At 39.2% G+C, this 67,909-nt stretch overlaps 3 protein-coding genes across 5 annotated transcripts in view; all 3 read right to left on the bottom strand.

Annotated features, from left to right (window-relative positions):
• Positions 1 to 11,436: 11,436 nt before the first annotated feature.
• Positions 11,437 to 27,554, bottom strand: ldlrb (low density lipoprotein receptor b). The gene is made up of 18 exons (XM_084715538.1): positions 27,279 to 27,554; positions 20,536 to 20,661; positions 19,494 to 19,616; positions 18,098 to 18,475; positions 17,644 to 17,766; positions 16,885 to 17,007; positions 16,485 to 16,607; positions 16,234 to 16,362; positions 15,945 to 16,116; positions 15,507 to 15,734; positions 15,269 to 15,387; positions 15,008 to 15,147; positions 14,347 to 14,488; positions 14,095 to 14,253; positions 13,819 to 14,013; positions 12,421 to 12,492; positions 12,123 to 12,283; positions 11,437 to 12,000 (listed from the first exon to the last, which is right to left on the bottom strand). Exons 1-18 carry the CDS (start codon positions 27,358 to 27,360, stop codon positions 11,962 to 11,964), a joined length of 2,634 nt encoding a protein of 877 aa, XP_084571664.1. The 5' UTR covers positions 27,361 to 27,554; the 3' UTR covers positions 11,437 to 11,961.
• An 8,535-nt stretch (positions 27,555 to 36,089) lies between these two features.
• On the bottom strand, positions 36,090 to 60,931 carry smarca4b (SWI/SNF related BAF chromatin remodeling complex subunit ATPase 4b). 2 transcript variants are annotated; one of them, XM_084715536.1, is made up of 34 exons: positions 60,829 to 60,931; positions 60,000 to 60,253; positions 58,217 to 58,349; positions 56,606 to 57,163; positions 56,307 to 56,405; positions 55,619 to 55,877; positions 55,232 to 55,358; positions 54,372 to 54,545; positions 54,092 to 54,265; positions 53,818 to 53,991; positions 53,076 to 53,123; positions 52,322 to 52,452; positions 51,614 to 51,671; positions 51,426 to 51,538; positions 51,144 to 51,291; positions 50,513 to 50,676; positions 50,326 to 50,392; positions 49,425 to 49,535; positions 48,654 to 48,896; positions 48,455 to 48,568; positions 48,155 to 48,262; positions 46,739 to 46,825; positions 46,514 to 46,560; positions 46,254 to 46,420; positions 45,902 to 46,065; positions 44,756 to 45,016; positions 44,585 to 44,662; positions 43,181 to 43,399; positions 42,826 to 43,088; positions 41,470 to 41,578; positions 41,222 to 41,323; positions 39,536 to 39,668; positions 39,228 to 39,367; positions 36,090 to 37,150 (listed from the first exon to the last, which is right to left on the bottom strand). In XM_084715536.1, the coding sequence occupies exons 2-34, from the start codon at positions 60,213 to 60,215 to the stop codon at positions 37,115 to 37,117; spliced, it is 5,025 nt and encodes a 1,674-aa protein (XP_084571662.1). In that variant the 5' UTR covers positions 60,216 to 60,253; positions 60,829 to 60,931; the 3' UTR covers positions 36,090 to 37,114. The 2 variants fall into 2 exon arrangements, with proteins under 2 accessions (XP_084571662.1, XP_084571663.1); XM_084715537.1 differs by having other exon boundaries at positions 44,789 to 45,016.
• A 2,889-nt stretch (positions 60,932 to 63,820) lies between these two features.
• atg4da (autophagy related 4D, cysteine peptidase a) overlaps positions 63,821 to 67,909 on the bottom strand; it is an 8,713-nt gene continuing 4,624 nt past the window's right edge. Inside the window, exons 7-11 of one of the 2 annotated variants that reach the window (XM_084715535.1) lie at positions 67,687 to 67,838; positions 67,492 to 67,570; positions 65,538 to 65,614; positions 65,275 to 65,394; positions 63,821 to 64,403 (exon numbers count right to left, since the gene is read on the bottom strand). In XM_084715535.1, the coding sequence (XP_084571661.1) occupies positions 64,224 to 64,403; positions 65,275 to 65,394; positions 65,538 to 65,614; positions 67,492 to 67,570; positions 67,687 to 67,838 (608 nt within the window). In that variant the 3' untranslated portion in view covers positions 63,821 to 64,223. Of the gene's footprint in view, positions 64,404 to 65,214; positions 65,395 to 65,537; positions 65,615 to 67,491; positions 67,571 to 67,686; positions 67,839 to 67,909 lie in introns of those variants that run through there. The other variant, XM_084715534.1, reaches the window with a different exon arrangement.

Below are 67,909 nucleotides of genomic sequence, written 5' to 3'. Positions count from 1 at the left end.
TAATTTAATGTTTTTAGGGCTGCAACTTTCATAATTGATTAATCAGTCAATTATTTGCTTAATTTTTTGATTAGTTGTTTGTTTCATCAAAATGTCAGAAAGTGGTGGAAATGTTGATCAAAGCTCAAGATCCTCAAATGTCTTGTTTTGTCCACAACTCAAAGATATTAACTTTACTGTCACACAATAGTAAAGACACCAAAATATTGACATTTAAGAGCCTGAAGTCGGCCATTTTGAATTGAGTGGTCAATTTTTGTGTGATGTTGTAATTTAAGAAACTCCTACAGGGTTAGATGAGACTAGTTTATGATCAAAAGTTATGGAAAGATTTAATTCATTCAAAAATCATTGAAGGGTGTGGCTGTGGCATCGAGTTTTGATGTCTTGTTATAAATTATCCAATCAGCCCCAAACTTCACTTGTTTGATAAGAATCCCTTCCTGATCACTGCTGATCAGGAGTTTTACTCATTCCACCACTTACTAGCAATAGGAAGTAAGCGTCATGTGACAATCATCATCTGATTTTTACATAAAATTTTCATAGTGCAGTCTACACTCAGCACTGAGTGCAGATAACTGAGTGAGCACAGGAGAAAAACATTCATTCACCACCATGTGGAGCTTCTGGACTGATGGACAACTGTAGGTAGCAATGGTGGGTGAGAAACTGGTGAGGGATCCTGTTCTTGTCACACCACCAGAGACTTCCTTAGTTGATTTATTCACATGTCTGTGGTGAAAGGAGACAATCCAAATTTACAGAAAAAGGGGAAAATGCAAAACGTGGATCGCAATATTGGGATTTTTCAGTATTATTTCATCTCTCCCTCTACAGCTCCCTCTTTGATGATAAGTCTCCTTGGGGTGTCCAGACCTAGAACAAATACTGATTTGTTTCTTTCCATGCATATTCTGCAAAGTCTACAAATATTGCAAAAAGGCTGAAAGAAAAGAAAAGAAAAGAAAAGAAAAGAAAAGAAAAGAAAAGAAAAGAAAAGAAAAATAGAAATGAAAAGAAAAGACAAATAAAAAGAAGAGCAATAATAACTAAAAAATGTATATTACATGTTCTTTATGGGCTGCTTGAACCTATGGATCACAAACTGTGAGGTGAGCCCCCTAGTGGCACATAGAGCCTCTGCAGGTGGGGCCTGATTGACACAGTAAAAGAGTGAAACTAAGTCAAATGAAAATGATTTATGTAAGTAAATTAACGAGCTTGCTGACTATCGTGCTGACTTTTATTTTAACTTAAATTCTGCTTTTTTATTTAGATTTTTATTCCCCTATCATTTGTAATGACTGACAAACTGTAGTGTGGGGACTCTAATTTTTTTTCAGCTTCTGAAGATTCATCCCAGAAAAGGTACCACTGCCTTTTAGCCCATTATGTGTTTTCTCTTTATACAACAAATTTGTGTTTTTGTACCATGTGATCTCCTGCAGTAATTGTAAGTGGAACTGTCATTACATACATACATTCATCAAAAATTTTTTGTCAGTTTGCAAATTTCCGTTCACTCTCCTTATTCAGTATTCCCTCATGATCATGCCATTGTTTAAAAGTAGACTAGATGTTCTCAGTAAGTGGGTTACAAAAACCGACTTGCAGGAAAGATTATCTTATTGTATTTCTAAAGGGGTTTTTTATGCTCCAAAAACTTGGTCTACTTTTATCTGAGAGTGTGTGACCCGCAGCCTCTGGCCTCAGGGTTGTTGCAGAAACACTTACTGACGGTCACATGCTTGGGGAGCGTCTTAAGCCATAAAGCTTGTTCTACAAGATCTCCACGTATTACCAGACCCTCCACGTATTACCAGACCCCCCACCCTACCCCCAGCCCCACCTCGCCTTTAGGCCTCTCTGAGTGGTACTATGCCCCAGATCCCTGCCTCTGTTCATATTCCTGTGCCTGCTTCTTATCAGCCATGTGTAGGAAGGCAGTGACTAAGAATAACACCCTGCCATAACAGAAGCATGTGAATGTGTCTCTGAGGGCCAGATGGAGATCAGTCTTTCCAGTATCCCACTCCTTTTGTCCATATTGGTTTGGTTTCCTTATCTGGACTCTGTTTATCTAATGAGACATGAACATATCTGAGCTATAAATGAATAAACCACACTTAAACATGCCGTCTTCAAACAGGATATCAGCTATAAGACTGTCATAGAGGCCTTGTTTCTTGTGCTACATGAAACCAGGACATTTGACCCATTTCCCAGTCCATCGGCATTTTGTTGCTTTTTCCAGTCGAAGTTCATATCTTCAAATATTTGGATTTTAAATGTCGACCTCACAGCCCAAATAAATCTGAAGCTACAGGAGGAGCATTTTTTCCTCAATGTAAACATCATCATTGCTCCCTTTGGCTTTGACCATATGTAGTGTGTGTTTGATTCTCCCTCAGTGGTTCATGTGATCTGGATTATACAGGATCCCTCTATAGTGGCTAAGTTCCAATACAAACATATGGTAACACTTCACAGTCAGATCAAGATGAAAAAAGAACGTGACTTTTCTTTTCTTTACTGCTGCAGCTCAAAACAAGCTGCACTATGTTTGACCTACTCTACTGCGAGACAGAGGTTTACCCCACTCTTTCCTTACTGTAAACAGATACAGCAGGCAAATCCACTTTAACAACCCATTGATTATTCACAAACATGAAAATAAAAATATACAAAAATAAGTTCAGCGCTAATTAGCTCATTTATTGGTTAGGTCATGTTATTAAGCACAGAGAGGCTTATTTTATTAAAAAGTTTTAACTTAGGCTGTTAAACTGAATGAAAAAAGATGTTAAATGCAGCGTTGTGTTTTTTAAAACAACAAGCTATGTGTAAGGTTACAAAGGTGCATTACTGTTTCATGTACTTTTGTACATAATGCTTCATAAGTAATCAAGTGGAGAAAATAAAAATAAAATGGCAACTGTAACAGTAACTGAATGGGTAAGTGTAGTATAGTAAGATACATTTTTTTAACATGCATCTCTTGGGAAATTGAATTCATGTTAGCTCAAGACATGTCCATTAACCAGGGATGAATTTACAGCAGTCTCTGTCTTTAAATGCACCACAACAACTCAGTCTGACATGTAACATCACAGCTGGGTCAAATGACAGAAGATAAAAAGAGGAAAATTGATTGTCAAAAGTTATTGGCAATTTTTTGATAATCACATGATTGTTCTCTGGTTCCAGCTTTTCTAATGCGATGATTCAATGCTTTTCTTTAACAAATATGAGACAAATATTCGGTTAGCAAGTGAGGATCAGATGAAACAAGGAATTTAAAAAGGGGATGGGAATTATATTGGCATTCATCACTATTTTCTAACATATTATAGACACAACAATTATTTCATAATTCAAGATCTTAATCAATAAGTTATGTCCCTAAACAGGGCTAAAGCTAATATCTGCAGTTACATTGGGATTATTATAGTGAAGAAAAAGTTAGGGCAGGAGAATATTCATTCAAATGGGCAAAATTTCTGTCTATGCCCCTGGTAATAAGGTTAGTTATGAATAACTATGACCCCTCTTTCTAACCCTGTAAAATAGTTGATTATGATCTAATAAAGCTAATCTAATATTAGGCTGACGGAAGTGTATCTACATCCAGTTGAATTAAACTGCCTGCTAGAGAAAATACAACTTCGCTTGCATTGGTAAAGTAACCTCGCCCTGGTTGATCACTTCCTTCACAATTTTGCAGAGGTCTTCCAACATGTTGCGCTGGCCATTAGCCTGAACAGTGTCACTGGTTAAGATAGCAGTTGCTTTGTTTGGTTTCACATATATATTACATAAGATAGCATGTGACATGAGAGATAAACAAGATAGACATAAAGAACAGGCAGCACATACAGACAATAACTCAAAGCAGTTACAGTGATGATCTCCAGGAATAGAGATCTGAGACGATTAAGTAGGGTGTTGGTAATGTGTAAGTGTGTGTATATGTGTGTGTGTGTGTGTGTGTGTGTGTGTGTGTGTGTGTGTGTGTGTGTGTGTGTGTGTTTGGTTATAATATAATAAAATAATTAGAATCATTTTGCTTTGAGCCACACCCAGAGCAGGATGCTGGGCCACTGCAGATCTTATGCCTTGTCCTTCCTTGAAGTTTGGGACGGAGTGCAGTGACGTTCTTTGCTGTCTTGTTTATTTGGGTTACATTTTTTTTTATCAGCATTGGACAGAAAAATGATCAATCTAGTAACACAGATATGGGGTCATGATAACTACAAGTGAAACCCATCCAAAGGTCACAAACCATTTAATGGCATCTAGCAGTGAGCTTGCAGGTTGCAAACACTTTGTCTCACCCTTTCCTTCCGAGGAGGACCTACAGTGGCTGCAAAACTTGCATAAAACACAAAAAGACTGTATCAAGAGCAGCAAAAACAAAATATATAAAAAGGTACAATACATGTGTCTGTGTCTTCTGTGTCAGTTATTTATGCTTCACCTCTTTCTCTGTGTTTTCAGCTGTATTGTATTACTGATACGTTTCAGTCACAAATCCATTTTCTTGATTTTCCCCCGTCATTCAAGACTGAAACTGCCTTCCTGCTCAAAGCGGACAATATTGCCTTTGTTGCGTTCTTCCTTTATGAGGTTTTAACAAATGCATTGAAAACAGGAATATTTCAAAATATGTGGTTTAATCAAACTTACTTGACATTTTTTCTTGTATTTATTATAGTCTTATTTTAGGAATTATGTATGACTGATATTTTCTAAATTAACATTTTAAAAAAAGTCTCATATAGACCCTTTTGTACTCCGCAGTACCCCTAGGGCTACTTGTACTCCTCATTTGAGAAGTTAACAAAAACATAATGATTCTTATTATTTTATCATATTCTATTTCTGCCATATTCTGCCAATAAATGCCCCTAAATCTCACACACTGGAAATTGAAGTAGGAACAAAAATCAGTCTAATAAAACCAGTTCATCAACTACTTTTAACCACTTTTAACCGCATCTGTTCCCTGTAAGAGTAGTTCCATTGAGGTGAACCGAGTTTATTAAAACACCTTAAATCCTTCGTAGACCAATGTTGTGGTGTGATGGGAAAGACTGAACTGTACTCTGTGACCTCGCTGGGGTCAGAGCGGTTAGGCTCAGCGTGGTGACTCAGAGTGAAACGGATATTAGTGCAACTTCCTGTGCAACGTGCCTTGATCATCATTGTGAGTGCTGGTTTTGGAATCGATATGGGATACCCAACAGAGCTGCTCGTCACTTTCACTGATACAGTAGATCCACCCTCAGTCTGCGGCTGATTAAAGCAAACAGATTAATTATTTTCACAGCTCAGGTATCAGATGGATCATCCTGCCTCCTGCAGCTGGGGATGCTGTGGAGCTTGTTTGGCCCTCAGGTTGTCAGGCAGAGACTGAACAGTTTGTTGTTGTAACCTTATCATCAGGACAGTTAGTGCCCTGCATTGTAACCTAACAGGGGAATATCTGATCTCACCACCTCCTCCACTGTCCGCTATCAATTTTTGAGGACACTCCCCTTTGCTTACGAGTCAGTGGTGTGAGATGCAGCTCCACCCTTTGACGGCCAGCTGGCCAATAGGAATCAGAGAACAGTATGTAAATAATGAGGTGATGAGAGGATTTGGATGACAGAGTGTATAGCAAGGGACAGGTGTCATTTGTCACCTACGCCTCAGGTGTATCTGCCTATTGTCTCATGGGTTATGCACACAATGACTCGCTAATTTGTTCTGAATAGCAAACCGTCAACAGCGGTGCTGGTAGTGATGAAACATAACACCTTCATTTAGTCACAATCAGCCCCATTACTGGTTGAAATTACCATTTTATCAATAAAGTCGAACCCAATCAAAAAAGAAGTGGCTGTACAAAACTGCAGATGCCATTCAGTTTTCATCAGATGTGATGCTGGGTGTGGGCGTGGAGTCCTCTACGCAGGAATGTGGCTCCCAGTTCCTGACAGACAACATACCAGTGATGGTAGAGCATCATGTCCGTGAGCAGGGCCTGTCCCTGACGTCAAATCAAGCTCTCATGCACACACACAAAAACGAGAGCCTGTTAATTCCACTTAAATGCTCTTATTTTGTCTAATTTATGAAGTAGGCTAAAAAAGTCCTGTATTGCTTTCCTGATGAGAAGAAATAAAAACAAGGAGGGTACCTGTTAACTCAGCCCAAATAAATATATTTCTCATTTATAACATATATAACATGTATATGTTTCTAATAACGTGTATAAATAATAAGATGATGCTGAAATGGCAGTTAAAATGGTAAGATATGTTCATTTATGCACAAATTAACTTTTGGTTAAAATGGTTTGTAATTTTTAAAAACGTTGGTCCCTAGAAAAAAAGAAGTACTCCTCCACACCACTGATTCCAACCCCCTTTCGGAGTCACCAAAATTCATTTCTGTGAGGAAAACTAAATGAAATTGATCTTATTATAGTTGAGATTATTATTTAAAATAAAAGACCTGAACACAAGCTATATATTCGAAGAATCTTCACTCTTTGCTTCATCCTGCATTAGAAAGGTATGCAATTAAAACAAGTGTCAGGGAGAAGAGAACACTGAATATGGCTGCACAATATGATAAAAAAAATAAATAATAATATTGCCATTATTTTGACAGATATTGAGATTATGCTACAATTCATGGTAGTGGGAATGATCATTTTTTGGAAAAAAAAATCAAAATCATGATCATGTGACATTTGTTGGCGTCTGCGCCAAACAAATATGTTTTCTTACACCTGGAGAACAAGAGCTGCCAAGAGCTTTTTTTTTCTCACAGTTTTGTCATGCATTTTTCCTTTGTCCAAAAATTGCATTTTTGCCACATTTAAATTAATTGCACAGCCCTCATATGCATGTTTGTTAAAAATAAAAAATACATCATTTAGATAGAGAATAGCTTAAAAACATCCTAAAAATATCAGGCAAGTTCATCTCTGATGCAATATTCACAGGAAATAATCTGCTCATATAAACTGCTCGTTTGACAAGCTACCTGTGTTCACTTTTCTTAGTTGTACAATTTATCAATTGTTCTGTCATGTTATTGTTATTAATTGAATATTATATGAATATCTATAAAACATGTCACTTTTTTAGGTGAACCACTGTTTTTCAAAACCAACTGTAAGCCACGAGAGCTTTTGAATAAAAAAGAAAAGTGTTATCAGCAACACACTTTCTTTCTATGAAACAGTTTTCCTGCAATCATTATCCTGCTAGCTTCCTCTTTTTGTTACTCTGTAAGCTCTCCTCTACAGATTTATTGCTGCGATACAGAAGTGAATTTAGTGAAAGGAACTCCATTCATGGCTTCTGGCATGAAAATCCCACCCCTCTAGTTTTTGGGTCATGCATACACTCACACAAGCATCTACTTACATGATTTATATCCTGTTTTTTTACTATTATTATTACTCAGCTACTCTTTTTAGTGTTGCTGGGTTCCACATTTTGAAACTGATTAAAAACAATGCACCTTCCCTTTCTGTTAGGAGGCTGTATCTGGTTGATAAATCACTTCTCAGTTGTTATTGATCCGACACCACTGCTTCCTCACTGTCCACCCCCGCTGCACTGTGGCAGACAGAGCAGTACTGGGGCTTTTATTTTACAGAGGAACCATTCATCTGCATAAATTATGGAGGAGGTTTATTAGATTAGTGAGAGGATGTTTGCCGTTTTTTTGCTTTCTAGGATGTATCAGGCCATCTCGGACTCTTCAAACAGAGCTCTCATATGATTTGACATCTCTCTTACATGACTTCTGTTCAATTCTACATCACAGTTTAAATTCAGTTTATTCTAGTGGGAAACATGATCAAATGTTAGACAGAGACTCCATTCAGGGATTATGAAATAGAAAAGAAACTGTTCATGACGTCTTTTCCAAACCTAAAGCCAAGTCAGTTTTAGTCGTTTAAAATGACATGACCAGAATGAAAACCACAAACTCACATCAGCAAAATATTCCCCCTTTTGATCTTCAGAAATCCAGCAGACATTCTGGGTACTTCCCAATCAAAAACTTAGAAGGAAATATTAAACACTACAGCACGCACATTTATTACTTGCTTGTGTAATTGAACTAAATCAGCATCTCTGTGCCTTGTGATGAATTGAGGCGAATGGAGAGTCTATTTATTTAAAGGTGCAGTGACCAATTCTGGAGAAAGACAGTTGACTGTTGGGTCAATATGTAACGTTTCAGGAATGAGACTCAATAATCAACTATCTTACTGACCAAAAGCAGAGTCCAGCATGGATCCACACCCCAAAGCTGGGTATCAGAACTGACTGGTTACCCATAGGTCAAATCTAGACCCACCCAGAACCATTTATAGTAGTCCTGTGGTAAACACACATAGATTCACTTGTCACTCACTTGTGTTCTCAATTAACCCTTCGCTAAGCTCCACCCTCCTCATTTACTGTTGCTACGTCTATAGCAAATTGACAGAAGTTTTTAGAAACTCAGAGAATTAAACAGAAACAGCTTCTCATTTCAAGCTGACGACTGTAGATTGTGTCAGCTAAATGATGACTCTTGAAACACGTTAGCTAGCCAATATAAGCTAAGGGAAATGTTTAAATTCCATTAATCTGTTGAGAAGTCTGCTTATGTTGGAGCAGGTATATGTTCTCTTGTGTTTTACATTTTTGAAAAACTACAAAAAAGATTGCACCATCCAAACTCATGAGACTTAGTATCACTCCTCTCAGAGCCCTGTGCACACTGCTTCAACATGCAGTGAGAGGAATACAGATCTTGACAGGCCTGCAGTGCTTTGTCATGGCTGCTAATCTATCACTGGACAGTGGCTGTTCAGAGGAGGGGCTTGGTGAACGGTCATTTATTCCAGCATCTGTGCTCCTGCATCTGCGTTGTGTTTCCTCAGTGATGATGTGCCTAGCTTGCAGCTATGAAAGACTAATACTTTTTGGCAACAGTCTCTGATCACATCAAATTTCTCCCAAATGTCCAACTATCCTTTAACCTTATGCCATCCATTTTAGCTATCAGCTTGATTAAATTGTTGTCAGTGACATCCCACTATTTCACAACTTAAAAAAAATTATCCTGGCAGTTGATTAAGACTGGTATTATTAGTTGATATTATTGATATTAATATTTCTGAATTCTCCAGGGGGAAAAACATACTATTGTACTGTATGTGTTTGCCAAGTGACACTAAAAACAAACTGTCTACCTGAGCTTTAAAAGTCACGGAACTAAACCAACAGGTGATACCAGCAGATTATTCAGATCAGGGGAGACACGTTTGTTTATGTTGGCCTAAAGACAAGAACATAACATTCCCCATTGTGTGATAACCAATCTTCTTTAGCCAGAAGCAAAGGAGAAAGACATGAGTCTGATGCTGATTAGGTTAACCACTCATCCACTCTCTCTCTCTCTCTCTCTCTCTCTCTCTGTCTCTCTCTCTCTCTCTGTGTGTGTGTGTGTGTGTGTGTCATGTTGTAGATGTAAAGCGAAGGCAACGTTTCCAGGCAACATAAACAGGTTTCATGGATTTCCATTGTGCCAATACAGTTAGCTTTGTCAGTGGAGAGCTCTGTATAACATCTAGTGCTGAGATCAGTTTATATCTCATGTTCTAATATGATCTGTCTGCTGTGAAACTGACCTGCATTAAAGTGAAAGACAAGTTAAGGTTTTTTTCTTTTTATTTAAAAAAAAAAAAAAGACACATGCATTAACAAGCAGGCTGTCGTGCATCAATCCTGGTCCACACATACACGTTTCTGTGATAGAGGATATCGTGCTTTATACAGTACAGTATGTGCCCAAATCTCAGTGAAAACAAAAAGCCATAGTAACAGAAAGGCAGAAGCAAAATAAATTATGTAGTTTATCACTGAAAAAACAAACAATGGTGGAACACAGAGAGCTTCTTCAGTATTTCTCTATAACATTTAGCACATACAAAACTGAGCAGGTGTCCAAAGATTTGATGTAACAGAAGTTAAATAACAGCTGCACAATGTAATGGTTAGACTTGCTTTGTTGGAATAAAACAATTCACAGTGGGGGTGCTAACATATAGGGTTGTGGTATTTAAAGCCACATGAAAACAATCAGAAACCTTCTCTCATATATTTCCATAAATAAATAAAAGAATCTCTTACATATTTACAATATTTCTTGATTAAAATTTACAATTGTAAAAAGGCAACACCAGAGTGAACTTAAGAGTGTTTTACAAAATATTTACAAACTATTTACATTATTATTATTAGAAGTAATCACCTACAATCATAATTTACTTAACTTTCTTCATTTAAAAAAGAAAAAATTCTTCATTTTGGTTGACTTCAGAAAACGCAGCAGCTTTTCCATTTGCAATGTAAACCATTTGTGACTCTTCACACAGGGTGGGTCACAAATTGACAAAAATAATAACAGTACAGTACAACAGTACTGTCTTAAATATGACTTACAGACTATGATGAATGTACAGACAGTACAGACAAATGCCTCTGATATGGAAGCCAACAAAACATGCAACTCTGTGCCCAGGAGAAGAGAAGGCCACAGTATAATTACAAAGGCCATTGCTGCCTGGGATTAAAGGTCAGTAAGGCATTTATGTACATCCAATACAGTTTATAATTATCAGAGTGTGGATGGAAGGCACACATGAATTTTAAGACAGTATAGGACAGGCTTTTCAAGTTACACTTTCAAAACTTGGGACTTATCTTATGTGTACAGAGTGCTGCAGGGGATGACATTCTTGTAGGCCAACCCAGAAGTTAGTATCGCTCTGTTTCCCTCTACAAAAAGCCAGTGGGAATTCTCAATTGACCTTTAGTAAGTTCCTAACAATCCCTTATGCTCTGTGCTCCAATAACAGTTGAGCAAGTCTGGTACCTTGGTCAACTTTCCCCTTTCCCTGGAAACGCTCCATATGGGGCCACACCTTAAGTTAGCTAATGTTGGCAAAACACTAGCTAATAGTTGATGTAGATTAGCTAGTGAGTTTGCTGGCATTTTGCAAACATTAGCCAACTTAAGATGTGAGTATGTGTCTTTTGCATGTCCCCCTGCAATCTTTTTTGAGCATCTTTAAATTTGGTTTTCTTTTCAATATAGACAATCCTAGCACACAGCATAAAGTACACAAAACAGGAAAGGAGGCTTGCTTAACTGCCATTGGAGCAAAGAGTGAAAAGAGGTGGAACTTAGCAACATACACATTTTGTTCAGCAAGATAATCTTCACAAATGAACACCATTTTTGTGATGTCTCATTTAGTCACTTGTTAGCAACTTCCTTTTTAAAGACATGTAAAAGCTTAAAAATTGAGTGCGGTATTTACTGACACGTTTTAAGGAGTAGAATAAAATGTGAAAATCTCTTAAGTAACCAAAAACCCATTTAAAAAAAACTATTTCTAGACAAGGGAATGGGAAATGCTAAAATTCTAACTCATTTACTGGTTTTGGGGCTCATTCCTGCAGCACTCTATATTTAGGTAATCAATAAACAATCTCGGGCAATGTATTGGTAGCAAAGTAAGTAAGCATTTGCATCATGTTAAATAACAGGATGCTTAGATAGACAATTTTCAGAATAGTCAAGGCTCTGAGGTTAAGAACATCATCCTCTGCAGATGTGCAGTGGTCCTTCATTTTGTGGTCTGACTAAATGGCTTCCTTCAGTTATGCTCTAGTTTGTCAAACTAAAGTTTCAAAGATTTTATTTTCTCTTTTTTAGTTCTTTCTTCAGACTTGGACGGCACAGTACTGAGGTCAGAAACACAGGCCACAAAATTAGCTCAACAAGGGGAGGGAGGGGGCTGTGAGGCAGCAGCAGTAGAAAAAAATGGCCTTTGTCCAAAAAATAAAACAAAAAAAAATTACTTCAAATAGCGTCTTCTTCATCTTTGGGTCATGCAACATCCAAGTCCTCAGTGCTCAGCATTTGCCTCTGCAAAAAATCAGGTTACATTAAGTAAGTAATATTATATAAAACCATATACCTTCAGTCCATTTTTAATTCAGACTTTATTTAATTAATAATAAAATAACTTGGTATTGAAGTGAAGATACCTGAGGATAAACATAGCCGTCATTGCTGTTCCTGAAGATGTGGACCTCGTCCTCTGTGGTCTTCTGGTACACAGGATTGTCAAAGTGGATGGTGTTTGTATTCTTCAGGCGCCAGTGTCTCCATAGCAATGCTCCTCCAAAGATCAGCAGGGCTATGACCACTGTGGAGCAAAAGAGGAGTTTAAGGTCATTTGGTGAGATCAGGAGACACAGTGAAATGACTGCAGACTAGCCCAATAGGCTGCAAGTGTGGGATGGTATTCAACAGAGTCATGAAGAGCTGACAAGTGGAACTTACTGATTGGCAACACGATGTAGAGAGCGACAGGGTGGGAAGACGGGGCTTCTTTAGGCATGGCCACTCTTTTACCTGAAAAAGCAGAGAATACAATGTTTTATTTATAGAATTCCTTTACGCTCTTGTCTGTATGGTAAATCTTGTATGAAGCTACAGCCAGAAGATGGTTAGCTTGGCTTAGCAACTAGTTAATACTAATAATAATGAGAAATCACTGCACCACGTCAAGAAAACTTCAATCACATAACTGCTGTAAAACCTCAACTTGGCGTTTTTACACTCCAGTTTGTGTAAGAAATACACAAACTATGTGTATATGAGATATTACGTGATGAACTTTAGAGGTACTAGTAGCCAGATTTTCTTACCTACTTTTTCGGTTTCCAGTCTTTAAACTAAGATTGTTGGCTGTAGCATAATATTTACTGTACTGACATGAAAGTGACATCGATCTTCTCAAATAATGCTTAGCAAGAAAGCAAATAAGCAAATTCCCCAAACTGTTGTCCCAAAACATAATTTGGCTATCATGTATTGGATAATGTACAGCAAAACTATAATTTAAAGTATCCACATTATCATTTAACTGGCCTCAGAATGTAAACATTTCTTATTGGTTGGTCAAAACTGTATGTAAGGGGACCAAAAACATAGTTCCAGTAAATACTTAAACCACAATTTGAAATCATAATGCAAGGTATATTACACAGCTTTGTTAAATACTTGATTCTAATTGGTCAATTATGGCATTCTACAGTCTGTTATTTCTGTTCTTATAACAGACTGTTCTAAGGTATAATAGACTATTGCTATGTGCTCAGTTCTGATCATAGACTCTGGAGGAGCAACAAAACCATTCTTAAATCAATTAAATCATTTTAAATGAATTTTTGAGGTCAAATTACTGATTGCTTTAAAAATAACCATCTGTGTAATAAGTAGGATAATGTACGGTGAGCAGGTTATAATGCTGAAATAAACACTGCGCCACCCTGTGGGGGTTTATATCTCAATAATGACCTGCTTACTGTACATTATTCCTTACATATTAAACTGCAGGTAACAATAGCAACAATATTTATGCCTCACAGTAAATTGTACTAGTTATTTCACAGGTGAAACCATTCAAATCTCGGGTTGCTTAGGAACAAACAACAGCCATACTAGCTACTCTTTGAGGCTGTATTCAGGCACAGTGGCACTTTGAGCTAAATGCTAATGTCTCCATGTTAACATGTTCACAATGCTAACAGTGACATTTTGCAGGTATAATGCTTACCATCTTCACTGTGTTAATTTAGCATTTTAGCATGCTAATTTTGCTAATTAGCACTAAAAACAATAAACAGCTGTTGCAGTTGTGCATTTTCTAGACTAACAGTTTCTGTGCTGTTGTACCTTGACCAGTAGCAGCAGGCTGCTGAGTGCTCTGGGTAGGCTGGCTAGATGAGGTAGTTGTGGGTTTTCTGGCAGCTCTGGCGGTGGTTGGAGTTGTAGTTGTAGTTGTAGTAGAGTCAGGCTGCCTGGGTGTAGGAGGTTGTGTGGGAACTTTGGGAGGAAGTAGTGTACCAGTTTTGTTTTCAGCAACTGTCCCTGCAAAAGTAAATAGTGTTAGTGTTACTGTCATGATTCAATGTTGAATATCACTTTTTTGTGGTCCTGTGTGCAGCGGACACCTACCTGTTACACATTGCCTCATGTCGGGTCCCAGGGTCATGCTGTCAGGACAGGCGCAGGTGAATTTAGGAGAGCGCTGGTTGATCTGAGGGGCAGGGAGGCACAGAAACTCACAACCTCCATTCGCAGTGTTACCATCACTGCACCAGTTTGTACCTACAAGAGAGAAGTAAGTATGAAAAATCATTATATGGCCTTAACAGTTTGTTGTCTGTTAATGATAAATCCGAGCGAGTGATGTTTCTGTACCGTTTCGCTGCTTGAGGTCGTGGTACAGCACAATGTCCTCTGGCTGCACCAAGTCCATTGCCAGCTTGGTGATGTTTCCTCCTGTCAGACGGTTGGCACTAAAAACAGCACTGTTGGTCAGGTCCGTCCAGAACACTTTCTCCTGTTTAAAAAGAGAAGTGCCATTTCAGTAACAAGATTACTTAGTTTTCATTATTTGCCGTTTTCACAAACACAAATGGATTAATTACAAAGACTGTTTAAGATTTAGCACCACTGATCCTCATTCACTGGGAATAAACTGCACACTCAGCTCTGACTTTATACCTCTAAACCATTTCCGACGGATAACGCTCAACATGAACTGGATTACTGACTGATTTCAAATACAGCAGTTAGGAACATTTAAAATTGTGTAATGGTGTTTTGCAATCAAGAGATGCGGAAGTAACACATTTCATTTTATGCTCAAGATTATACTGATCTTTATAAGACATTTATGACAGACCCTTCATTTATTTTGTTATTTAAAGCAGATCATAATTCCCATTATGATTATGTTAATGTGTCTGACTACAATATTGTACTAAACTACTCATTCAAGGGTAACCTCTTTTTTTTTCAACCTTTAACCTTTATGGACTTAATTTTCATCTGGGGACAGACTGACTTCATCACTAACCTCAAACACAGTCAGAGAGAGGGGGTGGGCGAGATTTTCCTTGCTGACAATGAGACTGTGTCGTGTCCCTCCATTCACATCAACACTGAACAGTGTGTGCAACTTGGAATCCACCCAGTACAGACGCTGGTTGACCATGTCTGTCCAGAGAGACACAAAAAGACAGAAATATTTGGCTGGTCATGATAACTGTGTGCTCATTACACAGTTTGAATGGAAGTTACTGGTTGCCATCTAGTGCATCCATGACATTCTGCTTACCTAGGGTGATGCCATTGGGCCACAGGATGTTATCTGTTACCAAGGCAATGCGGTCCGCACCATTCAACCCACTCTTCTCGATCTTGGCCTCCTTACCCCAGTCTGTCCAGTACATAAAGCTGAAGAAGACGCAGAGAAACTTTTAAAACTGAAAACATGAGCCCAAAGACAAAAAGCTGAAACTGATCCCAATCTTTAAAAAATAAATTTCTTCAAACTGTCTGAAACTTTAACTCACTTATTTACAGGGTCGACTGCGATGGCTCTTGGTTTCTCCAAGTTCTCGGCAATCAGGGTCTTCCTCTTGCTGCCGTCTGTTGTTGCCACGGAGATAGTCTTCAAAACGCTGTCAGTCCAGTAGATGTTGCCATGGATCCAATCCACTGCAATGCCTTCCGGGGCCTCAATCCCACTGCCAATGACTACGGTGTGGTAGGATGAGTTACCGGACAAGTCTATCTTGGAGCTGTCAGGGGAGAGTTTCACTTTAGAGACAGATATCACTTTACCTGAAACCCAGCCTAACCTTTGTTTATCTTGACTGCCATCTTGTCAAATGTAGTCCAGAGGTGTAGATAAAGACTTGCTGGTACAGCACAAGCCAAATGGTAAGATCTCAAACCTGTCCGCTAAACAATCCTTGACCAAGATACAGATCAGTAAGTCTCTTTCTAACCTGTAGATTTTCTTCGTAGATGAGTCAGTCCAGAAGATTGTCTTATTAGGCATGTCTATATCCAGAGCCACTGCATTCTTCAGCTGGGGGATCAGACGGACATACTCGCTGCGGTCCACCGTCATCTTCCTCACCTCGTGTCTATTGGTGAAGTAGAGGGTGGGCACTTTGCCTGAGGGATGCAGAGGAGAAAAGTAGAAAACATTTTTTAGATAGCACTAAAAAACTACAGGTCAGATGCAACTCATGAAAGTAAGTGAGTAAGGACATGCTCTCTTCCAAACATTACCTGATTCAGCCTTGCATGTCTTGGTAGCAGGGTCAATCATGTAGCCATTTTTACAATCACACTTGTAGCTGCCAGGCAGGTTGACGCAGATCTGACTGCAAGTGTCCGGCTCAGCACATTCATCGATGTCTGCAGATGGAGGAACAGAAGGTTGAGGGGCAAATTTAGAGATAGTAGTTGGCAAATTGGGAACTCTTCTTCAATCTTTGAGTTGAGTTTTTAATGCAATGTTGACAAGTCCCTCCTCTCACCTTCGCAGGTTTTCTTGTCCATCTTCAGGATGTATCCAGCAGGGCAGGAGCAGTTGAAGCCAACCTTTAGATCCGTGCAGTTATGGGAGCAGCCGCCATTATTGGTCAAACACTCGTTTTTGTCTGTGGAGACCCAGATACACAGACCTTTAAAACAATATTCACAACAACCCTTTTCCTAATGGTAGCTCAAATCAACGGTGAACCCCTTCATTCAAACCACAAACTATCCAGGCCAGTCAGCCGACGTGGCTTGGCCAGCTGCTCAGATCATATTTTCCAGGCTGTGATGTGGTTTAATTTTTTTCTTTTTCTTCAAGCATATACCCATACTCTAATACACTTCCTGGTCTAATGATTTTTGGCTCTTGGACAGATGATAGAATAATACTTCACTCACCACACTCTGTGACAGGCTCATCTGACCAGTCCCTGCAGTCTCTCTGTTTGTTGCACACTTTGTCCATGCTGATACACTCCCCGCTGCGACACTTGAACATGGTGGGGCCTTCACAGACATTGTCTGTGGAGAAGAACAGGGGAGTATACATTTAACTGTAATCTAATGTTATGAGTTTGCTTTGCAAAGACATGAAGTGAGGTTGTATGAGGCAGAGGCACCCACTGATATTCAAAGTATTATCTACAGATGAATACCAGCATGGAAGCTAAGCAATGGACTGCTGTGGAGGGGGTCAGCAGCAAAATGTATTTAAGCCACTTAAAAAAAGGTCCAGCTAAAAAAAGATCAATATCAGTGTATCAAGTCTACATTATATTTAAAATATTCTTACCTCTTTACCTTGCCATTAGACAGCCTTTTCTGGCTAAAAATTAGCATTACACGTATTAGCCAAATACCACTCTCTCCAAACCAACCAAACTCAGTAGGCGAAATTTACCTTGCAGAACATGGGAGTTGCTGGTCTACCACTGCTTGGATCTGCTATTTTGTTTGGGTCGTTGTGTGACTTATATTATATATCTGAACTAACCTTTTAAAACACCAGAGTGACACAATAACACAAACACACTAACAGAATGAGGGAGGTGTAGATTAGCAACTACTGTGTTCTGCAAGGTAAAATTACTGATTTTTCCATTAGCATTCGTACACAGTTGAGTATATGAGTGAAATGTGACTGGATTTGAGAGTCACCTATGTGGCAGTTAATCTCATCACTGAGGTCCCTGCAATCGGGCTGTTTGTCACACTGTCGGCTGCCATGGATACAGGTGCCATCATTACACTGGAACTCATCTGGACGACAAGTAGGACGACCTAAAAAAAGAGAAGGCAAATAGATTAAAGCAACAAAAAGAGACGGTGAGAGGATAAAGAGGGAAAGGGGAAGAAGAATGAGCTGACAGGAGAAAATCATTGTTGACATGATTTGTGGTGGATCTCGTGTCAGCATTGATGATAGCGAGTACGTGCAGGAAGCCCTGGATGAGAACAGGATAATATACTTAAGCAAGAATAGGCTACATCTGGTAGGCTTCCTTTTATATTCTAGTGAGCACTAAATAAGAGTCAGAGGAGATTTATCAGGGGAAAATAGGTTTGCAGAATGGGGGATGGATGGAATGAAAAAAAGAAAAAAAAAACTCACTGCAGTTGACCTCGTCCGATCGATCATCACAGTCCAAGCCTCCGTCACACCTCCAGCTGCTGTGGATACATTGCCCATCTGCACACTGGAACTCCTGCGCACTGCAGTGCGTCGTTGTCTTGTTCACGTGCCGTCCCACACAGTTCTCCGGCCACTCGTCAGACCCATCAGCACAGTCCTTGTCTCCATCGCACTGCCACAGGGCTGGAACGCACACCGAGTTGTTGCACTGGAAGGAACGAGGGCTGCAGGTTGGTTTGGGACAGGAAGCCTCATCTGAGCCGTCTGAACAGTCGTTGTCCTTGTCACAGACGAAGGTGGTGGATATACACTGGCCATTGGCGCAACGAAACTCGTCAGCCTTGCATTGTTTGGCCGCTGTGTTGATGAGGCAGTAGAGGGAGAAGAGAGGCGTTAATGTGATGTTAACTGATTGGCTGATTGACAGAAAATTAGTTGCAAACTATTTTCATAATCAGTTAGTCCTTTTTCATGCAAATATGCCAAAATTTGCATGTTCCAGCTTTGTAACTGTGATGATTTTATGATTTCCTTGTCAGTTATGATCGTAAATGAAAAAAGAAATTAATTTATAGACTAAACAATTAATCATGAAAATGACTGACAGATTAATCAATACTAAAAGTAGTTGTTAGTTTAGCCCTAAAATTATTCATTGCAACTCCCTTATCTCCTTCTATCATTTGTATATGTTTCAATACTTTGTATAGTAAAAGCTTATAAGCTTTATTATATTCAAGCTTTTTAAGGCTTCTTATCTACACTATGGATTTGCTTCGATTTCCCTTCGCCGAATCATTGAAGTTTATCTTATCTTGAATTTTTATAGGCCTATAGTACTCCTGGAGGCAAAATCAGGAAGCCATTTCTTTTGTGTCTTCCTTTGCTACCATGACTGACAGTTTACCCACCAATTTGCATATTTTCCAGTAAATCTCCTGTATTTGTAACCTTTCTCAGCTACAGTCCCCTCCGATAAAGCAGGTGGAAGTATGTGCAACATTAGCTGTAACATCTAGTTGCGAGAAGTCATTCAACCAAACAGCACAAGAGGAAGAAGAAAATGCATCAAATGGGAAGAGGCCTGTACTTAATGAAGACCTACATTGGTCAAAATCATGCCTTATGTAAAATATGCCACACAGATTTTAGTGCATCATATGAAGGGAAAAGCAGCGTGAGCTAGTATGACCAGTCAGCCAAGCATAGTCACTCAATATTGGAACTAGACTACTCAGCACTAACATAAACTTGGTCTATTAATTTCCTTTCATTTCAAATTCCACTGTTGTCAAGTATGTTATTTATTGAGAGTGTGTTGTTTGTGATGTTTAAGCATGTGTAAGCATGTGAAACTAGTCTATATAAAACTTACTGCAGTTTTTCTCGTCAGCGCCGTTGTCACAGTCAGCTTTGCCGTCACAGTGCCAGCCTGCTGGTATACACTGGTTCATGGGAGCACCACAGTTGAACTGAGACTGCTGACAGGTTTTGGTCGCTGAGGACAGAAAACGGAAGATTGACTCAAATGGTTTCATGAATTAACAGAGATAAGGCCTGTGACTAAAGTGAAGAGTATGTACAATCTTTTACTTATGGAAACTACTGTTGCACAGTGGCTTCATTTATGTGCTTCTGATTCACTGTTTTAAGATAAGATAAGATAAGATAAGATAAGATAAGATAAGATAAAATAAGATAATCCTTTATTGATCTCCCAGATGGGAAAATCGGTGTCACAGTAGCAGCACAGGACAGAAAAAAGAAAAGACAGATAAATAGATAGAGAACTTAAATAGTTAAAAGAAAATATATAAAATTAAAAATTGCAACTGCTGATCATGATTTTATATCATGAGCAAGTCAACAGGTCAAACATTCAGTTAAAGATAATGGTTCTGTGCTTGATTTCTTTCATAATCTTGTGATAATATGGTTTTAGTTAATATACATGTGTATTCACCCGTAGAGCTGCAATTGTTGATTAATATATTAGTTAACTGAGAGAAAGTTCATTTTTAAAAATGAATAAACTATTCTGATAGTTGATTAATAGTTTTCTTATTGTTTTAAGCAAAGACTTCTCATCATTCACTGGTTCCATCTTCTCAAATGTACAGATTTGATTATCTTCTTTGTCGTATATGATAGTAAACAGAAAATGTCTGGGTTTTGAATTGTTGGTTGGATAAAATAAGTGATTTAAAGATGTCACCTTGAGCTCTGATAAATCATAGTGGGCATTTTCCCCTATTTTTTTATTATTTATTACAGAACTACTGTTAAGACAGAATGATTAGTTGATCACTGGCAAATTAATTGATAGTGAAAATAATCTTCTTCACATGTATTTAATTTTGTTCTTTATTCTCAAGGGAGATAAAAAGTCACTGGGCCTCAGTGATTAAATAGCATACCACAGTTTTCAGGCAGTTCATCTGTCCCATCACCACAGTCATCATGTCCATCACAAATCCACCTGCGGGTGACACACCTCCCATTTCCACACTTCAGTTGACTGGAGCTGCATGTCAAGGCCGCATCTGTGAATAATAAAAACCACAGTTTAGTGTGACATGAAGACAAACTACTGACACTATCAGCAGCATTCACTGCTCAATTTACACGTTGCTGCTCATGAGCACCTTGTGGTAATGTGAGCTTGTGTCAACACGAAAAAATGATGTCTTTGTGAGGTTAATATGTAACTGAAAATCGCACACAAAAAGCCACAGTGTCATTCAGATAAGTGACAGTGCAAAAACCACACCTCGTACTCTTTGCCTAACTCAGAGGAGATTACCAAATTAAGACAACAACACTGTGTGGTTCCCTGACAAGATGTGAGGTAATAAGGATTTACTGCGTAGAAGTATTTGCACAGAGGGGCCCTACCTTTGTGGGAACACAAAATTAAAATTCCTGTCTTTCTTTACTTCTCTATGACACACACACATGCAATCAAACCTCTCATTATTTTACTTAATTTTTGGACATCAAAGTCTATATTTTACAAAAGATAAAAGAGAAAATAATATGGAAGATGAGGAAATATCATAAGTCATATGCAAAACAGACTCAAAAGTATTCATTAGATATGCAAAACCATGTTTAATTTAATGTTGCAGCTTTAGTAGGAATCCACACTCATCAGTCTATGCTATTTTGTTTATTTATTTCATTACATGGCCTTATTCACCACATTTACACCTGGTTTTAAAATGTGATCTGTATCCAGATAAATTATCCCGATAAGGAAAAACGCAAGTTAATGCAATGCGTAAATGCTATGTGATCAGATCCGCCAGACCACATATGACTTGTGTTTGGATCTTTGGCAGGTATAAACACAATCCATACAGCAATCTGAATAACAAATCCAAACAGAGCTCCCATTTTAATAGGGTTATCCTATCGACAGCTTCTCCTACAGATGTAGACTCAGGAGTAGCAGTTAACGACGGGACACCGCCATTATATAGGCTAAATATCACTGTCTCCAAAGCCACCAGGCTCCATTGGCAAAAACAGTAAATTTACCTTTACCTAATTTTACCTACACCAGTGCTCCTGTTGCTTTTAGCCAACCGCCAGGGAATACACTGACTGTGGATAAGTGCCTCATACAACACCACGTCGAAAAAATCCCAACTATTCCTTTAATGTTACTGGAATGAGAAGAAAGCAAGTTCAATCTAACCGCACACCTCTGTGTCTCACTACTTCGACATATTTCAGGTATGGATCAGGACTTACACTTTTTGCCAAGTAAGTGATACCAGCTTCACTCCTCAGCCTCAGGGTTAAAAGTCTGTAGTGGTACGACTTAAGATTGACCCTAGTTTATTTTGGACTCAGAGGTCTCACCCCGAGACAGTCACACCTCAGTGAACACTAGTCGAAGCATCAACATCAAGGCGCATGTGAAGTCAACACAGGCCATTCACACCGTTGAGCAAGTGTGTGTCATCCTCCATCACCTACTGCACCAGTCCCTCCTGTGACCTGAAGGCTGCCATGCACATGACAGAGTATCCCTTTAAGACAATAGACATGGGAGGAGTTGAACAATCACACCACCAGGAGCTGATTGGTCCCAGAGGGCCATTCTTCATAACAGCATCACCACAGTGACCCGCAGCCCAAGGCGGAGACTCTAAACACAAGGAAGTCTGTCAACATGAGACTGTCAGTGAGTGATGACGGCTGAAAAAGGGACAGTACAGGTCGACTGATTACGGTCAATAAGGAGAGGATGTTTTCTTAATACTGGGCTTGCCACCAAAAGTCACCTCCCTGCGGCTTTGAAAGTGTTGAAACAAAAACAGAAGTGAGAAGCTGGCTGAATCTCATCTTTGTTATTCTTGGGAACAATAAGTCATTTCTGGGTTTGACTGATTAAAGACCGATGTTGAGAGACTCGTCACGTGTACCCCACATGCTCATGCTTTCAGGGAAACCACAAACACAGATGCTCATATGGCGGGCAGGCCAACGTAGTTTCCAAGAACAGAGTTTCCACAGCATACTTCAGTTGTCCCTGAAGATATACAGTATGGTGATGAATACAAAGATTTATTGTGTCTGTGCAACTCTCACACACTTTTCCTTTTTTGAGAACCATTCATTCATTCCACTTGCAGAAAAAGAGGCAAAAGTAGGTCAAACGCTGTCCCTTCCTGACAATCCCCTGCTCCAATGTTTTCATTTTCCACTGCTAATCTTCCCTTCCACATATGAGTCAAGAGCCTCCCAGGAATACTGTGCAGCATGAGGGGGATTCCATTCACTTTCTTTTCTGTGGTAAAAAGTTTAGGTTTAGTTTGGCCATGTTGCAGAAACTTTACAGAAGTTTTTTGTTAATCGTGATTGATTTGGGGAGAAAAAAAAGAGCATTGGGGATGAAGATTTCCTAAGTTAATGTTCCTATTCTAACTTAAAATGTGAAAGGGTGCACAAGCATCATAACTTCCAAAACTCTATTTATAATAATAATAATAACTTTAGGATTCCTGTTTAACTTTTCTAACTTTAACTTTTCACTTTTCTACCAGTGGTAGTTGCTATCTTACTAACCAGCTTCATTAGTGTTTGTTAAAAGTTGCTAACAGAGGTGTCAGCTAGTAGTAGCTGTGGGTAGTGTTTGTTGACAGTAGTGTAGTTTTAACTAGGCCAACTGTTTAATAATCTGTATTGCTACTCTTTTATTGCTTTTACACGACGGATAGTGGATATGGTGCAGACTCTGTCTGCTATCTAAACTCTGTATCTTTTATCTTCCAAGTTAGCGTTGTAAAATTTTCCAAAATGAACATCTTTGGATTTCTCTACAGATGTTACCACAACCTCTGACTCATCTGTCTTGAATTAAAGTGTTGTTATTTTTGCTCCATTTTTTTTTGTATGTTTCAACTTTAGTTTCAGCATGTTTACATAATTAAAAAAGAGCTGTTACAAAGCTGTTTAGCAAAGTTGTTTTAGAGGTTTCATGAGATGATTAAAGTAGTGTCTGTAACAGACATAAAAGTTGATAGTTGAAGTTGGATTGAGTATTTAGGATTTTTTAACCTGAGCATCTGTAATACCAAAAAAATCCTATTGTAGACATATAAGATATTGGTTATTCAGTGTCTTGTCTGAGGAATCTTTAGTCATTTAGTCATTTCTAAAATCCTCAATATCTATTCGATGTACATCAATTGTCATTAGAAACAAGCAAAACCAATCAGGCTACTTAGTAATCTGATTAAGAACTTTAAATGCGTTGTTGGGCACATTTTGGTCCCTACAGCTACTCTGAAAATTGAACTGGGTCACGTATCCCACAGTTCCTTCTCTTATCAAAAATACTGTCAGGCATAGCTGAGGAAACAGAGTTCAAAAACACTGCACTTTAATTTGAACAGTGGAAACAAGCTACATGCTGCAAACTATTTGAAAAGTGCCTCAGGCAGAGGAAATGCATCATTTAGATGCTATTTAAACCCACAGTGTGAACCTGACAACCACCAAACCAGCCAGTCATAGCACTACCATGTAAGGTCATTGGAGTACTACTTCTAACACACACACCAGACTGCTACGATGCACTTCAAAATGCATGAAAACTGGTTTCTGATGGAAGAAACTGGCCGAATGAATGGCAGAGATGTTAGACAAGTCGTCGTCACAACGCTGCATGACAACAATCCTCCTATTGTGACCACATTTGACTTTGGCCACTAACAATGCACTCCTGTCTTTTTATGGCACATGCATACACACACTCACACATAAAAACCTTCACAAAGAGGTGTGTTTATTGACTCAAACATACACCCTGCAGTTAATAAATAACCAGGACGTATGGTGTGCATCATGAGGAGCAACAGCCGTTCACTACTGCCTTGGATCTGGGTTTGTACTGGCTCAGTAATCTACTGTAGCTGTGTTTTACTGAGTTCATGATGTCACTGGGTAATACATTAATACTGATGTACAGTAATGTGGCCAAATTAAGTTTGATTCTCATGTGCCAAGAAACTATCTGACCATCTTGGGAAAAGTCTTTGGGTGTAGACAGTTAGTGCAAGAAATTTAAGACTCAATAATGAGGTCAACGTCTGCAGACGAATCAAACCGCTGCACATTTCCTCTGCAGCTTTCACTTGTCACAGCTCTTCTTGCAGATACATGCTGACTAACTGTAGTGCAGTAATGAAAGTGACACCAGCCCAGTACATTTATCCCAATACTGTACTGAAGTACAATAAGAAACAATTCTGATGTCTACTTTGAGTATTTCCACTTAATGCTACAACAGCCCAGTACAATATTGTACTAAAATATTTTAGTTTTTACTCCACTACATTTGTGTGACAGATATAGTCACAGGTTACTAGGGTTATTCTGATATGGATACCAGTTGGCAGGTACCAACACCTGTGAGACTTGTTAAAGTTCAAGTATCAGACAGAACAAAATAGTTTTAGAATATCTCTGCTGGTTGCTTTACAAATAAAGATTTCACATGCAAAAGATACAGTATGATGATCGTAAATTTTGAGTTTAATTCTTGAAATCACAAATGGGCCTGAAGTAGACAACTCCAGTTATTCTCTCCCTTTCCAACAGTGCTGTCTTGTTGTGTGGCATTCATTCTCAGTATGTATTTGTTATTTACATGATAGTACTAGATCAGTATTTGGTATTGGTCGATTCGCAAAGGTATTGGAACTCTACATCTGATAAGAAAATATACTACGGTAATGTGGGACAGTACATCACTCACAGGGGTCACTTTTCTGCAGAACAAATACTTTTACTTTGATACTTTAAGTACATTTAGTTGTCAATATTTTGAAGTTAGTATTTTGGATAATCGCACTGTTGTATTGGTACTTTTATTAAGAAAAAGGATCTGAATATTTCTTGCACCACCACACAGGTATTTCTAAATGACTGACAGCTGAAACTTCACATTGATTTCTTCTTTGTGAGTCACTGCAGACTGAAGGTTTAGTCTCACAAAGCGCAGAGCTGTGCCTCATTTCAGGAGTATGCTAAACACAGTGAATACATTAAACAAACCAGAGCCAGACCTTCAAACAAAGGCCACATGTGAATATTTCCCTTACCCACACATACACACACACACAAACACACGCACACACACACACATCAGCAGATCTGATGACTGGAAGTGAGCGCCAAGAACTGGAAAAAGCTGAAGTTTTAATCTGAAAAGCTCTTGTAGGAGAGTGTAGATGCTTACTGGGGGATTACATGAAGCAGCTGGCAGAATGGGGCTGCATAAAACCTAATTCTCAGCACATTGTTGGCCTTTAAGGGCATTAAGTTCACTCCTTCATGTTAGCTGTATGAAAATAAGTGGCACTTGTTAAAAACAGTTTTGTGGTCAAACACGCTTCTCTTTACCTTTGGATCCAGAAACTAGCTTGCAATGACTTAAGACTAAAATTAAGCGCAATGTTAATTAGAGTTTTTTTTATTATATTTGATCATTTTTCTTAATTTAAGTTTAATATCTACACATATGTTTCCTGTTTGTGGTTTTAAATTGATGGTTATTTATAATTAGTTTAAAAATACCAATGAAACTACAGTTTCAATGTTATTTAACTGTGTTTGATAACCATTTTTGAGGGATGATTACAAAAATGATCAGAACAAAATCATCTGTATATTATATTCTCCATAAAGAGCTGATATACTGACACTGGAATTTTTTACTCCCTAATATTGGCACTGGCCACAAAAATCCAGCATCCGTCAGGGCTCTAATTTTCAATTTTTTCAAGAATTGTTTTAATGGTATGAACTGAATATTCTGGTCTGTTTTATTGGTATAGTGATTATCTATGTTGTATAAATCCTGTATAATATGCATAAGCCACCACTTTTTAATTTGGGTCATATTTTATAACCTACAATTAACTGTATTTATCTCTAAGAAAGTAACACTCATCTTTAAAAGGCATTTTAAACACAATTTTTTCTTAAGCTTTTTGTACCTTGTATAGTCTCTTTTTATATTGTCTTCCACGTGTCTTTTATTTCCATCTTTCCTTTTTATTTCTTCCAGTTGCATCTCACTTCCTCCAATGTGTAGCAGGATGGAGGCTGTTTTAGCCGCGCCCTTCCTCGCTGACAGCCGCCTGTTTCTGCTTTAGCACCGCCCTCCCGAAACTTAAAACCGGCAGCACTGATAATGCGATTGGCTGTTCGGCTCCTTTCTAGAACGAAACGAACCAATCAAAGCCCCGTGCGTAAATTCCACACATATGTGCCGAAATTGTACACCGCTCTGTGTTGTTATCACATTTAATATTTTATTATCCGTTTACTCGTGGTAGTTATCAAAGTTATTGATCTTGTAGGAGATTTTTAAAAGTAAAATTCAAATCGGAACACGTCTTCTTATCTTTCTCATCTCTGAGTGATTCTGATGGTACACCGCAAGAGCTCATGAACACATTTAAACTGCTACAATATAAACAACCCATTCATTGTGAAACATAAATATTCATATAAGTGGACTTAAAATCAACGTGCAGCTACAATAAATCAGCCTCACTAATTTAGAAACACTGGAGCATCCTTCTGTGTGGTAAAATAGGTACTTTTATCAGGGGAAAGTCCAGAAAATCATATTTCTTACCTGCTTGAGACCAAACATGAATCAGCATCAGCAGACAGCAGCATGTGGACAGTCCGGTGACTCCCCTCCACATCCCCAACATGTCCCGTCCTCTCTATTTGTCCTTATTTGGCTAAACAAAAGTCACTCAGCTATGATGGGACAGGTAACGGATGGAGTGGGTGAGTTCACAGCCCGGTCTGTGCGTAAAAAGGCTTTGGATCAGATGGAGAGTGAAGACAGCAGAGTCACGACGTGGCTGTGCGTAAAAGTCGAGTGCCAGCAAAATATTATGGGGTTAGAATCCCATCTGACGTTTTTCTTATGAGGCTGACAGGAGGGCGGTGCTAGAGCAGTGGTGTGATGTTCAAAAGTAGACGTATACCGGTAGAGGGAGGAGCTAGTGTTGCTGTATCACCCGGTGTGTGCGTGTGCGTGTGTGTGTGTCATCACCCCTCCATGCTCCTGTCTCTTCCTTTCTTTTGTCTTTCTCAGTTTGTGTGTGTGTATGTGTGTGATACAGACAGAATGAATGAAAGGAAGTGGGAAAACAGAATAAACCAAAGCCAGTCCACATCCCACTTTAAATTAATTTAAGCAAAACAAGAGGACAAGCTTTAATCCGGATGTCACAGGAGAACATGTCAACATGTAATTAAACACTGCAGTTTCTCCTTACAGTTACAACTGTCATGATCAGGCTTGATGAGTAATGGATACATGGAACAGGACTAAGTAATTAGGATACAAAAAAAGGTATCTGTATTACATTATAGTTACAGGAAAAAAGAAGATGTAATCAGATTACAGTAACAATTATTAGCAGGAATACAATTTTAAAATACACTTAAAATAAAGAATGATATACTACCATGTGCAGTTGCACTAACATTAGCTATACAGACCAACCACCAACCTTATACGGAACAACTTCCAGCATTAGCTACCCTGACCAACTGCTCACGTTTGCTACACAGTCTGACTGCTAATGTTAGCTTTCCACACCAACTACTGATGTTAGCTACACAGACCAAATGTTAATGTTAGCTACACAGAAACTCATCTAAATGTACATAACTACAGCTATTAATCTAACCACACATTCACATGTGTCAAAGGACAGAATAGCTGGACAAATAATCAATAAACCTATATCTAACATAAAACATATAAAACTAATGCTGGTATTGAGGTAAGCCAAAAGTAGTAGAAAGTGATCAACGTAATCAGAAAAAAAGGGGTAAAGGGGCAACCACGTGTGAACGTTTGCTCACACATGCCCTGTGTTTGCCCTGTGTTTGTGGGTAAACTACAGGGTGATGCATACTCTAGCTGTGTTTCTCACAAAGATGATGCAAAGGCAAAACTTTCCCTGCAGCTGCCAGATTCTCATAAACAGAGAGAAACTCTCCCCATATAATTTCTACAGAATTTTGATTTTAAACCTTGTAGGTGGAAAAATGGGGTACTTGGGAAAATGTTTTGTGTTGACAGAAGTTGTGCTCAAATTTACACATACACAGTACATAATAATTAATTTTATTGCACAGCTTTTGATACTCAATTCTTGTCAATTATGGCATTCTACTGTAAAATCCACTCAGAAAACTAAACTCAGAAGGACATAGCAGAAGAAAAAAAAAATCATTGAGTCAAAATTAGATTTTTTTTGTAAGTAGCAGTGTAATAATTGGGATAATGTACAGGAAGCAGGCCATTGTTGCAAAATAAACCCTGCATCACCTTTTTTAGCTTGGTAGCAAGGACTTTATTCAATGCACTGTTATTATTTCTATTATAATATATACTATACTATTATAACTAATTTTACTAGTAATCTAAGTATTACTACAATTAATGTTTGAACAGTTATAACAGCCCAAAGAGTACAGATGAAACAAAAACATCAAAAATAACATACTTATCAATAAATAATTGATAAATAAAGAAATGCATCAATTCTTTTGTGTCTGTATTTGGCAGCTGGATTAAGGGATAGGGTTGATATTTTTCACATCTTTCTTAAATCAAAAGTCAGTACCCGCATGTACACTGATCCAATTTTTATTTCCAGTAATCATCTCTGCTGTTCACACTGAACATTAAGAGAACCCCAAACTAATATGCTTCCATTGTAAGTGATTGGAAACACCGACTGTCTTCATTTTGTGTTAAAGTATGTTCCAAAATGTATCTGAACTTAATGAGGCCTCAGTAGTCTGAGTTAGAGAAATCAAGTGGGTATCTTCCTGAGTTATAATCTTTTAAGTGCTAAGTTCCCTCTTTGTGTTACAGTTTAGCACGGAAACACTGTCAAACAAAAAGAGGAAATTATGTAATACAAAGAGAGCAACTTTGGAAAATACTTATTTTATTTGATCACGTTTAGAATGTATTTTTGCACTGAATAAGGACTTTTTATTTTGTCTTCCATCACTGACGTTAACAGTACATGAGAATTTCAACTCGTATGAACAGGAGTAACGATTAAGAACAAACTGTTTAAATCTATAAATGGACATGTGAGAACTGTTTTATGACAGACAGCAAAAACGTGAATCTACCCTTTCAAGAAAAAAACAAATGTAGGACATACATTTACATGTTTTTCTAAATAAATCCAGTGAAAATGTCTACAGTTCTTTTCACTGGACTTAAAGATAGTATAATGTACTGATGCTACATGTGGACTGCTTTTAAATCTAGATATTTAAGAATGCGACACAAGCTGTGCATGAGGAGTGAGCTAGACCAAGAGCATTCAAATGTGAAACATTAGGTTAATCTGTATCCACAGTCACAACACCAATGCAAATATCGCATTTGCAAAACAAAATATCATCATTATTACTAGGAAGGGAGGTGATTTTCACTGCGACCTTTGTTACCCCTTCTGGTGATTTGCATGTCTCTATCTTACCTCTGAAAAGTGATTCAGTTTTCCAAACTTTCTCCAACAATCAGAGTGTTTTTCCTGCAGCCTTCAGTTTGGATCATGACAAAAAATGTTGGAGTGTTATGAATTCACAGATCTGAGCAGCAGCAAAGCCCGAGTGTGGAATGGATCAAAGATTTTACTCTGATTCTGGTTCACTGTCACAGTGATATTTAAGAGGTGAATCAGATGGAGAAGTTGTTTCCGTGTGTGTGTGTGTGTGTGTGTGTGTGTGTGTGTGTGTGTGTGTGTGTGTGTGTGTGTGTGGAAGGAGAGGGAGGTGCTGGCCTGCCTCCTGGCAGAAGTAGGGAATGAGCTGTGGGAGGTATTCCTGGAATGTTGAAATAGCGGCTGGATTACATATTCTGTTACACCCATCATCACTACACACACCGCTAACACACCCAGGGTGGCACGCTGCTGTGTGAACGTGTATGTGTATGTATGCACAGTGCATTTCTATCTATACCGACCATCCAGGATTTAAAAATCGGTGTAACGAGTGAATCATATGTTGGATTTGTGTAGGTCATCCCGCATCACATGACCAATCAGTGGTCTTAAGTGTTTTCACGTCACCTCACGTCACGTCTCTGTACAGGTTTCTAATCAAAACTTCACCTGAGAATCGTGCACCTTTAAGTTTGGTAAATTTGATATTTTCAATAAGTTGATGGATGACGTAAGTGCAAAGAAACAGCAGACAAACAGCAGAGACAAACTTTTTTACAGCAGAGCTTTGTCATAATAATAAAAGTGCAGGTCTAACTAATAACGTTAAGAATGTCTCTGTTGTATTCAAGTGTCCCAGTAAATAATGGCAGTGTGACAGTGAGCCAACATGAACAATACCAGGACCCTGAAACTGAGGCAGCTGAATGGAATCCAGTCGTCATTCATTTTATTATTCATACCTTTGCTTTTCTCTCTGTGATTTATCAAAATATCCTCAGTGAAAGAAGTCTGATATATGTATTATTGTATGTTGTTTTTTTTCCCTTGTTTTTTTTTTTTCTTTCTAAGGAGTTGACTTTTTAGACACACACCATTTCATCAGGCAGCAGCAATATGTTTTTTATGATTTCTGATAATGAGTCACATTTTTTGAAAGTTATTTGGAAAATACAGCGTACATGCAAAAACTTTCAGATCACAAACTGACTATTCCTCACTGGGAACAGCGTGAGCGTCAGCAGAGCAGAAAACATGACACATAGAGCAACATGCAGATTAGTGGTGTAGTGCACTGCATACACAGGTATACAGACTGCATACACCCATCACCAGTAGTGTGCTGCAAGCCATTTTTTCCCCTAAGATGGTGAAACCATGACCCTGTCTAGCTCTGTCATAGTTGTGTAGTTGTCTCATCCCATATTCTGTGGGCCTGTATTGATTACAAAATCTGCACCTTCATCTGCGGCTAATGTTAATTTCATGATGAGCTTTAATCCCTGAATTCAAGCAGCGAAGGCAACAAAATGATGCACTACATACACAAATTAATGTTGTGCTCCACAAATTCATCCAAGTATAAAGGCAGACTGTCATGGAACCTTGAGTTCTTATCATACACTTGATATCAACACTAACTTGGTGAGACATACACAGAGTATTGCTATTACTTTATGTAATACTGACTGTGTGTGTGTGTGTGTGTGTGTGTGTGTGTGTGTGTGTGTGTGTGTGTGTGTGTGTGTGTGTCCTGTGTATGTGCTCAGCCATGTGAAAATTGTGTCCAGTGTCTCAGGGACAACAGATTTGATATATTTACACATACACATGCACACAAACACACATTTTTTTGTGAGCATGCATCATGTGTCTTTATGTATGTGCATGTGTGAAGCTCAAGGCCTTACAGTGATTTTGGCCTTTTTACAAACACAGCTACACATTTCTATTTAAAAGTCTGTGCATCACAGGCTCATAAAGAAATTTCAAAAGCATATAAAGTTGTCAGCTTTTTTTCTGTTCCTCTGCAATCACTTCTGATGCCCACAAATACAGTGTAAGTATAATTTCCTTTAAAAGATCATTTATTCAATCTATAAACTCTAGTCTATAGATTTAATGCTACAGTACAGATGTATAAATATTATTATGAAGCCAGTAGAGGAAACACAAATGTTCTCCTTTACATTCAGTTTGAGTCATTAGGTTAGAGCTTTTAGAAAAAAAAAAAATCAGTTGCCCAAACAAAGCCCCGAAAGCAATCACATTCACAACAAATGTTAAAAGTGGACATTTATACATCGTATCAGCAGGGCGTGTGTTGCCCTGCACTAGGCGCCTTTGCACCTCCCGACTAGTTTTAGTAAAAGCCTGAGCCTGCAGTTGCTGCTGTTTCTGGGGCCTCAGCTGCCCTGCCCCCCCAGACAGATGTTAGAGCTGCTGAATAAAACCAGGAGTTCTTAGAAATCAGGAAACCAAGTCTGCCCCCTTCCCCCTTTTCTCTGTAAGGAGCAAACACTTTGACCTCCAACACACAGACTTCACTATCAAGGTTCTCTTTAAAACCACACACATTCACACATACAAGCATGTGCCAAATTCCCTCCTCCATAACAGACACTGTACATTCAATATATTTCTCCCCCTGCCAGCCAACCCGCTTGCAAAACAAACATAAATATCAGGGGTAGACCAAGGTTGTTTATATCGTCTGGATAAAGAGTTTCTGTATTGCATGACCTTACTGAGAAGTGAGTCTAGTGGGATGTTGGTTTTATATTTCATGTTATGTTGGAGACGTTGGAAGTGTGGGAAGAGGGTCAAGATGGGTCTTCACAGTTTTAAATATATCAGGTTCTGCCTCATGGAGCAGCAGCACAATGACAGATGGACCTGTTTGTGTGAGACTTCCTCCAAGTGGTCAAACAGAAGCATTGCATTTTGACAGATTTACAGCAATGACAGAATTTTGAGTTGTTTTAGGGTTTATTTGGGCCCAAAATTTAAAGCCCAGTCCACTAAAAGACTTTTATTTTCTCTGAAAGATTTACAAAATCTGATTAGAGTAAAGTGAGGGTAACTGCAGCAGAGCTTTTAGAGATATTAGATGATCTAGATTATCTGAACAAACCGGTCTGAATTTTAGCTCCAGCTGTTAGGAATACAATAGACACATTAAAAATTGATCAGTAATAATAAAATACATCCCATGAGGGTTGTAACTAAGTTATTTTCATTATTGATTGATCTGATGATTATTTTTATTAGTTTTTGACTGTATAAAATGTCACACAATAGTGAAAAATATCTTGTATCTGTTAACTAACAATAGGGTAGCACCAAGAAAAATGATAATTATCGATTAGTTCTAAGCAGAGTTTTGCAAAACTGCTTTTAAATGAGTAAATCCAGATTTAAAATTAAGAATACCTCTGTTGCACAAATAAAAACTAATCTCAGTTTCATAAATCCAAGTTTATTGAAGAAAACCAAAATTAAATAGGGTTAAATCAGTATTGAGATGCTTGCTTACACACATTAAAATAAATAAATTAACAATAAATCTGAGTGCTGTCAGGACATAGAAAGTATAAATGAAAAAAATTAACAAATCATATTTTCTAGCTAGCTAAAAAATTAACAAAACATTTAGCTACATTGTTTGCTAGCTAGCTAAATTTTGTTTTTAAAAAGTTACAATAATTACTAGCTGCCTAAAAAAGTTTTACCAAAAAAGTTACATTGTTTGCTGACTAGCTAAAAAGTTAACATAACATTACATTGTTTACTACCAAGCAAAATTAATAAAATGTTACACTGTTTGCTAGTTAGCTTAAAAGAAGTTAGCCTACTCATGATGGCTCAAAATATTTAAAGTTTACACTGGACCACATATAAAATTAGACTTAATTAGAATTACATTTAATCTAGGTTAAGAGTTAAACCTGAACTGAGTTTTAGAATAAGTTAAACCATTATTTAATCGGGTTCAAAAATGTATTTGTACAACCCAGCCTAAAAACTATATTCACTTTACTACCATATATTGAGAAAGAAAGACAGAAAAGGAGCAAATTCTAACAATTATTTGGCATTTTTGCTTGAAAAAAAAAACAGCGACTTATTCCATTTATCAGTTACCAAAATAGTTGCAGACTGACAAATCCACGATATTATTTCAGTACTACATCACGCAAATAACATTTTTCAGTTTTAATGTATTATTTATTGTTACATTTTAATTTCCAGCGACAATGACACAACAACAACACAGACAGATCCCAGTATTTTAGTGGAGAAAACATAGATGCTTTGGTTGTATGTTCTTCACTCTAGTTATCTACCATAATGAAAAAAGTACAGTACTGAACTTTGCGAGCTGTACACACGTGCATTGACATTATACTCTAAAAAATACTCTATACAGTATATCCAACACCATACAGCCATGAGGCATTCACAAGCAGAGAAGAGCCACTGTCCCCCTGGTCCTTTGTCTTGAAATCAAAAACATAAAAAGTGCAAAGTACATCAAACATGTTCAGAAATCCTAAAATCACAACACAACAACTGAAGGAGAAGCAATTAAAGTTACAGTACTCATCAATGATGTAGTCTACAATCAACACTTATAAGTGCTCATATCAGGAGTGTAACAGGAAAGCAGCAGCGAGGTGGAGTAGGCTGTTTTATACTGTATCATATGTACAATATTAGGAGACCGACCTGGACTTAACTCCATTAAACCTCAGTCAAACAGCTGTGGCGAGTTGCTAAAGAGCTTCTGAGAAGTCTGGAAACACCCTGCACCCACAGCAGGCTGAGTCTCCAACTCAAACAGCTGTCACAAATATGTGATGTACACACACCTCGGTAATCACAGTGGCTCCAAAGTGGCTGACGGCTCTTACAACACACGGCCACAGTGAAGCAGAGGTGAAACATCAGGTTTGTTTACATGTGTATGTCCAGAGGGAAGGTAGAGGAAGGTAAGGTGGTAGCTTCATGCTGGGTGAAAATATTTTCTGTTTACATTCAATGTTGTTTACTTCGTTTTACTGGTTCCTGCCAGCTCTAACTCCTCAGGTTAGCTAAGGACTCATTTTTGGTTAGGATTCATCCAAAAACTGAGAAAATGAAATGTATGGACGGGGTAAGCTGTAAATGAATAGCTCTACTTGGGATCAATGAAGTTGCCTGATTTTGACATGTCTTGTTACTTATTTGTTAACAACAGATAATTTAAACACTTCATATGCAATTTTTCTCACATTAAAACAATAAAAAAAAGACGTCATTCGACTTCATTCCTCTGCAACATATCCAGTGTTTCCCCAAAACTGTAGCACCAAACCAAAAGAACTGTTATCTTGAATAAAATTCGGGATTTCTCTTGATTTGAACATCATTGGAAACATTTTTAAGTACGATGTAAACACACAGCTCAAAAACTATATTACATATGTCTAGTTGTTCTTATACATTGTAATGCAGAAATGAAATGTATTTTTTGCCTAATTAAAGCCTTATTTCTCCAAAAGGTGGGGCTACTTATTTTGGAGAAAGACAGATGATATTTGAACACAACAGCCAAACAAACACATCCCTCTCTTTAGTGCTCCTTCAGGAGCTCCACCCCAGAAATCTGTGAACGTGGAAAAGAAACAACGTGGCAAAGAAACAACGGTAACTACTGAGGAATATGGCGGATTCCAGTGCGTCTCCAAAGGGTTTGCTTTTCGAGCACAAACATCATATCATATCATATCATATATCCCATATCCCAGAGCCACGGCTCTGTAGAAACGCACACAGAACGGGGACTAGAGGACCCTGAGGAGATATTTGAATTTGATAAATAGTGTATTGGATTTGAAGAGCACACCCCACCTTTAAAGACTGTTTTTGTTAGCTGTAATGGAAACATTTAATGTAACTACACCAATTCAGCATTTATGAGCAGTATATAAACATTTGACAAATAGTTTATTACACACTATAATGAAGTTGTAATCAGATATAAACATTCATCAGTGTGTTTGTTGTCCTGTTGTCACCCATAAGAGGAGTCTGGTTTATAAATAGATCATGAGTGACAATATAGTAAAGTTGCAATAATATAAAATATGTCTTTATAATGTACATTAATTACCACTTGTCCTTAATGTCCACTAATGACTGCTTATAAATGCTAAAGAGGGGGACATTATGTAACGTTACTCTTGCAACTGTTGCAGTTACTGTAGATATATATATTTGCAGTGTATTTTCTAACTTAAGCAGAAAAAGATGAAAGACAAGAAAATTTAAATTCACAGGCGTCTTGTTTGAAACTGTCCTAAATGAACTTATTTAGATGATAAAAAGGATGAAATAAGATTACTGGTTGCCTTTCTTTCTATACGTTTTACTTAATTTAAAAACTGAACTATGTGGGAAAAAGTTCTGTATTTCCTGATATTTGCAGTCCACACTTGGCATAACAATAATCACCATTTGTATTATGTGTCATAATATACTGTTAAATTGATTATTATCTCATCCCTAACTGCCAAATCTGTGTTTGGCATTAAGCTTGTTCTTATTTTCTAATCCACTTTCTTCTCAAACATAAAAAAAACTTAACTGTTTCATTGAAACAGTCTTTTAACATGAGTACACAGACAAGATAAAAAGCTCATTTCATCCCTCTGTGTCAAAACTTTTTCAGTCTGAGCCGTGGCAGAGAATCAGAAAAGGTTTAACGTCTAAAGTCTAATTAATTTGTTATTTTATGATATTGTTTGTGTCCTGTTTCCATGTGACGTAGTTAAATAATAACACTGTGAATCTGTTTCTGTATTGACAGTAAGGCAAACCTGCCTTCTATTTCAGTCCTGTGACATTTGACTGAGGGTGGATGGAGTTGACAGAGGCAGGTTTTATTTACTCTCTTTATGGCCCCGTCTCTCCCACATCACAGCGCCGTTCAGGACTCCTCATCAGTGGCACTGGGGGAGCGCTCCTGGAAAAGAAAAAAGAGAAAACAGGAAAACGTCTTAAATATTGTCAGCAGGCCTCATCCACCGCTCATCAGTTCTTTCTTAAATTTGTTCTCAAGAAAGTTCCCTCAGAAATCTGTCAGATTCATGAAGGTGTTCTTAAACTGTAGATTTTTTTCTATCTGTGCTCTTAGAATGGTGAATATAAGGACGTGAGTATCAGCACCAACTTGAGCCTATATAATTTTAAGGTGCGATGTGGTGAGGGGGTAGAGATTATTTTCCCGGAAATGACAGATTTTCTATCCTGGGGACAGGGAACTGTCCCAAAGTATGTGGGCTTAAAAGCTGACAACTTTAGTGTTTTCTCTTGTGGTATTAATAATTATTGAGGCAGAAGAACGCCATTTCAACATTAATCAACGTTATAATGAACATAATATTAACTGTGCATGCTGCGTGCAGCTTGACCTTCACTGTGGCTGCATGCGAGGATGAAATGCAGAGTTCAGCCTGTGATCTGTCACTGTCTGACTGAACAGCCTCATGGAAGCCATGTTTTACAATTCTTCACAATTTAAACTAATAAAATAAAAAAAATTGTGTTCAGTGTTTAACATAGTAGGCATAATAAAGTTAATGATGACTCAAAGTTAAAATGCATATCTAATGCATATCTTTTATCTCCCTGGCTTTCTCCTGTCTCAAAATGAAGATGGTAAGTTTTATTTTTGTTTTGTTTTCAAAATAAATATATTTTTATGTTACATGTATTGAAACATAACTCTAAGAAACAGAAACCCTTTCAATCAAATAGTGAAGTTGTCTGATAGGCTGACTGGAGTCTCTGTACTCCAGGCAGTTACAGCAGATTACAGCTTGATTTTAAATGACGACTCCCATCATTTACACAGTGAACTTCTTCTTTCTGGAGGTTCATAGTCCCGAGGCGCAGAACAAAGTGGTACAGAAATGGCTCAGGTGAAGAAGTCATAGCAAGATTGCATAGATACCATAAAGTAATGTTTATTTATTTATTGATTGATTGATTTTAGCAATCATTCATTTCACTTTATCTTATTTATTCTTGTGTTTTTTTATTTATTTGATTGACTTTATTGTTACTTCTCAATTTTATTAAGTCCTTGGAGCCTTTGAGTACTTTTATGTCACATTTGTATTTGTTTGTCTTATTTGTAAATGTGTCAAGATGGATGCCCTACAAATAAAGTAACCTGAACCTGAATCATTTTATCTAAAATCTGTCGCTGTAACACCATGAAACACACTGACACAGTTAAACACCAGTGTGTAAAACCTAAAGGCAGGTGATAATTTTAGTGAATAAGTTTGTATTCAAAATTTAAACAGTTGCTTTTGCAGTATAGACCAAATATTGCATCATATAAAACCCCAAAAAGGTCACTACAATGGTTATATTTTTATGATTTATTTACAGATGAACTCCCACTGTGTAGCGTGCATCCAGATCCCATCAAACTGCCCTGTGTGACCTCAGATGGTGTCTGGGACAACCACAGAAATTAATAAACATAAAAAAATAAACATATGCACTAAAACCTGTTTGATTTAAAAAAAAAATAAAAATAACACGTTTCATTCTTGAGATTATTGGTAAACTATAAATAATGACAATGTATAGCCAAATTGATTATTTTAAAAGAACATAATGCTTTGTAAAATACAGGAAATAATTAATAAAAATCTTAGAATTTAAATATAATAACACTTTTTACAACTGTGGAACTGAAGAAAACATAATAACCAATTATTTTGCACAAACATGTCAGCACTAAAATGTGTATTAATGTGCTCTTAGCTAAGAACAAATCAAACAGAAAACTCTGTTAAATGCCATGATCTTTACAGAAGCCATAAATGGTGTTTAAGAAGGAATTTCCCCTTAAGAATGGTAAGTGAAAGAGGCCCGGAGTCTGCAACCACACACAGATCAAAATGCACCTGATCAGACTTTGATAAACGGATGACAGTCATGGGACATGTGCCTTATGATATGAACAATGATGTTAATTCTGCAGGAGTTCATGAGCAATATGTGAAAAAGTTAAAGTGAGTCACCTCTTCCTGCTCGTCCTCAGAGTCGTCATCACTAACAACAGGTTTGGCTCTGGTGCGTCCTGTTCGTCTGCTGCGTCCCTTCCCCCGATCTCCACCTTTATCCTTCCTCCCCAGACGGATTTTCACTTTCACTGAGCGAGCTGCAGACACACACACACACACACACACACACACACACACACACACACACACACACACACACACACGTTTATGATTTAAATCAGCAGAGCACTGTTTTAAACCACAAAAAAAACAAAAAAACAAAAACTAAATAGTTTCTCCTCTGCTCCTTACAGAAACATGCATACTTTCAGACTCTGATCCTTCCTCTGGCTCCTCTTCTTCTTCCTCACTCTCCTCTCCCTCGCTTTCTTCCTCCTTTTCGATCTTTTGCCTCAAACTGGTGAAAACTGACTGGAGGACGATGGAGTCTTCATATATCTGCTCACGTGTGAGAAAAATGGTAGAAAATAAGTCTGTGATCAACATTGTGGACATACGGGCAACACAAACAGAAAAAAACAGCTTTCAGTATCAGTTCATGATGATTAACTAATACTTTAGTGAAAAACTGAAACATGTTCTCCGCCATGCATAAGTATATTGATCCAAATACATGCCAATCTGCGACCATCTCCGGTTGGTTGTTTGGACAATCTTCTTGGATGATTTTTGTCATTTTTATTTGCTAATTTAATGGTCTGTCTGTGAGGAATGAGTGAGAGCTGCTGACTCTAATTCAGCAACACCCACTGGACTGGAGGGCGAGTGGGAGGAAAACAGCCTTCAGAGCCACAACATTTTTTTGTCACATCTAAATCAGTGAATCAAGGATTTATGTCAATCAAACCACAGTTGGTGGAGCAGTGGAAAGACTGACCAAGAAGGTTTTGGTGAGTTTTTTGTCGAGTTTAAATGAAATGTGTTTCACAATGAGTTTTAAGTTTTTAGTTTACAATTAAGTTTTAATTCAATGATTCAGAAGGTGTGCAGTTGTATTTTTGCATTTGACATTTTGCCAAAAAACAGTTTATTTTTTCTTTTGCTGGACGTAGAAAATGTATGTGGTGTATTTATCGTGGTGACCTCTCACTGCGTGCACATATCTCCCAATGAACACTCCACTTGGCCAGTTTGAAAAATTTTATTTGTCCTCCAATCCTAGAGACCCTTAGAGCTCAGTGCACTGCCACCTGAGAAAACACAAGCAAACTAAGAAAACAAGAAACATTGTCTGCAGAGCGAGCAAACACAACCAAATGAAGAAACGCTCTGAGTAGCACCGGTGAACAGAACAGAACAGAAACAGCAGTTGTTTCCAGAGGAAATTAAAAAGTGATGAACATAGCTGGGACATGCTTTTTATTGCTTTTTACTGCCATGGCCTGTGACTCGTGAAGTTACTGAAATCAGCTATCCGTGAGCTTAATTGTAATTTTTTCTGTGGGATTATAAACCTTTTCCAGTCATGTTGCCATCTGTACCACCGCATTTCTGTTTTCTCTTTTTAAAGCATGTTTCTGTATTTAGTTGTTTATTTGTGTTGGCTGTACTGTGTTTTTCTAAGTGCTGTACATGTTGTCAGGTTGCTGTGGAAATCTTAATTTGCTTGTGTTTTGTCTATTTTAACCTGCAGTATGTCGGGCTCTCATAGCCACCGTATATAAGTGACTGCTTGGCCGATCGGCAACAAGACACATAATACATTCGAGGTAATCAGGATAAACATAAAAAAATACAGTAATAAAATGTATAATGCCCTAAGAGTTTCTTTAATCAGATTTTTGGCATTTAATTATAGTGCAAATATCTCCAAGTTTCCTAAATATAGGACAAATGTGGCTGAGATATGAAAGTAAGACAAATGGACAGACCTCAGTTTTAATGTCAGACATGATGTAAACATGACTCTAACCAAACAGCCCACAGTGGAGACAAGGACAGCGCGTGTTTTCCTGTCTTCATGGGTGAACAGCGTCCACAGTGAGTCTCACCAGTGAGCCCTCCAGGTTGAAGGTCTGAGCGTTTTGGAAGAGCAGCATGACGTCTCTCTCCAAGTCACCCAGACTGCGGTAGCGATGACCTCGAATCCTCTCCTGCAGTGAACACGCAGCACGGACAGAGCTTAATATATAAGAAGTGTAACATGTTGTGTGTATCTGTTAACCTTTAAATCTATCAATAATCAGTACAACCACACTTCGGTGTATGGGCTGTGCATCAGTTTTTGTTCTGATCTAACCTTGATCTTCCTGAAGTCCACAGGTTTGCGGATCAGTTCGTAGTACTCTGGCAGCTCTTTCCGAGACGGCAGCTGGATGAACACCTCACTCAGCTGTCGCCCGCTAGCGCTACAGGAAATTACATCATCAGAATGAGGAAAAACATCTGAAAGCTGTGCATTACTTACTTATTCCATCATATCAAATTTCTTTTTGTAATTTTATTCTATTTTAACATCATGCGTGCAAGATAAATGTCAATTTCTATAATCATTCTTCTCTATAAATAAAAATGTAAACTTTATCTTCAGAGTTCAAGTCCTCTACTGTTCACCAGTTTTTATCTGAACTGTAGATTTTCATCAAACTCTGCATGTTAGTGTATTTAAATGCCACAGCCTCATGTTTTAGTAATTAGTAAGAGTTAAAGCTCTCATTTTACAAACAAGCATAACTGTTAGAGGGAGGCGTGGGCAGGGATTTAGTTGTGAGACCCTTTAATTATTTGTATCTGTTACTCTTGCACTGGTTGTCAATAAATGTTTGTTCACAAAAAAGCATAACTGTTAAAAAAGATATGAAAAATAATGTTTTAATGTATGAGAAAATGCAGAAATGAAGTTTTAAAGTCCTGCAGTCAGTGTTTTTGCTGTTGGTTTGATAATATAGTAATGTTATGCTAATTTTACACAAAGAGAAGGTACCTGTATTTGGTGCTCAGCAGGTGATAATTTTGGACCCTACTTTCCAGTATGTGTTACACAGGTGGATACAAAGATGATGGTGTTCATGTTTTTGATGCCATTTATGTGACATCTAATGAAAAAATGTATTTATATACATGAGACTGTTGAATTTAGGAAATGTGCGCAAGCAGCTTTGGAAACTTTATGATGAATTTTCTCAGTTTGTATAACTGTCATGTAACTGGAAGTGTTACATGACTTCCGTTTTGACCTCAAGTTGACCCAAGACTAGAAAAAATGATGGCTACATTTTCACAACAGAGCTATGGTGCAGAGATCCCACAGAAATATCTAATGAGGAAGTACAACACTGAAGTAATACTGTAAAACACTGCATGAGAAAGTACTGATTTGTCATTCACACACAGTGCTGTCAGTGAGGGTTGAAATGTCAGAAATATTTGCTCTGAAACAGTAAAAAGACATTAAGTGACCTCAGAATCATTATGTATATTATATCAATTCTGTATTATGGGTCAGTCAAATTGTTGCTACACCCTGATATCAGTTAAACATGAACTTTTCTGCATACATATCTGCAAGTACATCCATCTACTGTATCTATCTAATGTGTATGGCTCAAAGAGACGTTACGTGTCACAAACTACAGGCAAAGCTAACTTCTGCTACCTGTCTTTATACTTGATGACGGCATCCACGATCTTCTTCATCTTCTTCGTGAGGGCGGGGGGGTTGGGGGAGAGTTTCTCAGCAGGCGGTCGTCCCCTCTTCCTCTGCCTCTTCCCATCTTCATCTTTGTCCCCTCGTCCTCGCCCACCCGAGGAGGAGGAGGGACCAGGGAGATCTATGTCGCGGTCCCGCTTCCTCTTGCGGGTTGTCTTTTTGTGGCGTACCTCTTCTTCCACCTCCTCCAGCGTGCCCTCCTCTATCGCCTGCAGGGGAAAGATGCAGACTGCGTGATTAAAATAAAGGTAGGGAAGAAGAATCAACACTTTCCTTGAGGAAGTTAAGTTTTAATTTTAACCTTGAGCCACTGCTTCTCAGTCAGTGAGTCGCTGTAGTCCACCTCCTTCCGCTGCCGAGAACCTCGTCCAAACATTTTCTCCTCCTCCTCCTCACAGGTCAGCCGCTCGACTTCAGCGTCGTCCTTCATGATCCAAGTAGGCAGCTCATCCTCCTCCATCAGACGAGGTTTTCGCCGTGGGTTACGGGCCTCCTCGCGACGCCGGTCCAGGTCCATACGCTGAGGGAGGGAGAGAAGGAAAAAGGACAAAGAAACATACACATGGGGAGAAGATTTAAGGGTCATATGTGAGGACTTGTATGAGCTCTCATCAGTCTCGAGGAGTAACGGATTACAAGTAATAGGATTACATAATTAGGATACCAAAAAAATTTAACTGTATTCCATTACAGAAAAAAAGATGTAATCAGGTTATAGATACATTTAGTAAAATTGAGATTATTAACAGGATTGCAATTTTAAAACATATTTTAAAATAAATAAATAAAACACATTACAAAACTTCACAAATCTCACAACATCATTCTGGTCTCAGTGAAACCATAGCCAATCTTGTAGTCGCTAATTCATTATCATGCCAGCCACTAATGTTAGCTACACAAACCAACCGCTAATGTTAGCTATACAGACCAACAATACAGACCAACCGCTGTGCAGGCCAACCACGCACCTTAGCTACACATACTACCTGCAAACGTTAGCTATACAGACCAACTGCTAATGTTGGCTACACAGACTATCCCCTAACGTTAGATACACATGCTAACTGTTACCCAGATCAACGGCTAACGTTAGCTACACAGATCAGTCACTGACTTAAGTTCCACAAACCAACCGCTAATGTTAGGTACACAGACCAACCACTGATGTTTGTTATACAGACTAACTGCTACACAGACCAACTGATAAAGTTAGCTACATAGACCAACCGCTACACCGACCAACTGCTAATGTTAGCCACATAGGCCAACTGCTATATTTTGCCTCTTAGCCTGCTAACCTCACAATACTACTACTTCTACTGAAACATGGGACTGTAGGTAGTGATGCTGGTAACCAGGATTTATGATGGCTTACTCGTCTGAGTGTGATGTGGTGTGTAGCAGAGTACATTTAAACATGCATAAGTATCACAATTAATCTAAATGTGCATTAGCACATAATAAAGGGGGAATAACTGGGCAAACAATAAATAATGAACATTAAACATTATATTGGGCTAAACAGTTTCACTATAATGAGGATTGAGGTAATCCAAAAGTAACTGAAAGTGATCAGGTTACATTACTTTTTTATAGTGATACTGGGATTAGGTTACTGATAACTTCTTTTTTTAACAAGTAATCAGTAATTGTATAAAGTAACCCTCCCAACCATGGCTCTAATTTATCTTCAAACACTGACCATGAACTGGTCGAACTCCTCCTCGCTCCTTGCGATCATCTGGTTGACCGTCTCGTCATCTGGCACCTCATCCTCCTCCTGAATATGGCAGACACACATTGGCAAGCAGCGCATAAGAAAGCACACTCTACTGTCACTTTAAAATTGTGTGTTGCTGGTGCTTGCACACACATTCATGCGTAGACACACTTCCTGACCCCAGACCTCGTCTTGCTCCTCGTGCTCCAGGATGGCCTGTAGGAAGGCCCGGCGCTCGTGGCTGGAGGACTTCTGGTCAAACATGCCAGCCTGGATGACCTTCTGGTCCACGTTCAGTTTGTACTTGGCAGCGGCCAAGATTTTCTCCTCCACACTGTTGACAGTGCAGAGACGCAACACGCGTACCTCATTCTGCTGACCAATACGGTGGGCTCTGTCCTGAGCCTGCAGGTCCTGCACAGGTCGGGAGGGAGAAGGAGAATCAAGTGTTCAAATCAACACAATATGAAAGTTCTTTATAGTAGCTTTAAAGGCTAATGAACTGCCATCCTGTATATCTCTTGCTAACTGGATCATTTAAATTTTTATTAAACTTTTTTTGGCTTCTGAAGGGTGTGTGTGTCAGAAAAGGTTTGGGAACCACTGTCTTAAGGTATCCCTATCCCTGAGTATTTTTTTTATTCTGGGGTTTAAAGATAACAAAGTTTTCATAGTCAATGACCAAACAGTCAACCATATTTTTGCCCTTGTTCCAACTTCCAAAAAATGGGATAAAAGTTAAAATATTCTTGTCTTCCTTCTGCTGGGAACCCCCTAAAACCCTCTCAAGACCCTTGTTGGTCCCCAGTCCCCAGTATGAAAACCATTAATTTAAATCACAATGTAGCAATGGTTTAATTAGCTACTCCACACAGCATTTTCACATCCACACTGGAGAGACCAGACAGAAGCATTAAATTAATGTTGTTTCCAAAAACTGCATCATAATTAATTTTCAGACCAGAATATATAACTTCCACAAAGACTATGTTCATCTGAATGAGAGGGCAACTATGAAAAAAATTCTGCTTTCAATGTCTGAGCTTTCTTTTGATCATCTCATTGTGTAATACTGTGAGTCATCAACTTTCTTTTGGCTGAATAAGCTGCAAACATCTTTTTCTTATTGAAGTCAAACAAAGCGACTACTGGTATTCAATAACTGTCATGTCCGAAACTGAATCTGAGGTCTCTGGGTCTTCATGCTTCAGTGATGTGTTCATGTCCATTCCCATGTGTATAAGTGTCCTACAGACACTGAATGTGTCTCTTGTAAATAAAAATAAATATGCATCATACCTGATGTGGGTTCCAGTCAGAGTCAAAAATAACCACAGTATCGGCAGACTGCAAGTTGAGGCCGAGGCCTCCAGCTCTCGTGCTCAGGAGGAAGATGAAGTACTCCGACTCTGGATCATTGAATGTCTTCAGTAACATTCCTCTGTCCTCAGCCTTCGTAGTGCCTGAGATGTGAGGGAGGAGGGGAAAGAGAGAAAAGCAGGTGAAAGAAATAAGGGGAAAAAGCAAAACATACAGAGGATAAGCCAAAAAAAGTTGTAAAAGAAACAAGATTTCAGGGAAAAGAATGAATGAAATACTAAGGTGATAAAAGGATACGTTCACAAACACTTGTAGAAGTAATCCGTCTCACCGTCCAGACGCAGATACTTGAAGTTGCGATAGGCAAAGTAGTCCTCCATGATGGTCATGAGTGAGGTCATCTGACAGAAGAGCAGCACTTTGTGGTTTGTAGCTCGCAGCTTCGGAAGGATTCGATCCAACACCTCGAACTTTCCTGATGCTCGATACAGGTCAGGACTGACAGAGAGGCAGGTGGACTGAGTTAGAAGGGTTACAACCTGTGTGTTTTATGTGTGTGTGACTTTGACCTAAGATGGAATTAGCACTTACCCCTGGACTATCCCACCAGAGAATCCTAAATGTTCAGAGAAAGATTCCTGCAAAAACAATCAAAACTTAATTTAGTCAAATACGGTCAAACACTTCAGACTGCAGCTTTGCACTGAAGCGCATTTTGTCAAGTTTCAAGTCAAACTTAGAAAGAAGACAGATTCTTCTTCAAAGCTGATGTAGATGATGGACCTGGAGACAAAATACCTCACTCCTCCGTCATACCTCTATCTGCTGGAACATGTACGGGTGGTTACAGATCTTCCTCAGCTGCATGATGGTGTTCATCAGTGTCTTTGTGCCTCCTTTGCCCTGTTAAACACAATGTGCACAAACCCCGTAATCACAGTTTTATTCTTTCATTCAACATTAATTCATAAAGGCTTGTTCAAGGTCAGTCAGTGAGAGATCAATTAGAGCAATAAGTGATCTCACAAGAATCCAGTTTTATACTCTTGTGTCATGTAATTCATAAGAAGAAGAAGATACACAGCTTTATTAATGTCAATTTAGTTGTTCAAACCTTTGCTGACAGTGAAAGCCAAACCCTGCAGAAGGCTTGTATTTAGTCTCTTAATTAATCATAAGTGTGTGTTGGGCGTAACATCAGTGTGATCTCCTATTCCTATTAAAAGCCAGGTGCAAGTTGGAAACCGAACTGTTTTCTGCTGAGGAAACAAAGAGATGGTGCGCGAAGTCAAAGTGCACAAGCAGACAATCTACCGAAGCAGCAGGAATCCATCAAAGCTCCTTGAGGTAAAGCAAGAGTGGAAGGAAGCAGTGGTAAGCATGTCCTTGTCTTCTGATGTCAACATGAAAGCAGTATAATCGTGACAGGAGACGGGGAACCCTCTGTCTGTCTGATATTTAACTGAGGAGGAAAAGGACTGTTGCTGTGCATGTCTGTGTGTGTAACAAGCCGAGTGTGCGGGCGTTGTGAACACTCATGTAAACATATCTTACTGTCTGAATAATTCTTCCTTTAAATAGCAGAAAACGCTACGTTACTGACTTCAGACCAGGTTTTTGTTGGTCAGTGGCGCAGTTTCTTTCTGCTGCCTCAAGATAGCAATTCACCAGCAATGCACCTGACCACCCCTCATTTTAAGACCAACTCAACAATGGGCGCTCAGATAGGTTCAAATACATTTGCTACTAGTGTGACTCACCAGATGCACACAGGTATAAGTCCTGCCATCGGTTGCTTGCTTCAGGCAGCATTGTGGTGTTTGCTATCTACATTCCCCAGGAACAAACAAAAACAAGTTGCAACCTACATGCTGAAAATGGCAAATTAGCACCTGGGATGCTAATGATACGAGTGTAAACAAGCTAACAGCTGTTACCTTTTCTTTTGCAGTGATGTAGTCATTTGAATGCCCGACATTGGTTTAAAGAAATGCAAACAAGGCAGGATGTTTTTTTCCCCTACAGCAGAATGTGTACACATGCAGCCGGACATTTCTCCAGTGCTGGGTGCTATGGAAAGAGGTCTGGCTCTGCAAGACTTAATTTGCTACCTATACAACTTGGGTGCTGGGGGGTAAGTGCATCAGTCAGAAACCAACAATGACACCTGAGACTTGACCTGAGACCACTTTTATGCGCGTGTAAGATAGGCTAAAGTGTTAATGTCCTCACCTTCTTGTCTTTCTCTGATCCATCAGTGAGCAGGACCCCCTTGGCCTGCATGTGTCTGTACAGAACCCTCTGAAGAGACGACATGTCACACTTGATCACATACTCAACCTGACGGAGAGGAAAGAGAGGCTGAATTAATGAAAGAAGTCGACAGAAGAAAGGAACAAAGGCTAAAAAGACATCAGCTGATTCAAGGCTAGAAATGGACATTACACATTTGCTATCAGTTCATCTGGACTGTTCTGTGTTCATGTGTTTGTTAGTTTATCTGCTCTGTGTAATGAAATTGGTGAAACATGCCTTCTCTGGAAGCTGTGCCTCTACTTCCTTCTTTAATCTGCGTAACAGGAAGGGACGAAGCACTTTGTGGAGACGACGGATAATCAAGATGGTCTCTTCTTCATTAAGGTCCACCTGGAGAGAAAGAGACAAATCGCCTGCCTGATGTCATCTCTCATACACTTAAATAAAGGGAGGTGATGTGGCTAAACCTACACACCTTCTCTCCTGTCATGGCAAAAGGAGCGTTGAACCACTGCTCGAAAGTACTGCAGCTCTTGAAGATAGTAGGCAGGAGGAAGTTGAGCAGCGCCCAGAGCTCAGGTAGTTTGTTCTGCAGCGGCGTTCCTGTCAGCAGGACTCGCCGCGGGGCAAGGTAGTGTGTGTTAAGGACCTGTGTCAGCTTACAATGGTGATTCTTCATTCGGTGGCCTTCGTCCACTATCATGTACTTCCAACGAATCTGGACAGAAAAGAGGAGATGGGAGTACATTTGGATGAGGCCACTACTGCACTGTCTCACTGCATCCAAACAAACCAAAAACATAAAGTGCTCGTAAAGAAGATCTCCCGTTTGTCCTCATGACTCTCGCTGGCTCAGTCCCAAGCCAAAGCCTGGAGCCTCCACATGGGACATGGGACTACAACACCCACCTGTCAACACAGTCAGCAAGCCTACATGACTACATGAGAGCATAGCAGCATGATGGCCACAGAGGACAGTGGGAGACTGGCGGTGTCAGTGTGTGGCAGCACCTAGGAGAGAGCACTGAGACGCAGCACAGGGGGCGGTCAGATTGGCCAGGATCTAATACTTTCAGAGGAATTTGGGGATTTAGGGAGTGGGAGCCGACAGACAAAAACAGAATGAAACCTTAAGCAAAGTCAAGTGATAAATAAATAAGAGATAAAAAGCAACAAAATGTCGTTGTGTAGAGGGAAACTGTGACCCTGTCCTTCTGCTTGTGCTTGCTTGTACATGTCAGTTTACCTTGGCCAGCACTTGTTTATCTTTGATGATATACTCATAAGTGGTGAGTAAAACGTTAAACTTTCCACTGCGTAGTTGTGGGACAAAGGCTCTTCTGGCAGCAGGAGACCCCTGAAAGACACAGAAAAATTACATTATACAACAAAACAAAAATGTAAAGATAAAGTAACTTTAATATCTTAAATCATCATCCCTATATGGATAATTCTGATTATTTGAAGTGGGGTTGTCTGAGGTACTTATCCACAGTCAGTGTATTTGCCACAGTAGATGCAGCAGGAATATCAGCACAGAAACTAGGTAATGTAATGCTGTGGACAGTGTCAGCAACACAAGGGATTTTAGCTACTTAAAAGAGGCCCACCTAAAAAACATCAGTGCTATATTTAGACTCTTTTCACATTATTCTCTCCAAACCAAACAGACTCCTTTAGCAAAATTAGCAATTTTACCTCACAGAAGATGAGGGTTACTGGTCTTATTGTGTGACTTTGGTGTGTCTGAAGTATCTTTGTTTAAACACTGTTTAAAACACTGTCAGAAAAGATGGTCTGTTAAGTTAAAAATGGTGAAAATATTCTAAATATAGCGCACGGTTGTCAGATATTGTTTTTTTTAGGTGGACCTCTTTGCTAAAACATGTTTTGTTGCTGCCCCTGTCCACAGCAGTACATTGTTTAGCTTCTGTGCTGGTACTTCTGCTGTTTCTCTGAACTAGTGGCATGCTGACCCCCCATCTACTCTTGGCAATACTCGTGTCTCATACAACCCCACTATAAATAATATGAGTTATCCCTTTAATACAAGCAAGAATACAATGCAAGTGCATTTGTATATACGTGTTCTCACATTTTGTGTTTATGACCACAAAGTGAGATACATTCAGGCTGCAAAAACTCACCTTGTAGGACACTTTAACGACTGTCGGTGCCCACTTGTCAAACTCATACACCCAATTAGAGAGAGTTCTGTAAATGAGACACAACTCAGCTTAGTTATCATTCAACAATTTAGTAGTGTTTGTTTTAATAACTTCCCTAATGAGGGATACTTAAAACATATAAGGTATCTTTGCAGGATTTGCTCACGATAGGGGTACAATGATGAGGTAGGGTCCATTGAGCCGCTTGTGCTCCATGAGGTACGTGATGAGGGCGATGGTCTGGATGGTTTTTCCTAGACCCATCTCGTCTGCCAGGATCCCGTTCAGGTTATTGTTGTAGAGGGAAACCAGCCACTCCAAACCTTTAATCTGACAGACAAGCAAAGGAGAGAGTCTAATGTCTGTTAAAAGCATTTATTTTGCTTGTCAAAAATGTCTTTGTGACTATTTTTTTTTACTGTTGCGATTATTAGTAATGAAGGAAATCCAAACTAAAAACTGATTTTTGGAACTGACACATCCGCAATAAGAATTTGATGTCAAAACTTAGCATATCACAAACTCAAACAAAACATTTTGTTGAAATGCCATCTTAAAACAAAAAGTGCAGGGAGCTGCTAGCAGTATTTCCAAAAAAATAAATTTAAATTTGTAATGAACAAATACCTCCCTGAAGTTTTATAAAGTAAATAAAATAGAAATAAATTAAACTGTTTACTGAAATTTGAACTGAAATTCCTACCGAAATGCCTTTAAGTATGTGTTTAAGTAAAATAGAGCTGGTGGAGCCCAGCCGATTAATAAGAGAATATCATGTAACTGATGTGATTGATCACCTGATACTGTTTGAGCTGTCCATTTATTAACAAACTGGACTGTTTCTCCACCTTCTCTGTGACAGCATGAGCCACTGAATAATAAGACTGGAGCCCTCGGGCGAACGCTGCACCGCTATACTCATCATCCACATCTTGTTTAGCATTCCTGTAAATGAACACACAAGAGTTTTATTCAATCATGGTGCAAAGTCACTTGGTAGACACCTTTTGTAATACCTTATGAGAAAATAAATAGTTGTTAAGGTATTTTCAAGTGCAGTACTCAATATATGTACTCACTCAATGATGTGTCGGACGTCCACCTCTGACACGTCTTCACTGTCGGGGTCTGTAATCTTCTTCTTTTCCTCCACCGTCGGAGTGGCAGAAGGTTGAGGCTCCTCCTCTTCCTCCTGTCAGACAGCTGGTCAGTGATTGGAGCAGTGAATATGAAACTGGCTTCAAACATGTCTTTTAAAACAACCCACCTCCTCCTCTTCCTCCTCCTCGCTGTCTTCACTGTCTGAGCGGGGAGCCACCTCATAACTAGATAAAATACATGCATGCCCACATTACATGAACAGGCCCTGTATCTGAACATTTTAACCAATGTCTTTGTGAGGCTGCACCATTAGTAACAAACCAGGAAACAAAGTAGTTGGAGAACAGACTGTCATTGCTGTACCTGCAGCCAGTGGTGACAACTGAGTAAGTACATTGTACTCAAGAACAGTTTCTGAGGTACTTGCACTTTACATGAGTATTTCCATTTTATGGAACTTTACACTTCTACTCCACTGCATTTAAGAGGGAATAATTTATTTTTTACTTAACTACAATTATTTGACAGCTGTAATTATTTTCTTTTCTGATTAAAATTTTACACCAAAAAACATATGAGGGGCTTATGGAACAAAATTTATTGTTGGCTACAGCAGTAACATGTGGATAACACATGCATTAATAATCTAATAATGTCAGATAGAATTATCATTATTCATTCATTATTATATATAATAATATCAGTCACTAGGGGACCTTTACCTTTGATACTTTAGTGTGTTTTACAGCTAATAAATATTTGAATACTTCCTCCATCACCTCATACATTCACACCAATTCCATGGCTAGAAAGACCTCCTTTCCACACACATTTACATTCCCAAGTCACTCTTCCTTTCTCTAGACAGTCTCACCCAGGGTTCATCTCCAGCCAGGTATCCAGCTGTCCGGCTTTAGGAGCGTCCACTCCTGTCAGGATGTTCCCACTGTCCACATGGATGACCTTCACAGGCAGGTCACTCATCTGACTCGTCTCATCCAGAGGCTGCAGGGTAGGAGGAGGAAAGATATCTTTTGGACTGGACATGTTTTTTTAACTGGGTTTACATGGTGGCTAAATTAATTGAGACAGAAAAATTAAGGTTATATCAGTAATGATAATGCTGCTGCTGTGTGGCCATTTAACAACCAATAAATATCAGGCAAATATCCAGTTATGATTTACACATTTCATGCATTTTACAGGTTTTGTTTGACTGTTCATCATGTTGCTTCCCAAATTATTTACTTTGCCTGGGGTTTTAGTCAATGACTTCTAACTTTGGTCATCTGTTGCATCAGCAGTGCTTTGAGATATGGACATTTACTGTGATGTTTAAAGAAAATGTTGCACAGTTACTGTGAACAAGAAAATCATTGTGGGAGCAAAGGGCAGTGTGCACATTCTACTTTTTTGCCATGACAGCACTAAAAAGCACAACATGACCCCCTGAAGCTGAAATTGGATCTATCTTGTGTTTTAAAGGAGGTCTCTATGGAGACCACAGACAGCAACAAAACAGCGACTCAGGTGTGCACTGTGATCCCAGTGTATTTAAAGAGCAAGAGTACATTTTAATGTACAAAATAAGTGATTTTGAATATTTGATTTAACACCTTCTCCCTCACCTCTCCATCAGGACCCATGGCAGGAGTCTGACCCTCAGCAATCTCCAACTGCAAGACAAGAAGAAATTCTGTCACTGAAAGTTGTTGGTTATCAGAAATAAGTACAGTAGCTTAGTGAATAAATCAGTGAAAAAAATTAGACTTTATAATATTGGAGGTGACTATTAATGTTCAAGCTCAAGCTCCATCTGCAATTAATGAATGTGAATGTGAGCATCGTTAACTCTCTGCTCACACACTGTGTTTTATGAAAACCAGCATGAATATTTAAGAGTTTTAAAGAGTTTTATTTAAAAAAAAACAGGTCTAAACAATCTTGTGCCTGCCAGGTCTGAAAAAATGAATCCAAATATCAACAACATTGGCAAAGAATTTGAAACAACACATTAAGTTAAGGCGTCTGATGAGTCTTGGGTAATATCTGGGAGTAAGTGATGATCACAATGAATCATAAATAAATGGTAGGACCACAAGCCAACAGCTGCAAAGTTCCTCCACCCAAGACAAACCAACAGCATTTAGTTAAGGACTGGTTGGTAATTCATTTAGTTTGGGAAGGGGGCAGTGACAGTGGTTGAGAGCTGGGCATGGGTGTGTAGGAGGAAGTTTTATTGGAAAAGAATTGCTCGTTGTGAAGTGGATCCCACATAGAGAGGGTAGAGAAAATGTACATAATGGAAAAACTGATGTTGAAATCATCAATAACATCTAAAGTATAAAAAAACTCTCCTGCTTTCCATACCTTCTTCTTTTTCTTCTTCTTCTTCTTTTTCTCTTTGAGGGCCTGTGCAGCTTTGTGAGCTCTGACCAGCTCAGTGAGGTTGGCGACATACTCGTCAGTTTGCTGCAGCAGGTAGGCCAGACGCTTGTCCTTCTTCTGGTCAATCAGTTTACGATAGCCCTCCTCATCCTCAGCCTGGGAGCACAGACACGTGTACAGTGTGTGTAGGAGGGTCTGTGTGCTGGTGTGAGTGAGTAATGTGTGTGCTTGTGTAACTGTCTCTGCGTCTTCTTACCATAAGTCTCCTCATTCTCTCTTTCTCAATACGCTCATTCTCTTTCTTCTGCTCCCGCTCGGTGTTGGCATGGTAGGTGGCCACAGCTTTGGTCAGTTTCTGCATTTTGCCTGTGATGGAGCGGTGGTACTCTTTGAAGTCTTTGGCGTGCTGAAGAATGCTGTTGAGGTACTCCTAAGATCAGAGTGCAAGTATGAGTAAAGAACTGAGGAGAAAAAAACACAGGAGAAGATACCACTTTTAATTTATAATCACAGGCAACGCCACAGCTGTCCTCTACCTGATGTTTCTGCCGGCGTTTGCGCTCTTGCTCGATCTTCTGCTGTTTCTCCAGTTTCTCTGTGATGCGCGCCTCTCGCAGAGACTGACGCTTGCTTCGCTTGTAGGCCTTGGCATCAAGGGCAGTCTCGAGAGCCGTGTCACGACGCATACACACCACCACCTCCTGACGCAGCTGTGGACAGTTGCACGCACAGACAAATATACAAACATGGACACAACATTATCAGCACTGAAAACATGAAAAAAAGTTTCATCAGGGTGAAAATGTGAAACTTGATGATGTAGCACAGATGTTTTCAAAGTGGGAGGCGGGCCTTTCCAGGGCGACTCCAAACTGTTTCAGGGGAAGTTCAGTGAATTGCAATGAAAAAAAATCCCACATTTGTTATCAAACACACTGAATAGCTTGAATGTGTGCGATTTGATTAAAGAGACACAGTATGAGAGAACTGACCCATGCATAGTCCCGTCCCTTTTTAATTTGTGTTCAAGAACTGTTTCAAGCTGATGTAGATGTTGATAAGCTAGCTAGTCAGCTAGAGTTTTGTTAACACTAGCTAAGTTGACTAGGTGACTATATATGTCACTTTTACAGGTCCCCCAGCCACATCTTTTAACCATCTTCAATATTTTCTTTTCAACAAAGACAGGACTAGCACATCGTGCAGTAAAGGAGAAAATTGAAATAGGACTTACCAATCAATTTGACTGTTTTTCCCACTTTCCCAGAGGCAGAAACTAATTTACTTTTTAAGTACGTGGCATAATTTGAACTTATGTAAAACAACAATATTAGGTTATATTGGTTCAACTGTTGAGTGTCTACGGGATAAAATAACATTCTGATGTGATGCATACCTGTCTCTGGAAGTTCAGCAGTCGAAGGGCTTTGAGCTCAATGGTAGCTTTGGTACGTAAATCACCTGCCAGAGAGCCCGGCAGGTTCTCTAGTTCAGCGATACGATGAGTGATACGAGCCTGTAACCTGAGGGAGAAAACAGCACAGAACTGCAGTTATTTAATTATGTTTTATTCATGCTTTTTGTTTTTTGTGCTTTTGATCTTGAATATTTCTGATAAAAAACATGCTGAAATTGTTTTTGAAAGTCCTGAGCACAATTAAAAGTCTCGTGCAGTGTACTGCTAATGGTAGAATATACAGTTATCTTCAGATTCAAGTGCTCAGATTTAACTGAGTGATTTTCTACTCCAGACAAAATAAACGAGACGGAGGCCCTGTCGTACCTGTACTCTCTCTCCTGCAGTATCTCCACAGGATCGAGGCCGCAGGGTTTCTGGATGGGGGTGATGCGGTTCTGCTTGGCGTGGTAAGGCATCATGGGAGTAGGCTGTGCCGGCTGGCCGGGAGACTGGGTCTGTGGAGGCATAACTGGGGAGGCAGCGGGGGGAACTGAAGGAGGAGCAGGAGAGGGTCGGCCAGTGGGCTGAGGGGGAATCAGTTTCTGGGGAGCGTTGGAGGGGGCTGCTGCGTTCACCATGGGGCCTGGAGGGAAGTGTAGTGACAGAGCAAAGGAAAGGTCAGTATAAAGTTTGTCAAAAGTATCAACACTTTTTTGATGTGTTTAAAGTAATAGCATCGAAAGTAATGAAGCTATTAAAAAATGGTCAAGTGCTCATTTAAGACCTCAGTTCAGTCTTTGTTTTCCTGCCATAAATTTGTTTTGTTGTTGTTGGCAGAGTTGAAGAGGCCACATAAGTAACATTCAGACCACAGGACACTGAAACCTAAAATCTTCTGCAGCACAAGAAGTTAGGCATTTCATGTTTAAAGGCAACCTATGGAGTTTATAACCACAGGCAGCGCTATGGACCAACAATTTAGGGCGGAAAGGCAACAAGAGACGTAGCAGCACACCAACAAAGACAGGGAGGAAGCTTTGTGAGTGTTTTATGAGAAAGCAGCACCACATACCTTCAGGCCAGGACTTTGGAGGTCCATTTGGATTTTGTCCCTGCATCCCAGCTGGAGTTCCTGATGGTCCTGGAGGAGGCATGTTGGGACCCATCATTCCTACAGAAAAAAAAATAAAGTACAGACTCTTTTATGTCCAACAGCAAATTTATAACATGGGTCTTTTAAAATTTGAGAAGAGATTTTTAGGGGTTATCTACAGTACGAAGATTCAACAGGTATAAATGTGTCTTCTATCAGTTACCCATCAGACTGTAGGACATAGCTTTGTATTTCAGACATTCCTCACGCATTCTCACCATGAGCTCGACTGTAGCCCGAGCCCATCGGCCCAGGCCCTGGTCCTGGTCCTACGGGTCCACCCCCTGGTCCTGCTCCAGCCCCAGGAGCCAGGCTGGGCATGGGCTGCTGCTGCTGCATCCCAGGCATCGGCCTCTTCCCTTGGACGGCCATCTGCAGGTGGTCTGGCAGGGGCTGACCCCGGGCCAGCATCTTATAGGCCATGATCTGAGCTCTGAGCTGGTGGAGCTGGTTCTGGTTGAAGGGAGTGGGGCCCCCAGGGCCACCAGGACCTCCAGGGCCTGTAGGCCCCACAGATTCAAGCCCAGATCCAAGGCTGGGGACACTGGAGCCCAGACTGGGTCCAGGGCTAGGGCCAGGGCCGGAACTACCTGGAGGTCGGTTATTGGGGCCCAGAGTATGTTGATCTCCACTGGGGCCGTCTAAAGGTGCAGAGGCAGACCCGGGGCCACCAGAGGAGGAGGAAGAAGAGGAGGATGGCATCAAAGGTCCAGAGGGAGGACCATTTGAAGGGACAGGGCTGGAGTGGTCAGACCCACCTAATGGGGAGTGGTAACCTGGAAGAGACAGACAGACACAAAGGCAGACAGACAGTCAGGTAGATGAAAGGGCTGCTGGGTGGATACAGCAGAAATTTTCTCACCTTAGTGACTAATTTGAGATTTTGGGAAATATGCTTATTTGCTGTCATGCCAGGAGAAGTGCCTATCTGGAAATCTGTCTTCAAAGTGAGGTTGCCTGGCAACCAAAACCAAAAATAACCAACCACACCAACCGAGAACCAAATATAACACCACTAATTGCTGTTTTTTGTAGTTTGTGGTTGATATAAAAAAAAAATGAGATGCATGTTAGCTCTGTGAGTGCTGGAGGGTGGATTTTGTTACCTTTAGACAGAGTCTAGCTGGCTCATTCCTCCTGTTTCCAGTCAATATGCTAAGCTAAGCTAGGGTTAGCATATTTACCAGCAGCAGGGTCTGAGAGAAACAATATTTTGATTCTGTTTATGTCCTGTACATATGGCAGAGTTGCCAATAAAGTTGACTTTGACTTTGAGAGACTCGAGAGCGGTAATGATTTTCTCATTTAACTCTTACGTCAGAAAGCAAATAAGCTGATTTCATAAAATGCCAAAACTAGTCCTTTAACAAAAGCCTGCAGCATAGCTAGATAAACAAGGAGCTATTAGCTAACACCAATCAAATCCCATCAGACTGTTATTACATAATTTATTTTAACTCCGATTCACAATACTAAGCTTGTCCGTCCGACTGTCTTGTTTCAGTCCCTGTATCCTTTTCTTACAGCTGTCAGCATTCAGAGGTCAAACTACGAAGTTGCTGCCTGACTGTTAACACTGTCTTTCTGACTGAGCTGTGTGATTGTATGAATTTCACAATCTTGATATTAAAATAAACACTTCAAAGTGTTTGAAAACATTGGCACATGGTTCATTTCACACCTTGCGACAGCAGAGACACTCCCTGTGAGCAAGCCCGGCCGCATGACTACCTTATTACACGTGTGTCACACTTTATAGAACACAGCTTGTCTTACACAATACTGGAAGGGATGAAATTTCTTAAGATGTCTCTGTATAACATGCCTACCTTGCGAGTGTTGGTCTAGAGGACTGGGTGGGGGGCCCATACCACTGTGCCCGCCCTGTCTCATAGACAGTCCCTTCATCTGATTGAAGCGGCTCTCCTCACTCATGCTCTTCTCATGCATGCTCTCCATGGGCTGTACGAGGAATCAAATGGTGCGTAAACTATCAATCCATATGGGGAAATTATTAGGTAGCTGCAGCTGCAAACATGGAATTTACAATTTATTCAAAAAGAAAAAAAAACATAGCCCCTTACAGAAAGTTGGAGATGATATAACTTTAAAATGTCTGTAGTTTGATAAAGGTGTAGGCAGAAGCTGCAGCTTGTAATGCCTACTTTAACCCATCATATTTAACAAGAGAAAGCCAAACAACAAAAACAAACAAAACAGTCAAAATAAAGACAAAATGAAAGTCAGCTTATATCCTTTAAGTTCATTTATCCTGCTTTTCTACATGAGTGTTTCAATCTTCATATTTGTTCAGTATGTTAATTCTAAACTTTTGTTTAAACCTACTTAATATTGTACTCGTTTTCAGTTCCTCACTGAAAGTGTTCCATAAATTTACTCATTTGACTGCAATACAATGTAATTTTACACTTGTCTTCACTAATGGGATTTTGGAAAAACTAATTAAATTTCAAATCACATTGAGTTTCTATCTTTTTAAACATTTTTGAAGACTTCCAGGTAATAATTGTTTTTTGTTTTTTGCACATAATATGAAAAATTTTAATGTCTCCCCAATTTAGTCTTTAATTTCATATATATGACTTAGTTGGTTCTACATTAGTGGTAGATTTGTTGACAATTCTTGTGGCTCTATATGTGATATAGGTCTGCTAGAGAAAAAGCACATTAAAATAAAATACAAAACAAGTAAGATAATGTCAGTGACAATTCAAGCACATATCATGTAGACTGGAGTTACTCAAATGTATGCATGTGTTGCAGTGCCAGTATAAGAATGTGCTCATTATGAAATATTGGCACCATAATAAAATATTAAAATAATGAGTTGAAAACTGATCAAAGGGATTCTGCAAATTCTATATATCCTCCCCTTTCTATGGGAAATTGACATTTAAACTCCTTTAAAAAACAGATTCTGGAAAAAGAGGGTTGAACACTTTGGGTCAGTGGTTTGGATCAAATATAAAGATGAAGGACAGGAGAGCTCTCCAAAAGTTAAGCCAATGCACCTCTGTCGTCCCCCGTTGGCTGGCTGCAGTACAGGTTATAAACACTGCTAAACTAAACTAAAACATCAAATACATTTTTCCCAAAGATGGTTTCTGACAATTTAGGTAGTTCTTCTCATGCTGATGTTTGTTCAAGTGTTCATTTTTCTGATCAGTTTGGTTATTTGATGATATAAAAACTGTGTTTCACATCCTGACTGACGGCTGAGTTCTGCTTTAGATTGAGTCAGTGGGTTTTGAAAATGGCAACTTTAAAGTGTAGCTCCAACCCTGATCACTGCTGCGCAGACTCTGGCTTGAGATGGTGTCACCAGCTGGAAATGACAGCACTAGTATCCAGGATATTGTGTCTTCCTTTTTGGTCAGTGGGAGGAAGTTGATCTTTATTCATCTCAATGGTTTGGGTTGAGCCACCAACCCCAAGTGATGACCTGTGACCTGTGAATCAACTGTCTTCCTCCAGAATCGCTTGAAGCAGTTTTAATATACTTAAATAACCCTGAAACTGTGGGATATAGATATATTCTGTCTGTGGTGGTGGTGTGTCTCAGTGAGACATCAGGTGTTTGTACATCCTTACTTTGTGCAGAGGGTGCATGCTGTCCTGGCCATATCCAGAGGGCCCTGGCTGGGAGTGACCAGAGGATGGAGGGCCAGGGCTGGGGCCCATCATACTGTGAGAGGAGCCCGGGGAGGGCCCAGGACTGGGGCCCAGCATGGCCCCAGGGGAGGGACCCGGACCAGGGGAAGGACCTGGGCGAGGGGTGCCTCCCATGGGGGGATCTGGCGTCGACATCGCCACGGATCTCCTGCTCCCGGATGAGCAGCAGGGACCTGACGGAGAGGAGAGAAATGACAGAGAGAGAAGGCAGAGACAGAGGGGGAGAAATTATCTTTGCATAAGTGTGTCAATAGTAATCTAAATATGCATTAATTTAGTGGTTTGATCAGATAAAACTTTTAAAGAAATCTTGACAGTGACGCTGCATGTCTGTCCACAACTCTACTCTTCTGATAAATGAAGTGGGTGCACAGTCTTTGCAGGATGAGATGAATTTCAGTCAAACGCCTATCATCAGATGAAGACCTTCTCCTGCTGCGCTGCACCAAATCACCCGTTGAGCGCATATGCATTTACAGCTGCAGGGTGTACCGCTGCACTGCACTGAACACGGGCAAATACTGTAAATTATGCACATGAGCCCAAGCTACTGAGAATCTCCTCTCTCAGACCACGAAAGGGTGTCTCGTTAAATATAAAAAAGGGGAATGGCGGACTGTGCTTGTGCGACTGACCTACCCGCATCAACAGGACAGACAGGCGGTGCTGGCTGGATTTCTGCGCTCCACACTCTATTTTTGTGGGAGATGAAAGAAAACGCAGCAGTCGTCGCAATTAGTCCACTCACCCTCTTTGTAATCTGCCTTCAAGCGTTGATTTGTTTCACCGACGTGGCTCGAGCGCCCCCTCCACCGCTCCTATGACCGAATGTCTAGTCACGGCTGCCCCGCGGTGCGCATGCGTGCGCAGCGACAGTCAGGCTCCTCTCACACTGTACATGAAGACCGGACTGTAGGTTTATACAGGGTTTGTTGCATTTTAAGAGAATATAAGGATACAAGTTTAAAAGTTTAAGTTAAGTCAAACCTTAAAAATATATTTATTCATCTATTTATTATATTATGATATTCATTTATTATGTCGCGCTGTCTTTATTGTGGAGAGTGTTGTGTGCAATTTTTACTCGTATTAATTAAATAAATAACTAAACTTGAAAAAAAAGTATGTATACTGCTGTTAGATCATGATAAATTGGGGGGCATGAACTGAGTAATGGTGATTATAGTAGTAAATTAATGACAAAGCATAAAAATACGGAGAAAATAAAATAATAAATAAAACTAAATTAATAAAATCATCAAAAATGACCATTTTTGAGCTAAATTGATGGTAAAAACAAACGGAAGTATATATACATTTTTTTTGTTCAGAAATGCAAAAGTTAATTACAATCAAGGGCATGTTTTTACATGATCAAGTTTGCATGTATTTACATTTGTATTTGTTTATTTTGTATTTTTTTTTATATCTACTTCACTTTAAATTTCTCTTCAATTTGTATTTCCTATTATCCCCAGTTCATATTATTCTTACACTATTGTAGCTGCACTGTTTAATCACCAAACTTTACAATATCCCATTAGTATATTCTCCATCATAATGACAGCTCTCAGCAGGTTTAAATACCCCCATAAAAAATTACTGCATTACATGAGAATCACGTTATTTTGATGTTTGGAGCATGAGGTGAACTTTGAAGCTTTTTTGGATTATTTATGCGAAGTCACTTCCAGCAGATTCTGAGGAACAAAAACCTTTTAAAGACTGGAATGACACAGAGGTTAATCCAATCCAAAGACTGTGTTTTTAATAACTCTAATAACACCATGTTAAACCACTGGAAGCTATTACACTCACCACTGTGAATAATAAAAGGTTGGATGGTTTTCACTGACAAATAAGAGCCAGCAGTGTATCTGTGAATTCCCTGATAAAGACCTTCCTGTTCCAAGTTGTCACAATTTGTCTGGCAACATACTTAGCTGACTTCAAAGTGAGCAAAGATGAAACCAGATCACAAGACAGTTTAACTTTAAACGTTCCTCCAACTTAACTCTGAACAGAGGAAGATTTAGTTTTCAGCATCATGCAATGTACTACCCGGATGATCCGCAAAACAAACAGACGTTAGCGACAGTCATTCCTTTAAGGGAACTACCTTTTGTAAACCAATATTACATTTTTTTGATTATAAATAGACAGTGCTTTTTATGCACAGTTTTACAGCGATCAGGTAAAACACAGAGTGCAGCTCTTAAAAAATACAAAATAGTTAATAAGTATGAGAAACAAGTAAAATGTGATTCCAGTGTTTGAAGTTTAATCAGGACGACAAACCTAATAACAACAGTAGTAGTGCAACTTGCAGTAGTAGCCTTCACGTAAAAAAGGGACAAACAAAACAGAAGCTTGAAGGTCAGGCAACAACTCCATTCAGTTTGACCCGATCTTATTGACTTTATAACTCTGTCAAGTAAAACCCAGAACCTGAACTTAAGAGAAGAGAGCTGTTCTGGGTTTTACTTTGAAAACTGTATTTTGGTAACTTTATCATTCTGTTTCATGGGACAAGAAGCCACAGTTTACCAGGTAAAGATACACATCCAGCTCTAACTGAAGAGATCATTTCTCTTCGTCCCCAACCAGGGAGCTCTTTGCGTGCACTTTAACAGGAAATTTTCTGTTTCATATTCTTGATGATCATTCACAGAGAGCCCAAGCGTGTTGAAGATCAAGGCCCTGGTCATCTGTGTGATGATGGCAACATGAGTCAATTTACATTTGTTCATGATGCTCCTGGAAGAATTTGTGAAACGCAATGTGATAGACTTCTAAACACATCATCACACTTATTAAAGACAAAACAAAAGAACTACACTAATCCAACACTCACACACAAATAATGCATTCATAAACCTGATAAATAAATGTCAAGAATGAAAAATAACAAAATGTACAGCAGATGGTATATAATACAAGTCAAGGACAATATCAGGCAACCTCCCACCTGACCAGTGAGTTAATTAAATATCATACAGACCACACATCTCCTTCAGTTTGTCCAGTTCACACCTGAAGAAAATACACAGTAGCTGAGTGTAACTAGAGTACTTTAAAGGGACAGTTTGGATCATTTGAAGTGGGGTTGTATAAGGTACTTATTAATAGTTTATAGCTACAGTAGATGGCGGTCGACCAGCCCCCGATTTGGAGAAGCAGAAAGGAGCCCCAGCATGTAAGGTAAGCAAAGCCATGTTGTAGACAGAATCATCAGCAAAATCTATTTCAGCCCCCTGAAAAAGGTCCACCTTAAAAAAGAAAGAAAAAATATTTAAGTGTACCCTATATTTAGAATATTTTCACCGCTTTACCTTGCCTTCAGATAACCTTTTCCAACAGGAAAATGCCATTATATAAACCAAATGTTGCTCTCTCTCACTCAACCAGACTCCATTGGTGAAATCAGTACTTTTACCTTGCTGAAAATGGGAGTTGCTGATCTACTGCTGCCTCGACTGATTAGTTTGTTTGTTATTATGTACCTTCGATGTTTTAAAGGTTAGTTCTGATTCACCAAAGTCACACAACAACACAAACAATCTAACAGAGGGAATTTTTCAAGTACCTAAAATACATTTCGTTGCTGACCCTTTCCACAGCAGTACATTGCTTAGCTTCCATGCTGGTACTCCTCTCTGCTTCTCCAAACTGGAGGCGTTCTGACTGCCAGCTACTGTAGATAATACGCTGACTATCACACAACCCCACTTCAAAAGAAAAAAAAAAATCCAACTGTCCCTTTAAAGCGCTTGCTTTTACTCAAACATGCTCGACTTTGAGGCTTTTTAGGTGTCTGATAAAGTGAATCAAGAATACTTCAAGTACTTGAAACATTTCTAACCACGATTCATTCTGAACTCATGTCTTTGCCCAGTAAAATAACGCTCCAGTCAGAACCTATTAATGCCTGTTAGCTTATAACACCCATCCACACAAAGGTGATAACAGAAGCCGCACAGTTTTTTTTTTTAAATTTCCGTTGACCAGTGAAGGCGATAAAGCACAAAAGCATCATGTCCACCTTGCAGCTGCACAATCAACAGAATCCAATCCCTCCCTTTTAAAAGGAAATGAGGCGTCCTCTTCTGCCCCCTACTGGTTAGAGCTGAGAGAGCATCCTGCCTACAAGAAGACAAACTCATCACTGTTTCTTCTGTTGTTACTCCTGCCCAGTTTGCCTGGGGGCAGAATGTGGGCTGCAGGTCCACTGTTATTGCTGCTGTGACCCTCAAGTCCATAATCCTGACCCTGGCCCTCCACGAAGGTAAAGATGGGGTACTTTTCCTTTGATGATGACAGGGCCTGAGAGGACAACAAAGCCTGGTTAACACAAACTGTCCTCAAATGTGACAAAATATCTCACAAGTAGAGCTACAAAAATTAGCTGATTGAAAGAAAATCAGTTGCCAACTATTGTGATAACTAACTGTAATAGTCATTTTTCAAGCAAATGCGTCATTTATGATAATAAGTAAGTTGTTTTTCATTGAGTCAAAATTAAAGGAGAGCTTATTTTCTCCAAATTTCTTGTTTTATGCTCAACCCACAGCACAATAATCAAAAGATATAAGAGACAAAAACAGCAAAAATATAACTTCTTAAGATATTAAGAACACATGTTTTTTTAGTTTTATAAAATAATCAGTTGACCTGTCTATATTCTTGCTTTATGGATATGGCATGAGTGTATGATTAAAAGAATGAGTTGAGGTGATTGGTTCCAGACTGACAGCTACAGATTTAAAGCCTGGATTCCTCCAGCTACTGTTGGCTCTCCTCTATCAACCGGAGTGCTGTGGTCTACATCTTGGTATACTGTAAACAGCATCATGCAAGTATCTATAGCAGACCTGGAATTTCTATTTTCAGTGTTCAGTGTTCCATTAAAAGGAGGTGTAGAGATGGGGGACAAGATCCACAGTCCTAACTCAGCACAAAAAAGCATTTAAAAGTTTATCTGAACTTAATATGAAGCTTCAGCAGCCTGAGATAAGTAAATCAAGTGGGAGGACTATTTGTACTAAAATCACTGCAAATTTGGAAGATATCCACTTGATGCGTCAAACTCAAGCTTCTTATGAGCTACAGACAAACTGTAGAATGCATTTTTCTCCAGCTATCAAATGCTTTAAAATTCAGAGTGAGGTAGTGGGTGGACAGCATGAAAACTCACCTCACTAACGGCAGAACATAGAGACTCAAAGTCCTTCTTGTTCTTGGCGTAGAAGCCGATGGTGCAGCTAGGATCCATGCGGTTGAAGGGCATCTTTTTGGGAGAGCTACAGTGGAATGACTAGAGGGTGATAGAAGGCGACAAAGGTCATACAGGAAAAGTTATTGACAGTTATCTTCCATGCACAGTCAAAACACTATTGAGCATGAAAGTCACAGATAAAGACCAAAGGTCAGAGTGAAGCAGGACAGGGAAAAACCAACCTCCAGTGAGAAGTTGACTTGTGACACATCCACCACAGGCTGGCAGTAGTGAGGGTCCAGATACAGCAGCTGCTCATCTAACACACAGGAAGGAGAAGTCAGGGAGGGGAACTAAAACACAGAATTCAAGTATAAAATCACCACCTGCCAAGTACCAATCAGCTGGCCAGAAAGAGATGAACAGCTCAATTATATATTTGCGGTTTCACCCTATTCTTAGATTCTGTACCCACTGACCCAATCAGCAGCTGCCACTGTGAGTGGTGACGTTCTTTAACAATGAATAGATGTTGGCACAAAAAAAATCTACCACTGTATGAAAATACATCCAAAAAAGACCCAACTTCCCTCTTTAAAAAATGCTTTTCTGCAATCAGGTTTGGTTTTCAAAACAATTTTCACTTCTTCTATTGTGTGTTTGGTTTATTATTTTCAGAATCATTGTTCCAGTAAGGGGGAATCAATGATTAGCAAGAAGTTAATTTTGGGAGGGGGTGGTTTTTGGGTTGACAAGTGACATAACAAGTTAGATACATGAATCTTACATGTCTGATTTATATTTGAGCAGGACTATACATATACAGTCACATATGAGCATACATTTGAAGGAGATACACCTTCACAGAGTGTTTGCATGTCACTGTTATTACTGTACTGTAGGAGAGCATCTACTCTACTCTATTATTGTGCTTATGCCATAGTCTCGGTGGGTTGTATTTAAATTGTTGTTTTAAGTCTGCACAGTATCACCACCATGCAGCCAACATCGCCAATTCAAAGATTGTTGCCCCATTAGAAAATGTTGCAGAGTGCTCATATAGTGTCTATCAAAAAGGAGAAGAGCAGAGTCTTTCAGTTTGACTGAAGTCATTAGGAGGGTCATGCACAGAAACAGTGTAGGTCTGCTGAAAACTGGAAGAAACCTGAAAAACAGTATGTGTGACACATTGCTTCCTGTTACAAGGATTATTACAGGATTAATCTGCTTGTTCACACATGAAGTGAGGCCTTAACATCTTTATTCAGATTCAGCCATTATTATGACTACAGTAATGTGATGGTTACTGTTCCAACTCAACTATACTCAGCCCAGGAGCAGCACACTCCTGATTATCACACTACTTTAAGCACAGCAGCGTCTCTCTGCTGATGTTTAGCTAGCCTGAGTTTTAAGTTAACCGACCTGACAGGTGAGTCAAGCACGAGACAAATGTGACAAGACTTGAGGGGGGCAGCAGTAAGTGTACAACATGTTCAGTCCAAGTATATGTGTCTTGATAACACTACAAGTTCCTGTCAAATGCAGACAGTGCAAAAATGTTGGCTACTCTATAGTCCTAGCTCTTGCATGCTGTAACCACAGAGCACCAGTGGGGTGTCCTACAAAGTCAGCAAAAAAAGGCAAAACAAGAATGCTGGCAGAAAATTGTTAATCATGTCAATTTTTTAGTTAATATATTCATTTTACCACTTAGTGCACTCTCACTGTCTCATGTTTGTTGCTAGTGTGACAGCTGCACGTTGTAGAGCCCTTTAATTTTAAATGTGATATATTTTAACATAATACAGGATGTGGAAATAACCTCAGTTTTTGGCCAAATCAAAGTGAAATTAATTTTATTGAATGAATTTCATCTGTAGGCTCCTGTGGCAATATGACACTTACACTCACCCCTTGAATCAAGTTACTGAAATGTAATGAACCTGTGCTCAGGTGCAATTATACAAGAGTTATTAAAGAAAACAAAGATAAAAAGTGATGGCAGCTGATAAAAGCATCGAACATAGCCTCAAGGAGATACAGTAGTCATCTGGCCAAGTTAAAATTCAGCCACCTTTGTCACACTGAAAACTCGCTTAAGGCTCAACTTATCTCGCCAAACAATTAATCCCCTTCAGATTCTTTATCTGAATAAGGAAACTTATTTTTTATTCCTTTGCTTCTGGTTCTTACCTTGGAAGCCAATGAAGTAAAGCGAATGCTTTGGTTTGCCTCCAATGATTCCAATGCAACATTCCAGCTTTAGGATGTTCTGGAAATGAACACAAATGTTTTCATTATGAGATCAGATATGAAAGAGAAAGTTACACAGTACAGTTCTTTAGAAAATATTAGAAGAGTCACTGGACAGGGGCAGGATATTCAGACCTTGACACATTCGATGTAGGACGGGTTGAGGGCCTCCCCTCCCAGTCGCACAGGCACCAGGATGATGACAGACTTCCAGGCTTGGTTGGACGGATCAGGAGGAGTCTGACTTAGCGACAGGTCACACAGACGTACAACATCCTCTTTGTACACTGCAGTCCACACAAACACGATGAGGAAAAAATGTCCACAAAATAAAAGGGACAAAAGGGCTTCTTTAGAT

The sequence above is a fragment of the Lutjanus erythropterus genome, chromosome 3 (assembly GCF_056507025.1).
Source record: "Lutjanus erythropterus isolate fLutEry1 chromosome 3, fLutEry1.hap2, whole genome shotgun sequence".
Lineage (NCBI taxonomy): Eukaryota > Metazoa > Chordata > Actinopteri > Lutjaniformes > Lutjanidae > Lutjanus > Lutjanus erythropterus.
Note: the sequence above shows the minus strand (reverse complement) of the source record. Positions and strands in the feature narration are given on the sequence as shown.

Bases quoted from the DNA above. Each gene is read 5' to 3' on its own strand.
- smarca4b (XM_084715536.1), bottom strand. From the start codon at position 60,215: ATGTCGACGCCAGATCCCCCCATGGGAGGCACCCCTCGCCCAGGTCCT. The intron at 50,677-51,143 runs GTGATCAATCAC...CTTGTCTGTCAG, and splicing joins GACAGCTCAAACAGTATCAG to ATTAAAGGTTTGGAGTGGCT. The intron at 45,017-45,901 runs GTATGATGCATA...CGACCTGTGCAG, and splicing joins CTGACTGGAACCCACATCAG to GACCTGCAGGCTCAGGACAG.
- ldlrb (XM_084715538.1), bottom strand. From the start codon at position 27,360: ATGTTGGGGATGTGGAGGGGAGTCACCGGACTGTCCACATGCTGCTGT. The intron at 19,617-20,535 runs GTATGCTATTTA...TTCTGTCCTCAG, and splicing joins TGAACTGCCTGAAAACTGTG to CGACCAAAACCTGTCAGCAG. The intron at 16,117-16,233 runs GTAATGTTTGGA...TGCATCCCTCAG, and splicing joins GACATGCAAGGCTGAATCAG to GCAAAGTGCCCACCCTCTAC.